General features: G+C 46.2%; 3 protein-coding genes across 3 annotated transcripts in view; all 3 read right to left on the reverse strand.

Moving 5' to 3' along the window:
• Window positions 1-8708, reverse strand: part of LOC144594685 (leucine-rich repeat-containing protein 36-like) — a 31540-nt gene extending 22832 nt beyond the window's left edge. The window contains exons 1-4 of the mRNA XM_078401527.1: window positions 8501-8708; window positions 3532-3659; window positions 1908-2100; window positions 150-249 (exon numbers count right to left, since the gene is read on the reverse strand). Coding sequence (XP_078257653.1) covers window positions 150-249; window positions 1908-2100; window positions 3532-3659; window positions 8501-8573 — 494 coding nt within the window. The 5' untranslated portion in view covers window positions 8574-8708. The remainder of the gene's footprint in view (window positions 1-149; window positions 250-1907; window positions 2101-3531; window positions 3660-8500) is intronic.
• A 14352-nt stretch (window positions 8709-23060) lies between these two features.
• Window positions 23061-29966, reverse strand: LOC144594766 (tubulin polymerization-promoting protein family member 3-like). The gene is made up of 3 exons (XM_078401612.1): window positions 29776-29966; window positions 26118-26271; window positions 23061-23249 (listed from the first exon to the last, which is right to left on the reverse strand). Exons 1-3 carry the CDS (start codon window positions 29964-29966, stop codon window positions 23061-23063), a joined length of 534 nt encoding a protein of 177 aa, XP_078257738.1.
• A 7724-nt stretch (window positions 29967-37690) lies between these two features.
• LOC144594162 (tubulin polymerization-promoting protein family member 3-like) lies at window positions 37691-49687 on the reverse strand. Its single transcript, XM_078400322.1, has 4 exons — window positions 49597-49687; window positions 43066-43273; window positions 41062-41215; window positions 37691-40130 (listed from the first exon to the last, which is right to left on the reverse strand). Exons 2-4 carry the CDS (start codon window positions 43257-43259, stop codon window positions 39939-39941), a joined length of 540 nt encoding a protein of 179 aa, XP_078256448.1. The 5' UTR covers window positions 43260-43273; window positions 49597-49687; the 3' UTR covers window positions 37691-39938.
• Between the last annotated feature and the right edge of the window lie 16973 nt (window positions 49688-66660).

The following is a 66660-nucleotide window of genomic DNA, read 5'->3' on the forward strand; positions in this document are numbered from 1 at the left end:
CATGTTTGACATATAAGATAAAGAGATTTATTTGTAAAACTCATAAATCTGAAAAGCACCAAGGATATTAATAAAAATCTTATTCACCCAAGTACATTTTTAGATAAATGTACATATATGTATATATAGAACAGATTTTTTTTCCTGACCTCTCATCTGCTTTATCTAGTTCGAATGTCCCATTTTGCTCTTGTGAATTGAAGTGAATTTGGGAACTTTTTCGCTCACTATCCCGAACAGGTCTGTCATCTGTTGATGACAAGTAATATTTGGACATAAAGTACATGGAAAGAACAATTAGTGGTGTAAATGATTACTCAGAGGTAACCAGACTAAAAATGAGTACATCATTAAATTACAATCTCTGGATGACATGGCATTATGCAAGGGCTGCTTCCGTTAATTCAAGTAGAATGCTTTGGCAGTTATTTAACTGTAACCCTAAACAACTAGAGTGTTTGTTATCTGCACATGATTTATCAGCTAAACTGTGGAAGAATAATCGCAGCAAATCGAGAATCAAATTTGTTTCTCAGATAACCTTACACTGGCATGTTTATTGTGGAATATAAAACAAGAATTAATCTCACTAGCCTTTCTCTGGCTTGAAATGAACATTGCAGACCTGGAACTCCTCAAGCTGATCTTACAATACATTGAAAAAAATTGGATAGATTTAAACTTCTTATTCCTCCCTTTTCCCACCCCATTCCCTAACGCATTTTTATCTATATAGATTAAAAAAATAGTTAATGCTTTGTGTACAAAAAAGTTTATTTTGACTACAAAGGATTTAACTTTAAATGGCTACACAAGCACACCCATAATCTCACTGGCATCGCACTCTACCTATTGATTCATTTGTTCGTATCAGCTTATTAACGTCTCTACTTCATTAGAAGATTGAGGAGATTTTATGTTTTGAACCTCTACAGGTGTATGATACTGAGCACATTGACTGGTTGCAACACGGCTTAGGATGGCAAGTCGAAAGCTCAGGAATGAAGGAGATTACAGAGAGTGGCAGATATTGCCTGGTCCATCACAGGTACTGATCTCATCATCAAAGGGATCTATAGAAGGCACTGCCTCAAAAAAGGTAGCCTATATCAAAGACCTACATCACCCTGGCATGCACTTATTTCACTCCTACCCTCGAGAAAAAAGTATAGCAGCCTGAAAACCGTAACTACTAGGCTTAAGAATATCTTTTTTTCCAGCAACTACCATGCTCTTGAACACTATACAACACTAACCTCAGCAACTAAGCACTTTATTATATTTATGTGCAGTATTGCATTAACGGGCCTGTTAAGCTGCTGCAAATTAGAATTTTGTTGACCCGTTGCCAGTATATATGACTATTAGGGACATTTGATACAATTACTCCTTTGATCTATAATTAACTAAAACAAAAGACAACTACAGTAAACCTCCAATGACTTGGGCCTTTGGTAGTGCCACACCAGCAGATTTTCTGGACTAATGGATGTTATTTATATCAATATCCCAACCCTTTTTTTAATTCCATTTTTTTTAAGACATTATAAAGTTTTGCAATAAATTTCCCCGTGATCCCTGCAATTTTACAGTGAGTGCAGAAAACAAAGACCCTGGAGAATTTTAAGAGAATGTGAGAAAGGGGACCCTGATGAATTGAATGGAAGCTAAGGAATTGGGAGTCCTAGTAAGGCCAAAGTGAGTGCAGCAAACGTTTGGTGAGCCAGATGCCAAACCATCAGGTTTTCTGGCCAGATAGATACTGTAATTAAACTCAGGGCGATTAGCTACACAACAATTAATGCAAGTGCAATCTCAAGCAGTAGTTACAGAACATCAACATGGTCAATATGTCACAAACTCAAGCTTTTTACTAGATAATCGGTTGTTAAATAACTCGTGCTTACCCAATTTCTTCAAGTTTGGCAACAGGTGTATTACATACTGTCTATAATTCTCTTCGTTCCTGGTAATTGGATTTAGCCGTAAATCAAGCTCTTTTAAATTGATTAGGTGTCGCAAACTGGAAATTTCTTTCGAAGATGGCACATTGTTATAATACAAGTTTAATTTTTCCAGTGAATGCAAACTCTCCAAACCCTATCAAAAGAAAAACCTACAAATAGTAATTCATAAAACAATTGAAACTTTTAAACTTAATAATGCACTTCTATTTTTCTCCAAGCACAGAACCTCAACATTTTAGATTAATTAAAAAAATAAATTATGCTATGAATCTGGCAGCATCAGTAAAGATAAACAGCCATTTTCGATTGCGAAATCTCTTAAAAATAAATGTTACCCATCAGTTCTGGATCAAGAGCACTCCTATTAAATACAAACTTAGCCCCAAAGTATGCTTTTGTTTTAAAAAATAATTTTGCACCAAAAGAAATTGAGAATCAGTATTTCCTATACATTCCCCGATATAATTATCGAGAAGCCTTGTTAAAAATTAACACCCCAAACCCATCTCTACATTGCTGCACACATGAACAGAATCTTTCTAAGCACAACATCTGTTTGCTGACACTGCGGAAATGGCAAACTGCATAAGGTTTCTAGACATCCAAGCTATGGGCCTGAACTTGCTGCCTGTAGCCAAATGTCAACATTTACCCATGGCCTATGTGGGAATATGTACATATCTTTTCCTGATCTGATTGTGTCAACTTGTTACCCAAATGCATCTAATCACAATTTATGAGGTATTGCATGACGGCAGGGCCGTGTGTGACATGATGCCTTCATGTAGGTAGACAAGAACAAGCTTTGCCATGAAACAACGGGAAATACTAGATTTGGATCATCCATAAACTTAGCCAACTAACATATCTTTCCGCGACTTTGAATGTCCCTGATATTCAAAGCATTCAAAAACTATTAATTGAGAGAATTGTAATGTCTTAAATTGTTTTAATGATTTAAAATATAAAATAAAATTTAAATGTTTAAAAGCACTTTAAAATTAGACTATTAAAAGAATTTAAGCATTCTATACTCCACAGTACTGAGGTCCCTCTCAGCCTTTCATTTCCATTTAAATGAAAGGACATACTGATCTAGATTAATCAGGTGGATACTCCACATCAACTGCCTTCCACTAACTTCAAAGAGAGGTAATTTTGGGGAAAATAGTGCATTCAAGTTTAGGAACATTAGTGTGAAAAGCACTTACGCTAAGAAATGGCCACAAATCAGCATGAAGCTGCCTCAATTCCCCCAAGAAGTTTTGGTTCATTAGATCCAATCATCAAACTGAAATAGATTATTGTTGTAGCATCATCCAATGTCATTTGCAGAGCTTCAATAAAAATATTTAACGTCTGGTACCAACAGCCATTCTAGATCCTTACAAATATACTTTTTTTTAAAAAGAGAAACCTTAAACTTAATAGACAATAGGCCATTCGGCCCTTCGAGCCAGCAACTCCATTAATCATTTGGATTAAGATTGTAAATACTTATGAACCCATACTTCAGATATAAAATTGGAGGACCTTACTTATTGAGGAAGAACTGCAAACTTACCCCAAGATTGACAATGGAATTTCTTGACAAGTCTAAAGACCTCAGTTTTTTGAAATTCAGAAAAGCATCCCCAACAGACATAATTTTGTCACTGTAGGTTCCCTGCAGTGACAAAGACTCCACTTCATCTAAGGAGAAAGCAAATAGTTCAATTGCAATTCTCTTTTATTTATTGATTGTTTACATGTTCCTAAAAATACAATATATATTGCTTCTTTCATCTATATATTACTAAAACTTTCATCTTGTATATAAGTGGGTTTGTGGATATATTTGTTCCCGAAAGACAGTCAAAACGGTACATGATAGTGCAACAATTTAAGGCCCACCTTACTCACCATTGGCCTGCGGTTCAAGTGGTTGTTATATTTTTAAAGTTTTTTACTTTTTAAACTTTCAAAATCACCTTTTTAAACTTTAATAAATCCCTTTTCCGCTCTCCCTGGCCGTCAGCCGCGTTCGACGTCACAACGGGACCCGCCCGAGTGGTGGGACTGGGGGCCATTGAGGGGGGGGGGGATCTTCCCACTCAAAGCAACGGCTGTCGCTGTCGAGCTGCCGCTGCTGCTGAATGAGGAGACAGTCTCGAGGATCACCAAGATCCTGGGCCCGGCTTGAGGGGGGATGGAGTGGGTGAGTGGAGGGTGGAGGTGAGGGGAGGAGGGGGGGGATAAGGGGGTTGAGGGGGGATGGAGTGGGTGAGTGGGGGAGGGGGGGGAAGGGGGTTTAGGGGGGATGGAGTGGGTGAGTGGGGGGGGAGGGAGTGGCGGAGGGGAGGGTGCTACACCATTGCAGGAGAGCTTTGGGCCCAACTGGACGATCCTGTTCTAGTATCTGTATAAACATTGCAGCAATTTAGTTTTGCAAAAACTTTGAAGTAGACCATTGAATATACTCTCAAACAGTTGTTTTGAGAAAGTGAAACAGGCAGAATTTTAAGGCAGAGAACTAAACAGTCTGCTCGAACCACTGCACAATGTTGTTAATGTGAAAATCCACATGAAACAACTTTTGGCAAGGAAGATCATGGCTGATCATCCACAATCAGCCCCATTCCTGCCTTCTCCCTATATCTTTTGTCTCCACTATCTTTAAGAGCTCTATCTAACTCTCTCTTGAAAGCATCCAGAGAATCGGCCTCCACTGGCATCTGAGGCAGAGAATTCCACAGATTCACAACTCTCTGGGTGAAAAGGTTTTTCCTCATCTCCGTTCTAAATGGCCTACCCCTTATTCTTAAACTGTGGCCCATGTTTCTGGACTCCCCCAACATCAGGAACATGTTTCCTGCCTCTAGCGTGTCCAATCCCTTAATAATCTTATATGTTTCAATAAGATCCCCTCTCGTCCTTCTAAATTCCAGTGTATACAAGCCCAGTCGCTCCATTCTTTCAACATATGACAGTCCCGCCATCTCAGGAATTAACCTCGTGAACCTAGTTGTACTCCCTCAATAGCAATAATGCCCTTCCTCAAATTTGGAGATCAAAACTGCACACAGTACTCCAGGTGTGGTCTCACCAGGGCCCTGTATAGCTGCAGAAGGACCTCTTTGCTCCAATACTCAACTCCTCTTGTTATGAAGGGCAACATGCTTTCTTCGCTGCCTGCTGTACCCGCATGCTTACTTTCAGTGACTGATGTACAAGGACACCCAGATCTCTTTGCACTTCCCCTTTTCCTAACCTGACACCATTCAGATACTAATTTGCCTTCCTGTTCTTGCCACCAGAGCGGATAACCTCAAATTTATCCACATTAAATTGCATCTGCCCACTCACACAACCTGTCCAAGTCACCCTGCATTCTCCTCACAGTTCACACTGCCACCCAGCTTTGTGTCATCTGCAAATTTGCTAATGTTACTTTTAATCCCTTCATCCAAATCATTAACGTACATTGTAAATAGCTGCGGTCCCAGCATCGAGCTTTGCCCCACTAGTCATTGCCTGCCATTCTGAAAGGGACCCGCTAATGCCTACTCTTTGTTTCCTGTCTGCCAACCAGTTCTCTATCCACGTCAGTACCCTACCCCCAATACCATGCATGTGCTCTAACTTTGTACGCTAATCTCCTATGTGGCCCACTTCCTTCCTTCTCTCCGCCCCCCTCCCTCCTTCTTTCCTATCCCTTTCTCCTTCCCTTCCTCCCCCCCTTTCTCCTCTCCCCTTCCCTTTTCTCACTCCCCCTCTCTCTCCCCCCCTATCCCCTCTCTCACCTCCCCTTGCTCCTCTCCCCCTCCCTATCCCCTCACTGTGTGCAAGTTGAATCAAGAGCTAAAATTGGCATGTCGAAAATGTAATGCTACGGTGGTTATGGGAGATTTCAACATGCAGGTAGACTGGGAAAATCAGGTTGGTAATAGACCCCAGGAAAGGGAGTTTGTGGAGTGCCTCCGAGATGGATTCTTAGAACAGCTTGTACTGGTGCCTGCCAGGGAGAAGGCAATTCTGGATTTAGTGTTGTGTAATGAACCTGATCTGATAAGGGGACTCAAGGTAAAAGAGCCATTAGGAGGCAGTGATCATAATATGATAAGTTTTACTCTACAAATTGAGAAGGAGATGGGAAAATCGGAAGTGTCAGTATTACAGTATAGCATAGGGGATTACAGAGGCATGAGGCAGGAGCTGGCCAGATTTGACTGGAGGGAGGCCCTAGCAGGGAAGGCGGTGGAACAGCAATGGCAGGTATTCCTGGGAACAATCCCAAAGAGGAGGAAAGATTCTAAGGGGAGTAGGAGGCACCCGTGGCTGACAAGGGAAGTCAAGGACAGCATAAAAATAAAAGAGAAGAAGTATAACATAGCAAAGAAGAGTGGGAAGCCAGAGGATTGGGACTCTTTTAAAGAGCAACAGAAGATAACTAAAAAGGCAATACGGGGACAAAAGATGAGGTACGAGGGTAAACTAGCCAATATAAAGGAGGATAGTAAAAGCTTTTTTAGGTATGTGAAGAGGAAAAAAATAGTCAAGGCAAATGTGGGTCCCTTGAAGACAGAAGCTGGGGAATTTATTATGGGGAACAAGGAAATGGCAGACGAGTTGAACCGGTACTTTGGATCTGTCTTCACCAAGGAAGATACAATCTCCCAGATGTTCTAGTGGCCAGAGATCCTAGGGTGACGGAGGAACTGAAGGAGATTCACATTAGGCAGGAAATGGTGTAGGGTAGACTGATGGGACTAAAGGCTGATAAATCCCCAGGGCTGAAGAAGGGTCTCGACCCGAAACATCACCCATTCCTTCTCTCCCGAGATGCTGCCTGACCTGCTGAGTTACTCCAGCATTTTGTGAATAAATCGATTTGTACCAGCATCTGCAGTTATTTTCTTATAATCCCCAGGGGCTGATGGTCTGCATCCCAGGGTACTTAAGGAGGTGGCTCTAGAAATTGTGGATGCATTGGTGATCATTTTCCAATGTTCTATAGATTCAGGATCAGTTCCTGTGGATTGGAGATTAGCTAATGTTATCCCACTTTTTAAGAAAGGAGGGAGAGAGAAAACGGGAAATTATAGACCAGTTAGTCTGACATCAGTGTTGGAGAAGATGCTGGAGTCAATTCTAAAAAACGAAATTGTGGAGCATTTGGATAGCAGTAACAGGATCGTTCCGAGGCAACATGGATTTACGAAGGGGAAATCATGCTTGACTAATCTTCTGGAATTTTTTGTGGACGTAACTAGGAAAATTGACAGGGGAGAGCCGGTGGATGTGGTGTACCTCGACTTTCAGAAAGCCTTCGATAAGGTTCCACATAGGAGATTAGCGGGCAAAATTAGAGCACATGGTATTGGGGGTAGGGTACTGACATGGATAGAAAATTGGTTGGCAGACAGAAAGCAAAGAGTGGGGATAAATGGGTCCCTTTCAGAATGGCAGGCAGTGACTAGTGGGGTACCGCAAGGCTCGTTGCTGGGACCACAGCTATTTACAATATACATTAATGACTTGGTTGAAGGGATTAAAAGTACCATTAGCAAATTTGCAGATGATACAAAGCTGGGTGGCAGTGTGAACTGTGAGGAAGATGCTATGAGGTTGCAGGGTGACTTGGACAGGTTGTGTGAGTGGGCGGATGCATGGCAGATGCAGTTTAATGTGGATAAGTGTGAGGTTATCCACTTTGGTGGTAAGAATAGGAAGGCAGATTATTATCTGAATGGTGTCAAGTTAGGAAAAGGGACGTACAACGAGATCTGGGTGTCCTAGTGCATCGGTCACTGAAAGGAAGCATGCAGGTACAGCAGGCAGTGAAGAAAGCCAATGGAATGTTGGCCTTCATAACAAGAGGAGTTGAGTATAGGAGCAAAGAGGTCCTTCTGCCGTTGTACAGGGCCCTAGTGAGACCGCACCTGGAGTACTGTATGCAGTTTTGGTCTCCAAATTTGAGGAAGGATATTCTTGCTATTGAGGGCGTGCAGCGTAGGTTTACCAGGTTAATTTCCGGAATGGCGGGACTGTCATATGTTGAAAGACTGGAGTGGCTAGGCTTGTATACACTGAAATTTAGAAGGATGAGAGGGGATCTTATCGAAACATGTAAGATTATTAGGGATTGGACACGTTAGAGGCAGGAAACATGTTCCCAATGTTGGGGGAGTCCAGAACAAGGGGCAACAGTTTAAGAATAAGGGGTAGGCCATTTAGAACGGAGATGAGGAAAAACATTTTCAGTCAGAGAGTTGTGAACCTGTGGAATTCTCTGCCTCAGAAGGCAGTGGAGGCCAATTCTCTGAATGCATTCAAGAGAGAGCTAGATAGAGCTCTTAAGGATAGCGGAGTCAGGGGGAGAAGGCAGGAACGGGGTACTGATTGAGAATGATAAGCCATGATCACATTGAATGGCGGTGCTGGCTCGAAGGGCTGAATGGCCTCCTCCTGCACCTGTTGTCTATTGCTCCTCTCCCCCTCACCCACCTCCCCATTCCCTTCCTTCTATCCCCTCTCTCTAACCCACCCCTTACCCGATCTGACGTTGCTGAGCTGGGCCTTGTTCCTGATCCATTCCTCGGTCGCCACCAACTCCACCGCCTCCATGCCTCTTCTTCTTCCCTCACGTCTTCCCTTCCTGCTCCCCCTTCAATTAATCACTCGGCCGCCCGGGACTCCAACATCGCCGGCACGCGGCGGGAGCGGGAGAGCAGCGAGCGTTGCCGGGGAAACCGCGCGGGGGGAGGGGAGGGGGCAGCGAACGTTGCCGGGGAAACCGCGCGGGGGAGAAGCGGGAGAGCAGCGACAGTTGCCGGGGAAACCACGCGAGGGGGGAGTGGCGGGTGGCCTCTCCCGTTGCCGGGGTAACCGGCGTTCCGAGCTCGCGCGCTGGCCGCGCCCTCTTCAGGCGTCGAGTGAGAAGCGCGAGGCCCCGCGAGCTGCTGGCGCGAGGCGAGGCGAGGCGGGGTAAGGGGAGCGCACGCACTCCACCCGCTGGGACAGACAGGCGGCGCGCGCTGCGGCCCGGGCTTTTGCACAGCAGCTGGACCGGTGGCATATTATGACGCCAATAATGCAGATAAAAGTTATGTTTACACACAGCAAAACAATTGCTTTGAAACGCACTTGCCACGGGGACTCCCCAGCCCTCCCCCCCCCCGCCCCCGCGTTCAACGAAGACCATGGGAGCATATGTATTAATAAACACACTCATCTTTCAATACAGCTCGGTTGTCCACGAGCAGAATCATTCCTATTTTCCTGCTATTCTGAATGAGCAGTAATGAAGTGAGAAGAGGGTCTTAATCAGCGGCGGCGACCAACTGCAGTCAACCTTGGCCGTGTACTTGTCACCTCGAGATATGGAAACCTCAAAAGCCAATGTACTATTGAACCAGGATTGTAAAAGAGACCACCTCCAGCAGAGTCTGAAGAAGGGTCTCGACCTGAAACGTCGCCCATTCCTTCTCTCCTGAGATGCTGCCTGACCTGCTGAGTTACTCCAGCATTTTGTGATTTGATTTGTACCAGCATCTGCAGTTATTTTACTTATACCTCCAGCAGGGGGTTGGTTGACCACTGCAGACCCTGGCTGCCTTGCTACCAGCAACCAGGGAGAAAATATTAAAACCTGCTTGTTTATTTTCTTCGAACGCTGTTTGACTGAGAGCCAAGAATCATCCAGAAAGTGACACAGACTATGATTTTTAATTGTTGGGGGAAGGCAGCACTGTTACCTGGGGAAGGTGGGCATGGAGAGGGGTTACCAATGTCCCCCCCCCCCCCCCCCCGTACAACACTGGGAGGTGATGGAATCTCGAGGATAGTCGTGAGATGAAGTCTCCAGCAATGTGTCCGACCAGAGTTGGCATCCGTAACTTCATTTGTCTGAAACCATTTGTTGACGTTGGACATAGAAGAGTAGGTCATAAGTTGTAGGAGCAGAATTAGGTCATCTGGCCTATCAAATCTACTCTGCTATTCAATGATGGCTGACCTATCTTTGCCACACAACCTTATTCCACTGCCTTCTCCCCACAACCCCCGACACCCTTACCAATCAAGTGTCTGTCAATTTCCACCTTAAAAATATCCATTGACTTGGCCTCCACTGCCTTCTGTGGCAATGAATTCCACGATTCACCCTCTGACTAAAGGAATCCCTCCTCGTCTCCTTTCTAAAGGTACGTTCTTTTATTCTGAGGCTATGCCCTCTTAGTATCTGATATTTCCAGCATAGGAAAAAGGTTCTGTTTGTCAATCCATGACTTCATAAACTAGTCCTATCTCCCCTCAGCCTCTGATATTTCAGAGAAAACAATCCAAGTTTATCCAACCTCCCTGTGGCTACATTTTAAAAAACTGTCCAACACATCTCCTTTCAACTTCTGAAGAAGGGTCTTGACCTAAAATGACACCTGTTCACCTATTCCTTTTCACCTGACCCGTTGAGTTGCTGCAGCTTTTTATGTCTATTGTAGCGACCATAGGGATTGGTCCTGAGAGTCGAACCCTCGGATTGGCCAGCAAGGTCACATGGTGGTTTTGGCGCCCAAAACCAGTCAGTGGGAAGAGAACTTCGATGTGAACAGTTTGAGTTAATGGTTGTCTGTAATCTCGTTTGTTATCCTTTGTAATTGAATATTGCTGCCGCAATAAACTTATTTAACAAAGTACAAGCCTCCAGACTCGCCATATTGGTGACCCCGACGTGATCTAGCCGATCATCTACCATGGAGGGACACGACACCCCTGCTTTGTTTCTAACGCCCGGCGTACCGCAGCTAAACGCGGTCAGCGTTCATCTTCCTCCGTTTTGGGCGCATCAACCACACCTTTGGTTTGCCCATGCTGAAGCGCAGTTCCACCTGAGAAACATCTGGGTGGATGAGACAAAGTATTATTACCTGGTCAGCGCCCTACCGCCGGAGACGTCCGCGCGGGTGATGCAGTTCATCACCTCCCCTCCGGCAGAGGGCAAGTACGAGGCGCTGAAGGTACTCATGCTCCGAACCTTCGGATTCAGTAGGCATGATCGAGCTGAGAGGCTTATGCACCTACCGGATCTCGGAGATCGGCTGCCGTCCGCCCTCATGGCCGAAATGTTGGCGCTGGCAGGTGAGCACAAGGATTGCCTCATGTTCGAGCAGGCATTCCTAGAGCAACTTCCAGAAGATGTTAGGCTTATGCTCACGGATTGTTCTTTTAAGGACCCCGTGGCATACGCGGAGAAAGTTGATGCGCTCATGGCGTCGAAAAAACACAATTTGATCAACAGGGTCTCGGCGCCATCGGGCAGCCCGCAGCGGCACCAAAATGGCGCCGCGACTCCCGCCATTTCTCCGAAACCCCGCCAAAAAGATCCGCACAAGCGCGGCTGGTGTTATTATCATCTGAGATGGGGTGGAGAAGCCCGCAACTGCCACTCACCTTGCACTTTCTCGGGAAATGCCTCGGCCGATCGTACATAGAGGCAGTTGCGATTGGCCAGAACCGACGCCTCTACGTCAGAGATCGATTCACAGACACAGAGTTCTTGGTCGACACGGGAGCCATAGTCAGCATCGTACCACCGACCGACCTCGAAACCCGATCGGGTAAGAGAGGGCCTACCCTCATCGCGGTTAACGGTAGCCCCATCCGCACGTATGGTACGCGGGCAATGTCTCTGTCTTTAGGCACCCGCACGTACGAATGGTCGTTTTCGTCGCAGAAGTCAGCCAGGCGATCCTGGGCGCAGATTTCCTCTGAGCCTTTTCGCTAGTAGCTGATGTCCGAGGTAAAGGCCTTCGACCCTCCGCTAGCAGCGATGAGCCCGCTGCTCCACCGCCTCCCACCCCGCCCAGCCCGACTGTCCAGGCCGTTGTCGCGGCCACCGACCCGTATACTGCGGTCCTGGCTAAGTTTCCGGAGCTGCTCGTTAAACGTTTCGATGCCCCTTCTGCAAAGCACGGCGTTTGCCATTACATTTCCACCGAGGGGCTCCCCGTTTTCGCTCGGGCCCGGAGGTTGCCGCCGGACAAACTGATGGTAGCGTGTGAAGAATTTCAGAAGATGGAACAAATGGGCATTGTCCGTCGGTCCGACAGCCCGTGGGCCTCCGTTGCATATGGTTTCCAAAGCATCTGGGGGGTGGAGACCATGTGGAGATTACCGGCACCTTAACGCCATCACCACGGCAGACCGCTACCCCATAACGCACATCCAGGACTTCTCGTCTAGACTGGAAGGTGCCATGGTATTCTCCAAAATTCATTTGGTGCGGGGGTACCACCAGATTCCTGTGCATCCGGAAGACGTGCCGAAGACTGCCACGATCACTCCGTTCGGGTTGTTCGAATGGTTGCGTATGCCTTTCGGTTTGAAAAATGCGGCACAGGCTTTCCAGCGGCTTATGGACCATGTTGGTCGGGAATTGTCTTTTGATTTCATACATTTAGATGATATCCTGGTTGCCAGTCGCTCGGAGCAGGAACACCTGGTCCATTTACGGACCGTGTTCCGGCGGCTTCAAGACCACAGGCTCATCATCCACCCCTCCAAGTGTCAATTTGGCCTCCCTTCTATTACTTTCTTAGGACACCGGATCACCTCAGCCGGCGTCACTCCTTTGCCCGAAAAGGTGGAGGCTGTTCGTGCCTTCCTGCGGCCCACCACAGTAAAGGGGTTGCAGGAGTTCGTGGGGATGGTGAATTTCTATCACAGGTTCGTGCCGGCAGCGGCACGGATCATGCGTCCGCTCTTCCAGTGTCTCGCAGGCAAACCTGTCGAGTTGGAGTGGTCCGCGGCCGCTGAGACGGCCTTTGAGGCAGCTAAAGTGGCTCTGGCAGACGCCACCATGCTCGTCCACCCGAGCGCCTCCGCCCCCACAGCCCTGACGGTCGATGCGTCAGACGTGGCGGTGGGAGGGGTTTTGGAACAGCATGTAGATGGCAGTTGGCAGCCCTTGCCGTTTTTCAGCCGACAGCTTAATCCGGCTAAGCTGAAATATAGCGCCTTTGACCGAGAGCTTCTGGCTCTCTATTTAGCTGTCTGCCACTTTAGGTATTTTCTAGAAGGCCGCCCATTTGTGGCCTTTACTGACCACAAGCCATTGACTTTTGCTTTTTCGAAAGTGTCCGACCCATGGTCGGCCCGCCAGCAGCGGCACCTGACTGCCATCTCAGAGTTTACCACCGATGTCCGCCACGTCGCGGGTATGCTTAATGCCGTTGCTGATGCCCTGTCCATGCCAGCCATTTCCCCAATTTCAGCGGTGGAGTGCGAGGTAGATTTCCAGGAGCTTGCGGACACTGCCTCAGCATACCAGTCCACCACTTCGGGGTTGAAGTTGGCCCAAGTGGCTTAAGGGCCTGCGGGTACAAAAGTCTGGTGTGATGTTTCCCTTCCCCGCCCCAGGCCGGTGGTGCCGGCCGCCCTTCAGCGCCGGGTGTTTGATAATAGACAATAGACAATAGGTGCAGGAGTAGGCCATTCAGCCCTTCGAGCCAGTACCGCCATTCAATGCGATCATGGCTGATCACTCTCAATCAGTACCCCGTTCCTGCCTTCTCCCCCTCACTCCGCTATCCTTAAGAGCTCTATCCAGCTCTCTCTTGAGAGCATCCAACGAACTGGCCTCCACTGCCTTCTGAGGCAGAGAATTCCACACCTTCACCACTCTCTGACTGAAAAAGTTCTTCCTCATCTCCGTTCTAAATGGCCTACCCCTTATTCTTAAACTGTGGCCCCTTGTTCTGGACTCCCCCAAAATTGGGAACATGTTTCCTGCCTCTAATGTGTCCCCTGTTTCCGGCTGTATATATATGATATGATATGATGATATGATGTTTCAATAAGATCCCCCCTCATCCTTCTAAATTCCAGTGTATACAAGCCTAATTGCTCCAGCCTTTCAACATACGACAGTCCCGCCATTCCGGGAATTAACCTAGTGAACCCACGCTGCACGCCCTCAATAGCATGCCAATATGATGCCATTCATGGGGTGGCGCACCCGTTCATTCGCTCCACCTCTGCCTTAGTAGCCGCTAGGTTTGTGTGGCATGGCCTGCGGAAGCAAGTAGCCGCTTGGGCCCGATCCTGTGTTCCCTGCCAGACCGCTAAAGTTCACCGGCATGTCCAACCTCCGGTGCAGGAGTTTGTGGTCCCTGCGGTCCGTTTTTTCCATATTCATGTTGATTTAGTTGGGCCTTTACCTTCCTCTAGGGACCGATTTACCCGTTGGCCGGAGGCCTTCCCGTTGTCTGACACCTCCGCCGCCTCTTGTGCCCGGGCCCTGGCCCTCCATTGGGTGGCCCGTTTCGGTGTTCCGTCCGTCATTACCACCGACCGGGGGTCCCAGTTCACCTCTGCCCTTTGGGCTACGCTAGCGGAGTTGGACGGTTCCCGGTTGCAGCAGACCACGGCGTACCACCCACAAGCTAATGGGCTCGTGGAGAGGTTTCACAGGCAACTTAAGGCGGCCCTCAGTGCGCGGCTGGATGGCCCTGACTGGGTAGACCAGCTCCCCTGGGTCCTTTTGGGCATCCGTACTGCTCCTAAGCAGGATCTCGGAACTTCGTCCGCGGAACTGGTATATGGCTCACCACTCAGAGTGCCCGGGGATTTCCTTCCGGAGTCCTCTGGTCAGCAGCCCTCGGTTCCGTCGGTTTTCGCATTCCTCCGCGCGAGAGTGGGTTCCCTGGCTCCGGTTCCTACTTCGCGTCATGGGTGTACCATGGTGCATGAACCGCCTGCCTTGAAGGACTGTGAATTTGTGTTTCTGCGTAGAGATGCCCATCGTTCCCCATTGTAGAGGGTCTATGAAGGACCGTTCCGCGTGTTGCGTAAAGGGACGGTCACCTTCACCTTGGATGTTGGGGGTTGGAGTGAGCTCGTCTCTGTGTCCAGGCTCAAACCTGCACAGGATCAGGACCGCCCTGTCCTGGTCGGTCAACCGCCTCGACGGGGCCGTCCTCCTGCAATTCCCCCTGATCCGGGACCCCCTGCTCCTGTGGTTCCTGCAGCCCCTCTCCTTACTCGTTCTGGTCGCGAAATCCGGCTCCCTGCTAGGTTCCGTACCTCGGGTTCTGGGGGGTTCATGTAGCGACCATAGGGATTGGTCCTGAGAGTCGAACCCTCGGATTGGCCAGCAAGGTCACGTGGTGGTTTTGGCGCCCAAAACCAGTCAGTGGGAAGAGAACTTCGATGTGAACAGTTTGAGTTAATGGTTGTCTGTAATCTCGATTGTTATCCTTTGTAATTGAATATTGCTGCCGCAATAAACTTCTTTAACAAAGTACAAGCCTCCAGACTCGCCATACTATCTTCCTTTAAACTTTCCCTCTCTGGCCTTAATACAATACTCTACTGTAAAGAAAAGGAGCTGTACCAATGCTCATATATGGTTTAATTATTGAGTTTAATAAAACAGCGTGTTACATACTCCACAGTGTGGCATATTACACTGGAAGTTGCAGTTAAATATAACAGTGAGGCAGTGAATATTCATCGTTATAATGGAGGAAATCCAGAACAATTTCTTTGTTGACAATATGCTTTCAATCACGGTGCTTGTTATTTTTTGAAATAGAAATTACTACTGCTATATTTATTTCTGTTAATTTAAAGTGTGTGTCAATGCTTAGAACCTGTTCAAATAGTTATGAAAAGTATATATTTTCTTAAATTGGTTGCAGCAAAATTGAGACTTTGTTTATAATTAACCTCTTCCCCAACCTCTAGTCAAGTACTGTAAAATTTTAAAAAAGTGCACCAGTGAAGATGAAGTTAGGATCTTTCCCCTTTCACATTACAGTATTTAACCATCTTAAAGGGAAAGATCCTAATGTCACAAATAGCGATTACTCTTAATAAAGTCTGTTGAATATTTGTGATATTAAGCTTCTCTGAGCCCTCTTTATTCCCTTTGAGTGCTCTGAATCTTATTTCATTTTCCCGGAAACTAATACTTTAGTCTTGAAAATTGGACAATGCCTAAAGGGCACAAAGATTGTGATTTACTTTAAAGGTTAGTTTGTTTTAACAGTTGCCTATTATTAATTCATAAAACATTGTCTTGATTAAATCAGATTCATTTTAAATGTAATTGCCTGCCAAAGGTTATGTAAAATTCTTTAGTTTAAGACATGCGATTATTAGCACTAATCATTTTTACATGTATAGTCAGGAAGAGAAATGATTTTGCCAAGTAAAAAGCTTGTGCAAAGTAGGAAGCCAGTAAGAATTGGCTACTGAGCAGATGATGTTCTTGAAACATTCCGTAGTTGGATTGTACTACAAAATTATTTGGCAGGATATTTAAAGTGTTTGGTGAATCAATTAACAATTTTTGCTGTTTTAACTGGATTTTAATATTTAGAGGTGAATAAAAATTGCTAACAATTTTGTTTTTTTAACTACCTCGGGTTTTAAATATTAGTATAAAGGAAAAGCTGACATTTATTTCTTAATTTAATGGCATCAGGAAGATTTGCACAAAGTTTGAATGGTACAAAGGTGTTGAATGTAAGTGTAAAGAAATGTTTAAATAATTTAACCCTGAAATGGTTTTTCTCTCAATTTATAATTAAATTATATGGTACAGCAATCTCTAATAAACTATCTTTTCCCTTGAACCAATCCTTTTACTGCAATCCAAATGCGCCGTTATTACTTATTATTAATTGCCTCCAGCATCGTCCCCACCGCCAATGTCAGGCTAACTAGTCTATAATTCCCCGTTTTTTCTCTCGCCTCTTGAAAAGTGGGATAACATTAGCTACCCTCCAATCCACAGGAACTGATCCACAGGAACTAAAGAACATTGGAAAATGATCACCAATGCGTCCACGATTTCTAGAGCCTCCTCCTTGAGTACCCTGGGATGCAGACCATCAGGCCCTGGAGATTTATCAGCTTTCAGTCCTATCAGTCTACCCAATACTATTTCTCGCCTAATGCAAATTTCTTTCAGTTCCTCTGTCTCCCTAGATCCTCTGTTCTCTAGTACATCAGGGAGATTGTTTGTGTCTTCCTTAGTGAAGACAGAACCAAAGTACCTGTTCAACTCTTCTGCCATTTCCTTGTTCCCCATAATAATTTCACCTGTTTCTGCCTTCAAGGGACCCACGTTTGTCTTTACTACCGCTGGAATGAGGCAAAGGTTCACCTGCACCTCCTCCAACCTCATCTATTGTATCCGCTGTTCCAGATGTCAAATTCTCTACATCGGTGAGACCAAGCGCAGGTTCGGTGATCGTTTCGCTCAACACCTTGCTCAGTCCGCCTTAACTAGCCTGATCTCCCGGTGGCTCAGCACTTCAACTCCCCCTCCCATTCCCAATCTCTGCCTCACCCCAGCGGTATGAACATTGACTTCTCTAACTTCAGATAGTTCCTCTGTCCCTCTCTTTGCCCTCCCCCTTCTCAGTTCTCCCACTAGTCTTCCTGTCTCCTACTACATCCTATCTTTGTCCCGCCTCCTCCCCTGACATCAGTCTGAAGAAGGGTCTCGACCCGAAACTTCACCCATTGCTTCTCTCCAGAGATGCTGCCTGACCCGCTGAGTTACTCCAACATTTTGTGTCTACCCCTTAGAATCTTTCTTTCTCTTTGTAATGAAATAATCCTGCATCTTCTGGATGATGCCCAGATAATGCCAGCAGCACTGTAACAAGTCCTGCATTGGGTCATCAGGTGTACAGTATCAAGCCACTAATAATCGTGCCCCACTCATTGGCTATTTGAAGGGAGTGTTGCCCATTCAAAAAGTTCACTGACTCTTTTATTAGGATTGTGAATGAAAACTGCATGTAACCCAAACTGGCATGAATTGGCAGAGGTTAACCTCTCCGGAAGCTATCTGATTTCTAAGCAGAAATCCTTAACATTTTTACCAAATGAACTCGATTTGGTATGAATATGTTGCTGACTAATCTCAAAGAAGCTGGCACAAGGACAGATTTTTTCTGTGAAAACAGTTTGTTTGATCGTGTTGATGTCTATCTCCATGGAAATATGGGACCTCCATTAACAACTCATAACCTGCCATATTCTGCTGCTGAATGTGATTAATCTTTTATTTCCTGTATTATTGCATTCATTTTATAACTCCACCATAAATAATTTTCTATATGCTGTGGGCGTCTGCTGGTGTCAAAGAAAGTTATTGAACAGGATTGTTAGCACAGTTTACAGCAAGTTTTGCACAAGAAATTAAGAAAGTCCTGGTATTTTTTAACCTATTACACAAAGGCAAAAAAGTTATTGATGGTGTATTGCTCACTGTGGTTTAAATTTAGCTATGTACCAGGCACTTATATTCAAGACCACTTCAGAGTTAAGCATTTCATAGGTGTCCCATATGCTGATGTCAGGGAGAACGCCTCCCGTCTCAGCACTGGAATTCATCCCTGTGTCTAAGCTGAGACCAAATCTATAGTGCAGTCCAGAACTGAGTTCTAGCAAGAAGGTGGACACAAAATGCTGGAGTAACTCAGCGGGTCAGGCAGCATCTCAGGAGAGAAGGAATGGGTGACGTTTCGGGTCGAGACCCTTCTTCAGACTGATGTCAGGGGAGGGGGCGGGACAAAGATAGGATGTAATAGGAGACAGGAAGACAGTGGGAGAACTGGGAAGGGGGAGGGGAAAGAGGGAGACAGAGCTCTCTCACTGCTCCCCCTCTGTGTTGAAGAAGTTCTAGCAAGAAGGTTCTTGGAGCGGGAGTGATACATGATAGCACTGTTTGTAACACCTTCCAGTACTTTGATAACGGAAGGCAGGTTGACTGGGTGACAATTAGCTGGTGTAGATTTGTCCGATGTTTTATGGTCAGAACAAACCTGGGCAACTTTATAATGGCACTAAATAACGTGTCTAAAGATGTGGTCAGTTTTGAAGCTTCAGTACTTCAACGGAGATGCTATTCCGGCGGCCTGAGCTATAGTTTGAGCAGGCTGGGACTCTTCCTTGGAGTGCAAGAGGATGAGGGATGATCTTTTAGAGGTGTACAAAGTCAAGAGAGGAATAGATTGGGTAAACCTACAGAGTCTCTTACCCAGAGTAAAGGAATCGAGAACCATAGGACATAGGTTTAAGGTGAAGGAGGAAAGATTTAATGAGGGATAACATTTTTACACAAAGGGTGGTGGGTGTATGGAATGAGCTGCCAGAGGAGGTGGTTGAGGCTGGTACTATAACAACGTTTAAGAAACATTTAAACAAGTACATGAATAGGATCGGTTTGGTGGGGTATGGGCCAAGCACAGGCAGGTGGGACTAGTGTAAAAAGTTCATTATCTCCCTTGGATCAGGAGGGGAAATAAAGCAGGAGAGGACACAAAATGCTGGAGTAACTCAGCGGGCCAGGCAGTATCTATGGAGAACCTTAACCAGAGGGGGACCAATATCCTGGCGGGGAGGTTTGCTAGCACTGTTGGGGAGGGTTTAAACTAATTTGGCAGGGGATTGGGATACAGCATGGAGCTAGTATAGGGGGTGAGGAGAAGGAAAATATAGAGGAAAAAATGGTCAGATTGGGAGGCAGAACAAGAATGCCCCAGCACAATGGGGTAGGGCAAGTCTGAACGGCATTTATTTTAATGCAAGGAGTATTGGAAGCAAGGGGGATGAATTGAAGGTGTTACTGAACACATGGGAGTACGACATTGTTGCCATTACGGAAACATGGTTGAAGGAAGGGCAGGACTGGCAGCTCAATATTCCAGGATATAGAATCTTCAGGAGAGACAGAGAGCAGGGAAAAAGGGGAGGGGGTGTTGCAGTATTAATCAAAGAATCTATTTCTGCTGTAAGAAGGGATGACATATTAGCGGGTTCCTCAAATTAGGCTATTTGGGTGGAATTGAGAAATAGAAAAGGGGCATGCACCTTACTGGGTGTATACTACAGACCCCCAAACAGTCAGAGGGAAATAGAAGAACATATTTGTAGGCAAATCTCGGGGGTGTGTGAAAACAACAGGGTAGTAATAGTAAGGGATTTCAACTTCCCGAATATTGATTGGGATAGCCAAAGTGTCAAGGGCCCTGAGGGTGCAGAGTTCCTAAGGGTCATCCAGGAGGGCTTTTTGAGCCAATATGTTGAAAGTCCAACAAGGGAGGGGGCGGTATTGGACTTAATCTTGGGAAATGAGGCCGGACAGGTGGCTGAAGTGTCAGTGGCAGAGCATTTTGGTGACAGTGATCACAATTCAGTGATATTTAAGGTGGTAATGGAAAAGGATAAAGAGGGACCAGAGGAAAGAGGAAAATTTCTAAATTGTGGCAAGGCTGATTTTAATCTGATAAGGCAGAAGTTGGCCCTGGTGGAGTGGGATCAGCTTCTCGTGGGGAGGACCGCATCAGAACAGTGGGAGTCATTCAAAGGAATAATTGAAAAAGTACAGAGGAAGCATGTTCCCCTAAAGTTCAAGGGTGGGACAAACAAGTCCAAAGAACCTTGGATGTCGAACGATATAGTAGGATTGATTCGAAAAAAAAGGGGGGCTTTTGGAAGACATAAAGAACTTAAGGCACAGACATCATTAGAGGAATACAGAAGGTGTAGGGCGGTTCTTAAAAAAGAAATTAGGAGAGCAAAAAGGGGCCATGAGATAGCACTAGCGGGCAAAATAAAAGAAAATCCCAAAGTGTTCTATGTATATCAACGGTAAGAGGATAACGAGGGAAAGAGTGGGGCCCATCAGGGACCATAGTGGAAAGCTGTGTGTGGAGCCAGAGGATGTAGGAGATGTTTTAAATGATTTGTTTGCATCTGTTTTTACGAGGGAGGAGGGCGATGCGGACTTAGAAATGGAGCAGGAGGGTTGTGATGTTCTTGAGCATATTGCTATTGACAGGGAGGCGGTGCTGGAGGCTCTGGCAGGCTTAAAAGTGGATCAGTCTCCGGGCCCTGACGAGATGTATCCCAGGATGCTGAGAGAGGCGAGGGAGGAGATTGCGGGGGCTCTGGCACAAATTTTCAGAGCCTCTCTTGCAACAAGTCAAGTCAAGTCAATTTTATTTGTATAGCACATTTAAAAACAACCCACGTTGACCAAAGTGCTGTACATCTGATTAGGTACTAAGGAAAAAAATGAAACATACAGTAGCACGCAAACAGTTCACAGCGCCTCCTCAATGAGCCTCAAACGCTAGGGAGCCTCAACAGGGGATGTACCGGAGGACTGGAGGATAGCTAATGTGGTGCCATTATTTAAAAAGGGCAGTAGGGATAAACCTGGGAACTACAGGCTGGTGAGTCTGACATCGGTGGTGGGGAAGCTGCTAGAAAAGATTCTGAGGGACAGAATCAGTCTTCACTTGGAGGATCAAGGGTTAATTAAGGATAGTCAACATGGCTTTGTTAAGGGAAGGTCGTGTCTGACTAACTTGATTTAATTTTTTGAAGGGGTGACCAAGGAGGTAGATGGGGGTAGTGCAGTGGATGTGGTATACATGGATTTCAGTAAGGCTTTTGACAAGGTCCCACACAGGAGACTAGTCAAGAAGGTAAGAGCCCATGGGATCCAGGGTACCTTGGCAAAATGGATAAAAAACTGGCTTAGTGACAGAAGGCAGAGGGTGATGGTAGAAGGGTGCTTCTGTGACTGGAGGCCGGTGTCCAGTGGGGTGCCGCAGGGATCGGTGTTGGGTCCCTTACTGTTTGTAATCTACATAAATTATCTGGATGTTAACGTACAGGGCATGATCAGCAAGTTTGCAGATGACACAAAGGTAGGGGGGGTGGTGAATAGCGAAGAAGGGATCTGCAAGCTGCAGGAAGATATAGATGAGATGGTCAGATGGGCGGAGCAGTGGCAGATGGAATTTAATCCTGAAAAGTGCGAGGTGATGCACTTTGGCAGAAATAACTTGGAGAGGGAGTACACCATGAATGGAAGGACCCTAGGGAAGACAGGGGTACAGAGGGACCTTGGAGTACAGGTACACAAGTCCTTGAAGGCAGCAGGACAGGTGGATAGGGTGGTTAAAAAGGCATATGGGTTACTGGCCTTCATTAGCCGGGGCAACGAATATAAAAGTAGGGGGGTAATGATGGAATTATACAGAACACTGGTGAGGCCACAGCTGGAGTATTGTGTACAGTTCTGGTCACCACATTATAGAAAGAATGTGATAGCTTTGGAGAGGGTGCAGAGGAGATTCACCAGGATGCTGCCAGGGATGAAGGGCCTCGGCTATGAGAAGAGACTGAGCAGACTGGGGTTGTTTTCCCTGGAGCAGAGAAGGTTGAGAGGGGACATGATCGAGGTGTACAAGATCATGAGGGGCATGGATAAGGTAGATGGCGGGGAACTTCTTCCACTGGTGGAAGGTTCAACAACGAGGGGACATAGATACAGGGTAAGGGGAGGGAGGTTTCGGGGGGATGTGAGAAAGAACTTTTTCACCCAGAGGGTGGTTAGAGTCTGGAACTCACTGCCTGGGGTGGTGGTGGAGGCGGGAACACTCACAACGTTTAAGAGGCATTTGGATGGGTACTTGAAATGCTACAACATTCAGGGCTACGGTCCAAATGCGGGAAAATGGGATTAAAATTAGACTGTGTTTGGTAACGGGCGGCGCGGACACGATGGGCCGAAGGGCCTCTTTCTGTGCTGTAGGACTCTATGACTCTATGACTCTATGAGGTGACGTTTTGGGTCCGGACCTTTCTGGGAGTTCCACAGAGATGCTGCCTGTCATGCTGAGTTATTCCAGCATTTTGTGTCTACCTTCAATTTAAACCAGCATCTGCAGTTTTTTTTCCTAAGATTCTAAGCATTTGCACTGGTTTCTACAAATGAAGCAGAAGAATTGCCTTAAGACAAGAGTGAGGAACCGTAAGACCATAAGACATAGGAGCAGAATACGGCCATTCAGCCCATTGAATCTACTCCGCCTTTCAATCACGGCTAATCTATTTTTCCCTCTCAACATGTGTAGTGAGTTGCACTTTATACCCAGAAAGTAGATAATTCAAAGTAAAAATAGAGATGTAATTTGATTTTTTAATGTAAACATCAGAGGACCTGAAGCAATTGAACATGGAACGATGATGGGCGAATGGATGCCGTTGTGTCCTTCAGCGGAACCATCCTGATTCCTGCTATTTTTTCACTTTGTCATCGAATGTTCCAGCTCCCTTGTAATTCCCAACATAACCTGTGTTTTCTGCTACGTATTCCCTGCCGCTTATCCCTTTGCCTTTTCCACTTTCGTCAAAACGTTCCTTGTGGGAGCCTGTGTATTTAGAGGTATCTGTGAGTCTGTCCACACCCCCTCCCTTGGTTGCAACCTACAAGGACAAATGACATGATTTACTAAAAAGAATATAGACATCATTATCACAATAAATTTACATTGTGGTGACATAGTTTGGTAAGGAGTTCACAATTTTATGCCAAAAAACCTGGAGAGAAAGAATATAAACATTTGCAATAATATAGCTGCCAGAAGGCTGAGGAGATCAGGGTGATATTTCAGGAAAAGTTGGAAGATATTGTAAATATCGGGACCTTATGGACCACCAGGGTTATTAAAACAGGAATAAGCAACACAGGTGCATCAAAAAGCCAATACAGCAGATTGCAAGTAATACAGTATTCCAGCAAGATGCAATAAGGAGTGCAACTAATACAGCAGAATGTAATGAGTAATACAATTAATAAGGAAGCAAATAATACAACAGAATGCAATGAGTAACGCAAGAAATAAGAATGGAAGCAATACAGCAGGATGCAATCAGTGATGCAGGAACCTCAAGGGCCAATACAGATGAATGGGAGGCAAGGGAAGTTTTGGACCCATGCAATAAGCAATCCAATGCTTTGGTCTTGAATACTGGATTCCGTCCCAATTGATAAAGTTATGGTCGAAGAGGTGCTGATGGAACTATCGTGTATGAAGGTAGGCAAATCTCCAGGGCCTGATCATATATATCCAAGGGCATTGTGGGAAACCGGAGAGGAAATTTACGAGTCGAAATACAGGAGAGGTGGCGGAAGACTAGAGGATGGCCCACAAATCCGATTGAGTTTTTGGAAGACATGACCAAAAAGGTAAATGAAGGCAGAGCTGCAGATGTTGTATTTATGGACTTCAGTAAAGCATTTTCATGGTAGGCTGCTATGGAAGGTTAGATCGCATGGGATCCAAAGAGAGATAGCTGGATGGATGGAAAATTGGCTTTATGGAAGGAAGCAGAGGGTGATGGTGGAAGGTTGCTTCTCGGAGTAGAGGCCTGTGACTAGTGGTGTGCCTCAGGTTTCGGTGCTGGGCCCGTCACTGTCATCTATATCAATGATTTGGATGAGAACATACACGGCAAGATTAGCAAGTTTTCAGATGATACAAAAGTGGGTGGTTTTGCAGATATTGAAGAGGGTTGTGAAAAATTGCAGCAGGATCTTGATCAATTGGCCAAATGGGCTGAGGAATGGCTAATGGGATTTAATGCAGAAAAATGTGAGGTGTTGTATTTTGGGAAGTCTAACATGTGCAGGACCTGCACAGTGAATGGTAGGGCTCTGGGTAGTGTTGTAGAGCAGAGGAATCTTGGAGTTCAGGTGCATAATTCCCTGAAGGTGGAATCGCAGATAGATCGGGTGGTCAAAAAGGTTTTTGGCACATTGGCCTTCATCAGCCAGAGAATTGACTATAGAAGTTGGGACGTCATATTGTAGTTGTATAAGGCGTTGTTGATGAGGCCACATTTTGAGTATTGTGTTCAGTTCTGGGCACCGTGTTATAGGAAAGATGTTGTCAAGCTGGAAAGGGTACAAAGAAGATTAATGCGGATGTCGCCAGGACTAGAGGGTCTGAGCAATTGGCAGAGGTTGAGTAGGCTGGGACTCTATTGCTTGGAGCACAGGAGAATGAGGGATGATCTTATAGAGCTGTATACGATCTTGAGAGGAATAGACCGTAGATGCACAGAGTAGGTGAATCGAGAACCAGAGGACATAGAGTTAAGGTGAAGGGGAAAAGATTTAATACGAATCTGATAGAATAGGTTTGGAGGGATATGGACCAAATGCTGGCAGGTGAGACCAGTGTAGCTGGGACATATTGGCCAGTGTGGGCAAGTTGGGCTGAAGGGCCTGTTACCACACTGTATCACTCTGTAACTCTATGACTCTAAAGAGTAAGGGAGATATTCAAATACCAGTTACAAGTAACAGAGCCAAGAAGAGCTCATGAGGTTCCAACCTATTTTCTGGAGGATATATTAAAGGTAAACATGAGCCAGAATTCTAATGGTTAGCCTTGATCATCAAGCAGCCATCAACATTTCTGCTTTGTGATAAAACTATAGGCCTCGAGGAATCGTGCAGTTACCAGGTAGGTACATTTTATATCATCAGTTATGTCCCAGCTGAACTTTTCCTGCAAACCTATATATACAAGGTCTCAGTTAACTGAGTAAGTATGTGTATGTGAGCCTGTCTTTAGTCTTTTTAGTTTTAGGGATAGTGTGGAAACAGGCCTTTCATCCACTAAGTCCACATCAACCAGTGATCACAGCACATTAACACTATCCTACACACACTAAGGACATTTTACATTTATACCAAGCCAATTAATGTAAAAACTTGTACGTCTTTGGAGTGTGGGATGAAACCGAAGATCTCATGGAAAACCCACGCAAGTCAGGGGGAGAACCTACAAACTCCGTACAGACAGCACACGTAGTCAGGATCGAACCTGGGGTCTCTGGCGCTGTAAGGCAGCAATTCTACCGCTGCGCCTATCTGTGGCAACACATTTGTGTGAGAGGGACATTGTTCTGTGTGGGCATTCACATGCATGAATGTGAATGTATGATCTGGTTTGCATTAATTCTACATCTGTGAATGTTCTGAGTAAAGTATGTGTAAAATCCATGACATAGCCATACCCCTTATCCCGAAGATAGACACAAAACGCTGGAGTAACTCAGCAGGTCACACGGCATCTCTGGGCCAAGATGGACCAACATTTGTCTCAGTCATATTGAAGGTTCAAGTTAGAAGAAGTTGAGTTTAGGAAAGTTAAATCAAGTTTAGTAATTCAACACAAATGCCAGAAACTCAAGTGAAATTGATGGAATCTTATTGAAACATTTGAAACGGAATAATATATATCCAGACTTGTGTTTGTAATCAGATTGGGTCAACGTGCTTACTGTAACTCCAAGATTAGTTGGATCTTTTCCAGCAATCAGACCATAAATTGACTGAAGTGCCTGTTCTTGACTTTGGCCTTTAAACCGCTTTGGAGCCAGTTCGGCCAGAGCCGCCTTAAACTCTTCAAAGGTGATTACCCGAGCTGATTTGGCTCTGAAATTAAAACAAAACTGGAGATTAACTTCCTCAAAAATTCTTCCAGATAATATGGTATGGACTGGCATTTTTTCATTTTTAAAAAGACAAATAATGTTGTAAATACTGAGCAGCTCAGCAATGTTTATGGAGGGAAAAAATCGATTGTTGCTTGAGAGTCCGTGATGTTAAATCAGTTTACATTTCCACTGACGGCATCCAATTTTTTTTTTTAGTTTAGAGATACAACTTGGAAACAGGCCCTTCGGCCCACCAGCAATCATCCATAGACTAGTTCTATCCTACACACGAAGGACAATTTTACAGAAACTGATTAACCTACAAACCTGCACGTCTTTGGAATGTGGGAGGAAACCAGAACACTCGGAAAAAATCCACGTGGTCACATAGAGAACGTACAAACTCCGTACAGACAGCACCTGTAGTCAGGATCGAACCCCGAGTCCCTGGCGCTGTAAGGCAGCAACTCCACTGCTGCGCCACTGTGCCACCTCCTGTGTATAATCAGCATTTTCTGTTTTTATTTTTTTCCAACCTCTTCAATATAATTTGTTCTTTATTCAGGAACTGGGTGCTACAGGCTAGGGGGCAATATTTATTGTAAACGTCCTTGAGAAGGTAGTAAATGCCCTTGAGATGTATTTTTGAACTACTGCAGATCTTCTGGTTAAGATAATCTGACAATGCTCTTGGCTCAAAAACCCCAAGATTTAGCTACAGCGAAGGAAAGTCAATATCTTTCCAAAGCAGGATGGTGTGCAATTTGGAAGGGAACCTGCAGGTCGGAGACTTTCTATGAGCCTGCAGCTCTTGTCTTTCATGGATGTAGAGGTTGCAGGCTTGGGAGGTGCTGTCAGAGTAGACTAGATGGGTAACTACAGTACATTTTGTAGACAGTGCACACTAGCTGTTGTGTACCAGTGGTGGAAGAAATAAGTATTAATGATGTTGGATAGAGTGCTAATCAAGTGGGCTGCTTAGTCCTAAATGGTGCTGAGTTTCTTGAATGTTGTTGGGTTTGGGTTAACCCTTGCTTGTGGTAGGAACAACCATCAGGCTATTAAACATTACAACCTCCAAAATCAGCTCCAATCTATATAGAGTTGGGGACATTGGATTTGTCTTTGCAATATCTATATATACATAAACCAATGCCTCCAAGTCTATGTAGTTTGGAGATTATTTGGAGGTTGTAGTGATATATATATATTATTGTGATGATCAGCCATGATTATATTGAATGGCGATGCAGGCTCGAAGGGCCGAATGGCCTACTCCTGCACCTATTTTCTATGTTTCTATATATTGTTGTATTGTGTGTGTGTGTGTTTATATATTCATATATACATAACTTTTTGTTGTTGTTTATTATGTTTTCTCTGTTTACATATCTATTGTGCCGCTGCAGATGGGGTTTCGAGGGCATATGACCATAAAACACTCTTAACTCTTTGCCAGATGAAGGAAAGACTTTAGGATATTAGAGGGTGAATTGTTTACCACAGGTTACTTACGTTCTAACCTGCTCTTGTGGCCATAATATTTATTGAGGCTGGTCCAAATGAGTTTCAAGTCAATGATGACCCCTGGCATGTTGATGGCGAATGAGTTGATGAATATATTAGACAATAGACAATAGGTGCAGGAGGAGGCCATTCGGCCCTTCGAGCCAGCACCGCCATTCAATGTGATCATGGCTGATCATTCTCAATCAGTACCCTGTTCCTGCCTTCTCCCCATACCCCCTGACTCCGCTATCCTTAAGAGCTCTATCCAGCTCTCTCTTGAATGCATTCAGAGAATTGGCCTCCACTGCCTTCTGAGGCAGAGAATTCCACAGATTCACAACTCTCTGACTGAAAAAGTTTTTCCTCATCTCAGTTCTAAATGGCCTACCCCTTATTCTTAAACTGTGGCCCCTTGTTCTGGACTCCCCCAACATTGGGAACATGTTTCCTGCCTCTAACGTGTCCAACCCCTTAATAATCTTATACGTTTCGATAAGATCTCCTCTCATCCTTCTAAATTCCAGTGTATACAAGCCTAGTCGCTCCAGTCTTTCAACATATGATAGTCCCGCCATTCCGGGAATTAACCTAGTAAACCTACGCTGCACGCCCTCAATAGCAAGAATATCCTTCCTCAAATTTGGAGACCAAAACTGCACACAGTACTCCAGGTGCGGTCTCACTAGGTCTCATATTACCATTGAATGTCAAAGATGGATGATTAGTCTCCAAGTATAGGCGATGGTTTTTTGCCTGGTGGTTCTGTGGCATGAATATTACTTGCCACATATCAGCCGATGTCTGTATGTTGTCACCAGGTATCTTGTGGCAAGTGATTCACCTTCTGATACCCCATTCCTTTTCATAATCTTCCAGGAATAGGCAAGGATTAACATAACTCCCAACAACAATTCAAAAACTCAACACCATTCAAGCTCTTGCTATATGCAGACAAGGATGGCACAAGGATGACTGGGCGGCACAGTGGCGCAGTGTTAGAGTTGCTGCCTTATAGCGCCAGAGACCCGGGCTTGATCCTGACTACAGGTGTTGTCTGTGCAGAGTTTATACGTTCTCCCTGTGACCGAATGGGTTTCCATCGGATGCTCCAGTTTCCACCCACATTCTAAAGACGTACAGGTTTGTAAGTTAATTGGCTTTGGTAAAATTGTAAATTGTCCCTTGTGTGTAGGATAGTGCTAGTGTATGGGGTGATCACTGTTCGGTGTGGACTCAGTGGGGCAAAGGGCCTGTTTTCACGCAGTATCTCTAAAGTCTAAAGTACAAAAAGATGGCTTCATTTGCTGTGGAGTTACGAATGGGTCGACAATCAGAACCTTTTTCCCAGGATGGACATGCCCAACACTAGAGGGCATAGCTTTAAAGTGAGTGTGAAAGTTTAATGAAGATATGTAGGCCAAGCTTTGTACACAGAGCAGTGGGGGCCTGGGGTGGTGGTGGAGGCAGATATAATAGTGGTGTTTAGAGGCTTTTAGGTAGGCACGTGGAAGAGCAGGGAATAGAGGAATATGGATCATGCATAGGCAGATGAGATCATTTTAACTTGGCATCATGTTCGGCACAAACATTGCGGGCCAAAGGACCCGTTTCTTGTGCTATACCATTCTATGTTCTATGCAACACAGTGCAGTCATGTGTGAAACTCTTCAGTCCTGACCTTATAATGCAAGATAGACCTTTGAAGAAGCAACTCAAGATAATTGGGTCTGGGACACTGCCCCGAAGAGCTGTTGCAGTGATAGTCTGGGGCATCAGAACTTGCCTGGTAAATTTTGTCAACGTCTTGAGATAGGGAGCTTGCTTTGACTTTGTTATAAAATTTAAACATTTAACACATTACTCTGTCAAAGATGTGCAATGTTGAATTGGCCTGCAGCACTTCCTACTGTGAGGAAAATTCAGACAGACTATAATGTTATTCAATAAAGTGGGTGCAAGCACTTTTATTGTGCGAAATGTAACTGGTACTTACTTTACTTTTGAAAATAGGATGTCCACATCAGTTGAGGTGACTGTTTTGCCATCAATAACGTGGCATTCTTTGCAGGCTTTGGACCAGTTTTTCCCATTCATTTCACTCCCAGTTGCCTTGGTATCCCCATGCATTGCAAACCTTTTGAATGACTCGTGCAGAGCTTGCATATTTGTTGATGTCCCTGCCATTTTTCAGGTTGGGTAGCTTTCTCAGGTTGTCCTGTGTAAAATAAGGAGAAAGGTGAAAGGATGTAATTTAAAAAAATATTGGAAAAGGCATTGCAGTCGGTAACTCAAAACATAGGGAAATAGTTCTGATTTTTACATTTAAATTGTTTCATTGTTCCACTTTGTTTTATTGGAGCCCTGTTATCTCTGATCGGGAGGCTTTAGATTCCAGTGAGTCAGTCAATAATATATTCTGGTCTGCCATTTCTGCGCAGAATTGAAGGAATATTATATTGTTAGAGATAAAATCTTTCTGCTGATACATTAAGCTAGTCTTCCATCTGTTGTCCTTAAACAAATAAACTAAATATTAAAGATGTGGGAACAGTGCTTGAAATTGCTCTGAGTCTGGCTGTGAGGAACTCTACATGAAGTCGGCAAAGGAAGGAATCTCCTGTTGCTGAAGTCATTTGTGTTCCATATAAAAATGACCGCATTTGTTAGACTCAGGATATTAATGCTGGGATTCTTCAAGGCAGCATTCTTTGCCAAACGCCAACCCTTTCTCTGCAAACGATCTTCCCTCACTCATAAAGTCAGTGGGGTATAATGTTCAAAAGCCATTCCATTCAAAGCACTTCAAATAAAGGGACAATTCTGCAGGATGGTGGCATTCTCAGATGATTGATTAAGATGTTGAAATGAAGTCACTAGATCCCATGGCACTCTGCTGAAAAGAGAAGGGAGTGTTGATATTTAGGGCAAATCTGTTCCCTCGTCCCAACCAGCAGATAAAATGGCCAGACCTACCCACTGCTTATGGGGTCCTGCTAGTGGAATATAATTGAGGCGGAAACACGTTGAGGATAATTCACCCACACAAATGCAGCTTTCCTATGTTCCCATGCTATTCCACAGCGTTCAAAGTGGAAGGAACTATGATTTCAGGCGGCACGGTAGCGCAGCGGTAGAGTTGCTGCTTTACAGCGAATGCAGCGCCGGAGACTCAGGTTCGATCCTGACTACGGGTGCTGCACTGTAAGGAGTTTGTACGTTCTCCCCGTGACCTGCGTGGGTTTTCTCCGAGATCTTCGGTTTCCTCCCACACTCCAAAGACGTACAGGTATGTAGGTTAATTGGCTGGGTAAATGTAAAAATTGTCCCTAGTGGGTGTAGGATAGTGTTAATATAACATATAACATATATAACAACTACAGCATGGAAACAGGCCTGTCCGGCCCTACCAGTCCACGCCGACCATTCTCCCTGACCTAGTCTCATCTACCTGCACTCAGACCATAACCCTCCAATCCCCTCCTATCCATATACCTATCCAATTTACTCTTAAATAATAAAATCGAGCCAGCCTCCACCACTTCCACCGGAAGTCCATTCCATACAGCCACAACCCTCTGAGTAAAGAAGTTCCCCCTCATGTTACCCCTAAACCTTTGTCCCTCAATTCTGAAGCTATGTCCCCTTGTTGGAATCTTCCCCACTCTCAAAGGGAAAAGCCTACCCACGTCAACTCTGTCCGTCCCTCTCAAAATTTTAAAAACCTCTATCAAGTCCCCCCTCAACCTTCTACGCTCCAAAGAATAAAGACCCAACCTGTTCAACCTCTCTCTATAGCCTAAGTGCTGAAACCCAGGCAACATTCTAGTAAATCTCCTCTGTACCCTCTCCATTTTGTCGACATCCTTCCTATAATTTGGCGACCAGAACTGCACACCATACTCCAGATTCGGCCTCACCAATGCCCTGTACAATTTCAACATTACATCCCAACTTCTATACTCGATGCTCTGATTTATAAAGGCAAGCATACCAAACGCCTTCTTCACCACCCTATCCACATGAGATTCCACCTTCAGGGAACAATGCACAGTTATTCCCAGATCCCTCTGTTCCACTGCATTCCTCAATTCCCTACCATTTACCCTGTACGTCCTATTTTGATTTGTCCTACCAAAATGCAGCACCTCACACTTATCAGCATTAAACTCCATCTGCCATCTTTCAGCCCACCCTTCCAAAAGGCCCAAGTCTCTCTGTAGACTTTGAAAATCTACCTCACAATCAACTACTCCACCTATCTTAGTATCATCTGCATATTTACTAATCCAATTTGCCACACCATCATCCAGATCATTAATGTAAATGACAAACAACAGTGGACCCAACACAGATCCTTGGGGCACTCCACTTAATGTACGGGGATCGCTGGGCGGCGCGGACTTGGAGGGCCGAAAAGGCCTGTTTCCGGCTGTATATATATGATATGATATGATATGATTTAATTTTGCAGTTTTATAATTGATAAGTTAGAATTTGTCTTCATTCCTCTGACAAGGCTCACCTAATGTCCTGAGGCGTATACAGAAAGATCCTTTTCCTTGCTCGATGTTTTAAAGTGCAGCATTGATCTTACTCTTATTGTTGCAGCCATGGCAACACCAAATTTGACATCAAAGTCGTGTAATATGCAAACAATGCCAACTGTCATCATTGAACTATAATAATTTGAGTCCTGAAAACTGATTGGCAGAAAGGCATTTTAATAAATATTATGATCATATTTTCTTCAAATAATCTACCAGTCTGCACTATTTTTATATAGTATCACCATGATTAAAACAACTAAACAGTCTAAGATCACATCTGTAAATTTTGATTAGCTTGGTATTATTAAATCAGTTCATTGCCATGAAACATTGAATGTTGAACAAGATTATTGTAAATAAAACTGAGGGCTTAAACATTTATTTGCCTTGAGAGAGGTCGTGCCCTGCTTTCTTTGTCCATAGTGCAGAATGTAACATGCAATCCAGGACCCTAGTGAGTTCCGAAGGTGAACAAAGGAACCAACTAATTATGTCAGAGTCATACAAAGAAAGGGCCCTTCAGCCAACCATGAGTATGCTAACCATTATTTTTCCAACTACACTAGTCCCAGCATGTTCCAGATATCAATCAATCACTGTGTGAAAATTGTTTCCTCAGATCCTCTTTAAAACTCCTTCCTCTCACTTTAAACTTATGGTCTCTTGTTTTTGTTACACCGATTATGGGGGAAAAGATTCTGACTACACTATCTATGGCTGTAATAATTTTATGTACATCCATCAGAATACTTCTCTCCAGGGAGAACAAGCCTGGTCTATCCAATCTCACCCCATGATTGAAGCCTTCCACACCAGGCAACATCCTGGTGAATCTCCTCTGCATTCTCTCCAGCATAACCCTATCCTTCCTGTAATGCGGCGACCAGATACAGTATGTACACAATACTCCCGGTATATAGCCTAACCTGTGGTTTGCAAAGTTACAACATAACACTGTAACTTTTATATTCTATGCCCCAGAGAACTCAGCAGAAATCTACACATTGGGGAGAACATCAACACAGAGCGGCCGAGGCCAGGATCAAACATGAGTCCCTAGAGCTATGAGGTAGCAGTACCAACTGCTGCAAAACAAACACTTTATTTTTAACCATCATCTCCACCTCTGTTGAAACTATGGACTTGAATGCCAAGGTCCCTCTGGTCATCAGCCCTCCCCAAATGCCCGACCTATTTGACTTCTCAAGATGCATCACTGTGCACTTGTCAGGATTAAACTCCATCTGCCAACGTTCTGCCCAACTTTCCATCTAATCTACATCCTGCTGCAACCTGAGACCACCTTCCTCACCATTCACAACGCTATCAACATTTGTGTAATTTACTAACTTACTAATCGTACATCCTACATTCACATCCAAGTTAATATATAATACAAACAACACCAATCCCTGGAGTACCCCAGTAACTACAGACTTCCAATCAGAAAAGCATCCTTCCACCAAGGCTCTCTGCCCCCTTCACCAAGCACAACAGAATATACAGTAAATAAACAGAAATAAGAAAAGGGAGAATGAGATGGATGGGTAGAAACAAGAAAGGGCATATGATGGTTTGCAAAAGGAGACACAGAGTGCTTGAATATCTCAGCAGGTCAGGCAGTATTTCAGGAGAACATGGATAGGCAAGATTTTGGGTCGGAACCCTTCTTCAGACTGATTCTGGCGGGGGGTGGGTGGTTGAAAGGTAGAAGAGAGGAGGGGCAGGACACGAAGGAACCTGACCCGAAAAGTCACCTATTCCTTCTCTTCAGAGATGCTGCCTGTCCCGCTGAGTTACTCCAGCTTTTTGTGTCTACCTTCAGGGGCAGGTCAAAGCCGGGCAGGTAACAGGCCGACACGGGTGAGAAAGGTTATTTGACAGACAAATGGTTGTACAAAGGCCAGAGATGAAAAGACAGATGGTGTGAAATTAAAGGATTGAAGAGTTGCGAATTGTGAAGCCAGAGGAAGGAATGTAGGTGGAAGGGGAGATATAGGTGCGAGTCCATTTGGGGTAGGGGATTACATGGAGGAAGTAGCAAGTCCATATGGGGTAGGGGGTTACATGGAGGAAGTAGCAAGTCCATATGGGGTAGGGAGTTACATGGAGGAAGTAGGAAGAGGGGGAGAGTTATCCAGTTACCTAAAACTGGGGCAGTCAATGTTCACACCAATGGGTTGTAAGCTCCCCAAGCAGAATATGTTCCTCCAGTTGACATGTGGCCTCACTCTGGCAATAGAGGAGGCACCGGACTGAAAGGTCAGTATGGGAATGGGAGTTAAAATGGAGAGCAACCGAGAGAGTTGAGTGAGACCTGTAAACGTAAAACATTTCCAGTTGATTCTCTGCACAGATGCTGCCTGACCTGCTGAGTTACTGCAGCATTTAGTGTTTTGCCCAAGATTCCTTGTGTGTCTTGTTTGTAGATTGGAGTGGGAGCTTGGACTTCTTGATTATGTAAGTGCAAGCTGTGAGCGGCATCACTGGAGCTAGTGGGCTGGGAGAGAGACTTCCCCTTGGAGCAGGATCACTGGAGCTCACCTTTGGTGGGTGGGTTGGGGGAGAGACTTCCCCTTGGAGCAGGATCACTGGAGCTCACCTTTGGTGGGTGGGTTGGGAGAGAGACTTCCCCTTGGAGCAGGATCACTGGAGCTAGTGGGCTGGGAGAGAGACTTCCCCTTGGAGCAGGATCACTGGAGCTCACCTTTGGTGGGTGGGTTGGGAGAGAGACTTCCCCTTGGAGCAGGATCACTGGAGCTAGTGGGCTGGGAGAGAGACTTCCCCTTGGAGCAGGATCACTGGAGCTCACCTTTGGTGGGTGGGTTGGGAGAGAGACTTCCCCTTGGAGCAGGATCACTGGAGCTAGTGGGCTGGGAGAGAGACTTCCCCTTGGAGCAGGATCACTGGAGCTCACCTTTGGTGGGTGGGTTGGGAGAGAGACTTCCCCTTGGAGCAGGATTACTGGAGCTAGTGGGTTGGGAGAGAGACTTCCCCTTGGAGCGGGATTAGGAACAGCACCTGGACCCTCAAGTTTTCCAGACCAGCCATCGCAAGCGGGAGTCTCCAATTGGCAGAAGGCCGTGAGACTTGTTGTTCACGGCCGCAGCTCGTATCAGTGAAGACAGGAACAAGCAGAAGGGCATGAGATTTGTTGATTTATTAATTCCTTTTGCAGTATACCACAATGGAGTTAGTTGTTTGAAATGATCTTTCTCGATTCATTGGTCGGAAAGCTCCGAGCCTGCTCATATTTCATTGCAGTGGGTCATGTTGAACTGAGTGCCACCCAGACACAGTTGCCCAGGGCAGCCCTTCAAACTTTGTATGGACAAACCCCTGAATAAATGTAGTGCCTATCAAACATCTCAGAGGCTAACTGACAGCTGTGGCCTTTACAAATTAGATTAGTTTAGTTTAGTTTAGAGATAATACATAGATACAGGCACTTTGGCCCAACGAGTCCATACCAACCAACAATCACATGTATACTAGTTCTATCCTAAGCACTAGGGACAATTTACAGAAGCTAATTAACCTACAAACCTGCACGTATTTGGAGGTGATACTGGAGCATGATCGCCCAACTGATGGGAAACATCCAGGTATAAAACATTGTAGTTCCAGGTCTGGACCAGAAGCCTGGACTGCTGTTGTAGGTCTGGGCCAGAAGCCTGGACTGCTGTTGTAGGACTGGGCCAGAAGCCTGGACTGCTGTTGTAGGACTGGGCCAGAAGCCTGGACTGCTGTTGTAGGACTGGGCCAGAAGCCTGGACTGCTGTTGTAGTCAACCAGGTCCTCTCTGGGTCAGTTGATTCCAATTAAAAGGATTATTATGTTCATCAGCTGTAGCCATTTGCTCTGGACCAGGTAAATGGTTGCAAGTACATCCAGGCTGCCAACACCTCAAAGGAGGCAAAGAAAGCATTTCCAAATCTATAATATTTTTCACCAATCCACCCCTTAAATGTCAGTGGACATTTTCGTTCTGAATCTCACAGATTTTGCTGGTGTTTTCAGCAGACCTCTTTGCTGGAATTATTGCCTTACCACAGAACATATAGTAGACTTGTGCAAGAAACCTTTCACCATGCCCTTTGTAAACTTTGAATGTGTGTAAGAGATGAACATGCACCTGTTGCTACACCAGCATTATTGATCTGGTGAGAGGCAGGTACATCACGGGCTGAACTATCGATACAATCGCATGCGGACTGGAAGCCAACAGATTCTTTTATATAATAAAAAATGGTTGTGGAAATGGGCAACATAGTTTAGCAACGTTCCAAAGTGAATACACTCCAATATTATTCATGGCAGCTTCATAAATTGGCAATTTCCACAGCCATTTAGCTGAAATCTTTCAAACTCTAGCACTGGAATAACATAACAAGTTCCAGGCTAGTTGAGCATCATATCAGATCCTTGAGATTATTAAATAACTTTTTGTAGTGTAACAATTGATTGTTTTTCTTGTTCCCACCAGTACAATTACTAAGATTAGAAATTGAACAGTGTGATGGTTTCTTTAGCTGATTATAAATTCTGAATACGAGCGACCTATTTATTGAACAAATCCAACCATTAGTCAGATGTAGTTAGTACTGCTTAAAATAAAGAATAACTTCCAGTAATCAAGTTTGAGCAAATGTAAGGTCCTGGGAAATATGTCAGTGAACTCAATGCTGATGCAGACTATTGCATATCATAGCACAGCAACGACAGTCTACAAACAACTGTTACCTTGAAACCAAGCTTGGGTGTGGGCTGGACTTTATTGAAAGCAGCTGCTATGTTGTTTAGATGAATCTGGGGTTTCCATGGAGAAACACATTTAGCAGAGTCATGGCCTGGATGTAACCAAACTTTCATTTCCTTCGGGAGCTTCACCCAAGATACTTCCATAAATCACAAAAATAGAGCAAAGCTGGAGAATATTATACTTTTGTACTGATTCATTAAAAGATAGAATATTCCAGGAAGAAAATATATTTAGCTTTGGACTGACATTAAAGTTGTGGGGTTAACTTTTCCCATTCTGAATGTCACCTTTTATCATACCATCACGGGTGCACTGTTTAAGTTTCCAGTAAGCTGCCTGCTGCAGGCGGAGTGGTGTTTATGTTGGATAATGAACCCAGAGCAGAAACTCTGCCTTGTATTGGCCCCCTTTACTATCTGATAGAAAGCATGTGAAAATCTACAGTTATTTAGAAACAGAATAATTTAATGCAATAGTTATCAATACAGATTGTTTAAAAACAGAATCGATATTTTTTTTTTAATTCTTTGTAAATATTACTGTAGTATACTTAAAGATAAACACCAAGATAATGTTTGGGTATATTATCTTTTATTCAAAATATTATATTTGAACAATATTACATAAACAACCACACTGTCCATTATGCCGCACACCATTTTAGCTTCCTGTACATGGGAAATAATAAATTGATACAATACAGCATTAATACTGCGTCTAGTGTTGCCAACTTCCTCACTCCCATATACGGGACAAGGTGACAAAATAATTTAGCCCAAAATACGGGATGTCCCGGCTAATACAGGGAGGTGCTACAGGAGCCTAAGGACCAGAACAAACAGACTTAAAAACAGTTTCTTTCCCTGGGCCGTAAGAACTGTGAATGGAAATACTTGATTTGATGTGACTCTCACTTTCGTCGCACTTTTAAAAATATTTTCAGCATCTTAGGTGTAAAACTCATTTATTATTTATTAGTTTTTATTGGTTTTTATTGATATTGGTGCTTATTGTGTTGGTTCCTATGTTTGTGCGATTGTCTTTGAGAGATTTGCACTGTCGCACTGTTTCAGAGGTAGCAGTTCTAATTTTGTTGTACTGTTCGTACAATGACAATAAAGGCATATTATTATACAGGACAGTTGGCAACCCTACCTGCATTAGTACATGAGGCATTGAGGGAGTCCAACAAAGCAGTCAATTTCCCCAATTTAAAGGGTGCTTTAAGAGGATGGATGTATTTGTACAAAGTTTCAGTACTAAAACTGATCTGAGGACGCTGCCAGATCATAATCAGGAACGAGTTATAGAGTACGGAAATACTCTAGTTCGGCCCAACTTATCCACGCTGACCAATTGCCTACTTGAGCTAGTCCACTTTAGTTTAGTTTGGAGATAAATCTTGGAACAGACCCATCGGCCCACTGACTCCACGCTGACAATTGATCACCCGTTCACACTAGTTCTATATGATCCTACTTTCCCATCCACTCCCTACACACTAAGGGCAATTCGTAGATAGGGTTGCCAACTGTCCCGTATTAGCCAGGACATCCCGTATTTTGGGCTAAATTGGTTTTTACCTGTACGAGACCGCCCTTGTCCAATATTAGGCCTGGATGGCGCTGTAGGCCCGGACACTGTAGGCCCGGGGGCCGCTGTAGGCCCGGGGGCCGCTGTAGGCCCGGACAGTGTAGGCCAACACTGTGTTCGTGGAGCGGGGCCGAGTGTGTGTCGCCTGACAGAGGTTGCGTAGCAACCCGCCTCCCGGCCCGGGTGGCCACCATTGGTGGAGCGGGAGCACGTGGCCGCTGGCTGGGTGAGGTCACGTGGGGCGCGGGCAACCTTTTGTCCCTTATTTGGGAGTTAGAAAGTTGGCAACCCTAGTTGCAACACTAGACAGCTGGTGTAGTCCTACAGAACGGCAGCAGCAATACTGTGTTAAGCATTGTGTGTAGAAAGGAACTGCAGATGCTGGTTTACACTGAAGATAGACACAAAGTGTGGTGAATTTGTGGAATTCTTTGTCACAGAAGGCTGTGGAGGCCGTCAGTGGATATATTTAAGGCAGAAATAGATAGATTCTTGATGAGGACGGGTGTTAGAGGTTATGGGGAGAAGGCAGGAGAATGGGGTTAGGAGGGAGAGATAGATCAGCCATGATTGAATGTCGGAGTAGACTTGATGGACCGAATGACCTAATTCTACTCCTATCACATGATCACTTAAGTACTGGAGTAACTCTGCAGGTCAGGCAGCATCTCTGGAGAAAAAGGATGGGTGATGTTTCGGGTCGGGGCCCTTCTTCAGACCCATGCATTGTTACGCATTGTTGGCCCATCAGAAGGAAATTGCTTCAAAATTCAGAGTCTTCTCGTCAAGGATATTTAAGTAACTATGTGTAGGTATCTGTAACCTAAGAATAATATTTAAATTATTTTATAAAGGTTATATTTAAGACTAGAAATACATTATTTTTCTATAATGGGGATATGAAATGCAATTTCCATTATTATAATGTAACATTCCTAATAGAAAAAAAATGTACTTAATACTTTTGGGATTTGTTTCCCCTTTGTCATGTGGATGTCAACACAAAATCTTTCCCTCTGTTTATTTTTTAAAACTACTTTCTACACGAAGTATATATTTTTTAAATTACTGTAAATTATTGTAAATGAGCTGTGTCCACTCAGAAGATTATCATTATTTTATATTAAATTATTATTTTTAAATTAAAAGTTTTTAAGCAGAAATTCTATAACATTTTCTTAAGTTTTCAGCAGAATAACTAAAACATTTCTCCCATTCACAACAGGGCACCTAAGCCTGAAATCAACCCCAGCATTATTTCTCTTTAGGCTTTTCATCGTAAGTGCCAGCTCCTTTGTAAGCTCCAACATAACCTGTTTTCTCCGTTACATCTTCTCGACCAATCTTCCCTTTGCCTTTTCCTTCTTCATTAAAACGTCCTTTGTGGGAGCCTGTGTATTTGGATGTGTCCGTTAGTCTGTCAACAGCACCGGTCTTGGCCACTTTCTGAAAACAAATTATTTATTTGTCACATGAATTTTAAAAAAACCCAGAAAATTAAATTAGAGAGGCATTTGACCCACATGTTTATTTCTGATTCCAGACTTGTGTTAAGCTCCTAAGATAGTGACATTAAATAGGATAATATTAAGGTGTACTAGACCAAGTGGACCCATTGGGCCCATTCCTCGTAGAGGGGGGACAGGGAAGGGGAGAGGGAGCCACTCACCTCAGCCCTGTGGCACCAACGCTGCAGCCAGAGCGAGCCGTGGACCCAAAGCCTCTCCTGTATTGGTCTAGCACCCTCACCCCCCACCACTCAATCCCCCTTATCCCCCCCCCCTCCACACAAGGGACTGCAGATGCTGCAATCGGGAGCAACAAACAATCGGGAGGAAGTCAGTAGTGAGCAGCGTGTATGGGGGTGGGGGAGGAATTATTAATGTTTCATGTCAAAACCCTACAACAGTTCCTTTTGCCTCCACAGATGCTGCTTGACCCGCTGAGTTCCTTCAGCAGGTTGTTTGTTGAGCCAGAAGGAAATCCTTTTCAACAAGCAAAACACAAATTGCTGGAAGAACTTAGTGGGTCAGGCAGCATCTGTGTACGGAATGGATAGATTACGTTTCAGGTCGGAACTCTTCTTCAGACTGAAAGCTTTTTCTGTATTTTTGCTGATTCTGTTTGTAATTCCTGGGAGATGGCATGTCGCAGAATGGGTTTGGAGTATCAGGGGTTCTGATGCGTAAGGCATTGCCAGGCAGTTTTGATGGACCAGCTTATCTTTTCCTGCCCCAATGTTTCTGCATGTTGCCCGATCTCCTGCCCTCACCAACAATGGCATGGATCTGGTTGAGCCATGGTGCGTGAAAACAGAACAAACATGCTGCGTGACATTTTGACCCTTCACCGGGTGATGTCTGCTCTATTCACTCACCGTTACGCCAACATTTGTTGGGTCTTTCCCCACGACCAGCTTGTAAGCAGCCTCAGTCGCTTCCTCCTTACTCTGGCCTTTGAATCTTTTAGGGGCCAGCTCTGCCATTGCATTTTTAAATTCTTCAAAGGTGATCACTCGAGCTGTTTTTCCCCTGCGTGCAAATTTAATTAAAATACTTCACTTCTGATGAAAGGAAAATGACGCTGTGAACAAACTGAGATCTCAAAGCAATTGTAATTCCAGGTTTAAATTATTGCAAATATACAGCAGCAGTAAAACCATCTCATACAGAGTGTTTTGGATACAGTCACAGAATCAAACAGGCCCTTCGGACCAACTTCGGAACAACTCCATCCAAGACCGCAAGAAATTGCAGAGAATTGTGGACGCAGCCCAGCCCATCAACAAACGATCACGCATACACTGGTATAAGAAGATAACTGTAGATGCTGGTACAAATCGAAGGTATTTATTCACAAAATGCTGGTGTAACTGAGCAGGTCAGGCAGCATCTCGGGAGAGAAGGAATGGGTGACGTTTCGGGTCGAGACCCTTCTTCAGTCTGAAGAAAGAACTCGACCTGAAACGTCACCCATTCCTTCTCTCCCGAGATGCTGCCTGACCTGCTGAGTTACACCAGCATTTTGTGAACGCATACACTGGTTCTATCCGACACACTAGGGGCAATTTACAGAAGCCAATTAATCCACAATCCTGCACGTCTTTGTGATGTGGGAGGAAACCAGAGCACCCGGAGAAAACCCATGTGGTCTCAGGGGGAACGTACAAATTCCGTACAAACGGCACCCGTAATCAGGATTCAACCCGGGTCTCTAGCGCTGCAAGACAGCGACTCAACTGCTGCGCCAATGTGCTGCCCTAAACTAAGACCAATTTAGTGAAAGTTTATTTGTCACTCTGTGAACACTGCTGAACAAGAACCAGAGAATCAACCCTGGATATATACACCTTGTCTACACTTGACTTGTATTAGAACCAGTTTACGGGTGATCGCTGCTCGGTGCGGACTTGGTGGGCTGAGGGGACCATTTCCATGCTGTATCTTTAAACTAAACTAAACTAAACTCACAAGGCTATTTCAAATTTGAAGGTAGTATTTTGTACCATGCAAGTTTGTAAAATTCAGCTGGGACGATCACGTGTGGCTGCACCTGGCGGCTGCGGCTCTCTAGCAGTCTGTTTGTCTTTTTTTCCTTTTTTTTTTGTTTGTGTCGGTGTTGGGATGGTTTTTGTTTCTGTTTTTGGCTCTGTGTGTGTGGGGGGTGGGGCGGGGGAACCTTCTTTTGTTGGGTCTCTTCCCCGGGGCGCAGCTCGGCCGGGGCCTTCCATCGCCCGGCTCGGCCGCTGGACTTGGCATCGCCGGCGCGGCTTGGCCGCGGGACCTGGCAGTGCCCGGCGTGGCTCGGCCGCGGGGCCTTCCATCGCCCGGTGCGGCTCGGCCGCGGAGCGGTTCGGCGCCCGGCGCGGCGCCTTTCATCGCCCGGCGCGGCTCGGCTGCGGGACTTGACATCGCCGGGACGTTTCGGTGCCAGGTGCGGCTCGGCCGCGGGACTTGGCGGCGGCCGCGGGGCCTTCCGTTGCCCGGCGCGGCTCGGCCGCTGGACTTGGCGTCGCCGGCGCGGCTCGGCCGCGGGACGTTTCGGTGCCCGGTGCGGCTCGGCCGCGGGGGCTGTGCGTGTCGGTCGCCTCGGTAGGGGTCGAGCTGCCTGTCCGTGGGCGCGGGGGGAAGAGAGTGGAAGTTTTGTTGCCTTCCATCACAGTGAGGGGGTGTTTGGAGTCACTGTGATGGATGTTTGTGTTGGGGTCGTGTGTCCTGTGTTCTTTTCTTTTTTGCTGTCTTGTGACTGCTGAAATTTCGTTCGGTATTTATACCGAATGACAATAAAGTTCTGTTATACTATACTCTGCTTCAGTGGACGATGCCAAATGATTCAACTGGAAGTGCAGTACATATAACATGAAAATCCATCTGCTACCTACTTCACTTTTGAAAAGACAATGTCCACGTCAGTCGAGGTGATGGTCTTGCCATCGATGATTTTACAGTCCTTGCACAACTTGGCCCAGTTTTTCCCAGTCATTTCATTGCCTGTCGCTTTGGTGTCTCCATAAGAAGCAAACTTCTTAAACGACTCGTGTAGTGTTTGCATGTTAACCGAGCCTCCCTCAGCCATCCTCCTGCTGATAACTGAGAGACAAATAAGAAACAAAATAGTTCACTACAAAGTATATGGCCTGAAATACAATATGGAATAAAAAGATCATTTCACCTCCTTTCCAGTGAAAAATTGAGTTGATTCAAGATCCAGTGACAATGTTAACCGTTTAGTGTCTGGTTTGTTGGCACAGACCAGCTCCGCAGCTGTAGAATGAGGCTCAGACCTGGAGACCAAAATGCTTTACAACATGTATTTCAAACTACTTTTTAGTTAAAGGCACTTGAATGAAATATTACTGCTCTGCATTGGAAACACCAAATTACATTACTTGCAGAAAGTAGTGTTCCTTTTAATTAACCTTCCACAAACCTTTCAAGACAAGGTCTTGCAATCATTGAAACATGTCCAATTGACTCAGGCTCATGAACAACATAAATATTGTCTTTAACAACGTTGTACTTCAAAGTATTTTTAAGTTAATGGCACTTGAATGAAACATAACTACTCTGCATTGGAAACACCGAATTGGACAATTTGCAGAAATTAGAGTCCCTTTTCATTAACTTCGCACTAACTTTTCTGGACAAGGTCTTGCAGTCAATTGGACATGTTCAAGTAACTGACGATCATGAACTACCCTACATAAAGTCCTTTACAACATGGTACAACATGGTATTTCAAAGTACTTTTAAGTTGACGGCACTTGAATGAAACTATTCTGCTTTGGAAAATCCAAATTGGATAGCAAGTGGCATTATTTTCCATTAACTTTGCAGAGTGAAGATGAGACCAGATGAGACCAGATGAGACGCGGTTGAACCCAGGAGGTAGTGAAGATCAATCCTGGGGACCAGCAGGACAACTGTCAGGAAACCAGCAAATCTGATGGAACTGAACTATACTTTCCCCATTTCTACCTTTCAACCGAACTCTATTCAGAGTAATCTGACAAGTGTAAGCAAAAACAAAGCCTTGAAGGAACGCAGCAGGTCAGGCAGCATCTGCGGTTGGAATGGACGGATGACATTTAGGATCAAGACTCTTCTTCCAACCCCAAACATTGTCTGTAAATTCCTTTCACAGATGCTGCCTGACCCGATGAGTTCCTCCAACATTTTTACTTGTTGTGCAAGATTCCAGCATCTGCAGTTTCTTGTGCCCCATCTAATACATGTTTGGATGAGTACAAACTCTAAGCCTGTCCAAAACAGAAGATTCCAAAGTGATGAGGTAAAAGGTCGTGGAGTGAGTGACGCTGAATTTACTGCTCACTTATCTGAGATTCTAGTTTGATTTATTGGGTGCCACTGGACATGATTCATGCTTGTGAATATATTTATTAATCTGCTTGACAATCACCAGTTTTCCGAGCATAGTCACTTCTTGCAAATTGCTTTTCCCTCCAAACTTGCAATATCATTCACTTTGAAAACCAGAGGGTTTTCACTCTGCTCTGTGACTGCACCCACTTCTGCATCTGTTTCTTTTTGACTCTGCACAGATGTGTTGGATCGCCTAAGTGCACCCGCATTATTTGTTTTCACTCCAGTGTATATTTAGCATTAGTATTCCCACAACCTTAAAATACAATTGAAAGGATAATACAGTTCAGGATGTGGTGGGTATATGGAACAAGCTGCCAGATGGCGTAGTTGAGGCAGGTACGATAACAACGTGGACATTTAGACAGGTACATGGATAGCAAAGGTTTACAGGAAAATGGGTCAAACATCGGCAGGTGGGACTATTGTAGATGAGGCGTCTTGGTCGGCATGGGAAAATTGGGCCGAAGGGCCTGTTTCCGTGCTATATGACTCTGCCTATCTCAAGGGTGCAACGAGCATTGATAATTTTATAAGAAGATAACTGCAGATGCTGGTACAAATCGATTTATTCACAAAATGCTGGAGTAACTCAGCAGGTCAGACAGCATCTCGGGAGAAATTGTATAATTGTATAATTGTATAATTGATAATTGTATGTGCATTTGGCCTGTAAATGTGTTTATCCCTCCAAGCACCATTTGCTTTCTGATGTACCAAGTATGTATATTCCATTAGTGTGCACATTGCTTGACTTCAGCTGCGTGTGCTCTGTGCCAATGTCTGCCCTGGTTTATGAATCATAGAGACATACAGCACAGGACAGGAAGGTGTCCGACAAACATCATTAAGCACTCATTTACGATGATCCTGATCTAAACCTATTGTATTCGCCCCAAACAGTAGAATCGGTTGGAGGCTCTGGGAGGGCAGTAGGCCACAGTTTGGAACAGCTCCATCCAAGATCACAAGAAATGTGGATGCAGCCCAGACTATGACACAAACCAACCTCCTTTCCAATTATACCATCTACACTTGGCAGGGCCACCAGCATACTCAAGGATAAGTCTCACCCTAGACACTCCCTCTTCTCCCCTTTCCCAGCAGGCAAGAGGTCTGATCTTGAAAACAGGTGCTGTCTGTATGGAGTTTGTACGTTCTCCCTGTGACCACAAGGGTTTTCTCCAGGTTCTCCGGTTCTCTACCATATTCCAAATAAGTGCAGGTTTGTGGATTCATTGGCTTCTGTAAATTATACAGGTGACCACTGATCAGTGTGGACTCAGTGGGCCGAAGGACTTGTTTCCACGTTGTATTTCTGAATTAAACTAAACTAAAGCACCCTACACTATTGGAAGCAGTGGCTGGTTTTGAGCTAATTCTCTGAAAGAGAAACGAGGATCTGCAGATGCTGCAATCCTGAGCAAACACAACGTGCTGGAGTACCAACACATCTATGGAAGCAATGGATATGCAACATTTCAGGTTGGGAATAAAACAAGGTTGCCTCTCCATTCCCTGCATGGGTGCTCATGCCTGACCAGCTGAGTTACTTCAGCACTTTGCAATTTTCTGCTATGTCCAGGGCCACGTCATCCACTTGCTTCTAAAACTCCAGCAAATCTAACTTCCTGCTTTGCTACCAGTTCAGAAATAAGCAAAGCAAAATAATTATCTTAAAAATCAATCTTCAATGGCTGTAAATAGTTCCACCGTTATCTTCCCCTTTTCTCTGGCACTCATTTCCTGAGCAGTTTTAGAAAGGTGCAAATCATTTACAAGCAAGAGGAGAAAAAGATTGGTTACACTACCTGCCGACCTGCAGCTCAACTCAACAGAAGACTTCTGGTGCCTATGGGGGTGGACGTTATGAATGTGGGAAGACTTTAAGAAAATTACCTCAAAGAACCAAACTTATTCTGAATTCTCTGAACTGGCCATATTTATAGAAACAAGGAACTGCAGGTGCTGGTTCACCAAGAAAAGACACAATACGATGGAGTAACTGAGTAGGTCAGGCAGCATCCCTGGAGAATATTCATGTTCTCCAGGGATGCTGTCTGACCCATGGAGTTACTCCAGCATTTTTGTGTCTTTCCTTAGCTTTATTTCGAGTGGCACATCGATTATTAATGACCTCCTTTCTCACCAACTTAATTTCCATTTCGTATTACGAATGCATATTGTAATAATCTGGTGAATTTTATGTCCAACCTAAAATTGGCTTTTTGCCTGTTGTATCACTTATATTGAACAAAAATAGAGACATTTTATTTACTATCCTTCTCAGCCCTTCCCTTGAATTTGTATCTTCAAACCATTCTGGAAAAATAGATGAGCTATCTCTGGGGTATCACATGAAATTCACCAATGAAGCATGCCTTTTCTCCAGTGCTATTTAAACACTTTTGTTTGCTAAAAATAATTTCAACCATTTAGATTTATGGAATAATGAAGACAATTCTTGGTTGTGAAAAATAGAATAAACTACAATATGAGAACGTTTCGCTCCTGGTTTTTCATTCCATAGAGATCAGCAACTTTACTTCTCCTTTTGCACAGTTAGACCAGTTAGACCAGTTAGACCGTGGCACAATGGCACACTGGGCAGCCCAGCAGTGCAGATGGTAGAGCTGCTGCCTCACTGCACCATACACCTGGGTTCCATCCTGACCTCGGGTGCTGTCTGTGTGGACTTTACACATTCTTCCCGTGACCGTCCGTGTGGGTTTCCTCCAAGTCAAGTCAAGTTTATTTGTCACATACATATACAAGTGTGCAGTGAAATGAATGTGGCAACGCCTGCGGATTGTGCTAAAACTACAAAACAGAATAGAAAAAAAAAATTTAACACAAAAAATAAATTAATACAGTAAATTAAATTAGTCCCTGGTGATATGAAAGTTAACAGTCCTGATGGCCTGTGGGAAGAAACTCCGTCTCATCCTCTCTGTTTTCACAGCGTGACAGCGGAGGCGTTTGCCTGACCGTAGCAGCTGGAACAGGTGCTCGGGTTTCTTCCCACATCCCAAAGACGTATGGATTTGTAGCTTTTTTGGCCTCTGTAAATTACCTCTAGTGTGTCATGAGTGGACACACAAGAGGGATAACATAGAACTAGTGTGAACGGGTAATTGATGGCTGGCATGGACTCCGTGAGCCAAAGGGCCCGTTTCCGAGCTGCATCTTACAATCAATCAATCAATCAATCAAGCTTCAAAGACGGTGGTGGTTATGGATTGTTTCCAAGTCAGAAAAGTTGTGAGTTCAAGACTCATTGTAACAATAATGAAGAAAATTCCAGGTGGTGGAAAATAAAATAAATTCCTGCAATATGAGAATGTTAGCCTCCAGGTTTGCAACCCACATTAATTATGTTGCAAAAGCAAAATACTGTAAAATGCTGAAAATTCTCACCAGGTTATGCTGAGAGAGAAACGTTATTGAAGTCTCTGTTTGAAGTCCTTGTATCAGAACCTACCTGATGAAAGGTCTATGACCTTAAACATTATTTTAGTTTCTTCCTTCACAGCTGCTGCTTAGCCTTTTGAGCATTTCCAGCTCTTTTGTTTCTATTACGTGTATATTGTGCCTTCAATAGTAACAGGAAGATTTGCATTTATACATTACCTTTTATACATCAAAAAGCAATTTTTATTCAACAAGATACACCTTTCAGTGTAGTCACTGACTGTAATGTAGGAAATTGAGTAACCGTTTGCAAAAGACAACCTCACATAAATGTAAATGTAACAATGATCAGCCAATCTATTTTATGATGTTGGTTGTGAGATAAGCATTAGTCCACACACCAGCAATAACCACCTTCTTTTTGGAAGTAATGTATGGGGTATCCATTGGAGCATGTTTAACCTTACTTCCTAAATATTCCACTTTTGATATAGTAACATGCTTAAAGTACTAGAGACATAAGGAACTGCTGATGTTGGAATCTTGAGCAAAACACAAAGTGCTGGAGGAACTCAGCGGGTCAGGCAGCATCTGTGGAAGGAAATTGTCAGAGGACGTTTCCAGTCGGGGCCCTTTACATTTAAGCACTGCCTGGGTTCTTGTGGTCAAGACACTGGAATGGGATTTGAACCCACAGGCAAACATGATCTACAGTCGTCTACAGTTGATCTGAAGAACAAACCTGAACATATCTGTTGCTAAAGATAGACACAATGTGCTGGAGTAACTCAGCGGGTCTGGCAGTATCTCTGGAGGGAAAGGATAAGTGACGTTTTGGGTCGGGATCCTTCGACAGAACTATCCTTTTCCTCCAGAGATACTGCCTGACCACTGAGTTACTCCAGCACTTTGTGTCTATCTTTGGTACAAACTAGCATCTGCAGTTGTTTGCTTCTAAATATCTGATGCTAATTCAGTTCAGTGCTAACGTTGCGTTATCAGTACACTATCGTTTGGATGACTCGCTGAATTATCTTTGGAATCATTTTAAGAGCAGGGCCTTAACCATGTTGTTCAGTGTGACCGACTTTATCGCGTTAACTAATACTGAAGGAGAATGTGTGATGATTTTGTTGCTAGGTGTGGTGTAGTTGGTCACATAACAATAGCAACAAGACTTCAAAAGTATCCCACCTTTAGTGATGCCCTGTCTGCTGCTGCCGAATACAAGGAAGAGATTAACTTTTCATTGAGTTACATCTTCACTTTAATGATTACAAAGGACACTGAAACAACAGGCCTTTCAGCAAATTGTGGATGAATGTAGCACAGCTGGATTCTTCTGCATGAAGAACCAAGTAACAAGGTACAAGGTGATGGCACAACTCTTAGAAGGAAAAGGTGAGAAACAATGGAAAAGATCACACTCTGCATCAAATAATTTGAGATATCAGAAAAAAAAAATTAAGGTCCTTTAACTTTTCTGGACTACATTCTCATGTCTTCAAACAAATTAGCACTGCTTATGTTTTCATTCTGTTCATCCCCACTGCATTTCTACACGCCCAAAGCATTTGTGGCTTTAGTTACTGCATTAAATGAGGAATTAGCCTTCTTACCTTTGAGTTCTTTCAGTTTTGTTCTGAGAGCCCCTCCACTAAAGTCCTTCTGTTCCCAGTTCAGTCACAAAATGTTCCTTTAAAGTGAAGAGGTGTTATTTTCTGTTTCTCCTGTAGCCGTAGCAACAAGCTGAGCAACATCAAGAGGGCGTGATTAAATAGCACAACACAATAAAGTGACCAGGGTCATTAGTTACAGTTGTAGTAGCAACAGCTTGCTTTCAGTAAGACCATTTTGTTGTAGAAAGATACTTAATCAATATGAAGAATAGGTGGAATTTGCTACAAAACAATAAATTAAAGTTTTACATTTTATTAATTGTAAATTTAAAGGATGCTTATATATTCAATAGTATTTGGACCTTAATATCGTGGTTAAGTCACTTGACGTATGTTAGAGGCCTGAATCAGAGTTGATATATTTTTTTAAATGCATTGGGCATGAAATAACCAGATAGCTTTTTCAATATCAATCAGGTTCACTAATTTCCTTCAGGAAAATAAATCTGCTATCTTTATCCATCCTAACCTATTCAAAGACATAACTGGCCGAACTGTTCCCTGAAATGGCTTAAATGCCAGATAATTACCGGTGTTGGCCAAATCCCATAAATTAATTAACAATAGGCCGGCACAGTGGCACAGCGGTAGAGTTGCTGCCTTACAGCGCCAGAGACACAGGTTTGATCCTGACCATGGGTGCTAGAGTACGGGCGATCGTTGGTCGGGGTGGACTCGGTGGGCCGAAGGGCCTGTTTCCATGCTGAATCTTTAAACTAAACTAAACTGAACTAAAACATCAAGTTGTCAAAGGAAGCCGCACCTAGCTTGGTTTATTCAGGCGTTATTCCTCCCCATGACAACAGAGCAATGAGAATTTCAAAAGTATGTTTAATTGAGAAATCATGCTCGGAGCCAGAGCCCCGACCGAACTATGTCATATACTGTAAGAATATTACAACTAAAACAAACAGAGGGGAAGACCAAACTTATTTTAATGTGATGGTTACAGTTTCACATTTCCTTACTAATGTTCGTGCATATAACAAATAGAAGGTTACTCCCATAGACAAACCTATGAATCTTACAATGTAGAGTAAGGCTGATTTTCCATCCATATCCATTACTCCTAGTGTGGTTCTTGATTCGTGGTTCTTGGTCCTCCAAAATATTCCAAATGGAATTTAAACTGGAGGTGGCGGAGTATGGACTTAAGCAAGAAGGGCTTCTTGGAGAAGAGCTGCCTTAAATGTAGTTGCGTCTGGTTGATTAACTATAGTAGGGTGAAGACTATTCCATGCTTTAATTGTGCGAGGGAAGAATGAATTGCTACACACATCTGTTTTGATAGCTGGTATCTCAAATTGAATCGAATGCCCTCGTCTACTCCTGACAGGTTTGGGTTTGGTGTAGATGTGGTCATCTATGTCGAGCTGACCATTTAACATTTTGTAAAAACAGGTCACACGGTGGGCTTTACATCTGTCTTGGAGAGTGTTCCACCCCAATGAATTTAGAAGTTCGGTAACACTCGCTTCTCATAGGTATTTGTAACAAAACGAGCTGCCTGTCTTTGGACACGTTCGATGGAAAAAATGTTTTTAATTGTGTATGGGTCCCATGCTGCAACTGTGTAGTCCAAATGTGGTCTAACAAGGGTGAAGTAGAACTTCTCCTTGATAGGAGTTGAACAATGATAAACGTTGCATCTCAGAAAATTTAGGACACCTGTTGCTTTCACCGTTGCATGATGAGTCTGACCATTCCAACATAGATCGCTCTGTAATTTGATGCCAAGATACTTGGTCTGTTTGGATTCTTCAATGGTGGCACCAAGGATATTATATGATGTTTCGCCTGGTTTCCTCCTCCTGGTGACACGCATGGTTTCACATCTCGAAGGATTGAACTGCATCCCCCATTGCTGTGACCACTCGACCATAGTATCAAGATCTTTTTGGAGAGCATCTTTATCATCAGCTGACTTAATTTGTGTGTGTGGAGTATAAAATGAAAATTTAATGGAGATGGGTGTTTGAGGGCTGGCACAGATTCAATGGACTGAAGCCTGATTCTATGCTCAATGACTGGATGTTGTCAGAAAAATGTGTGAGATGTGTGGCTTGTGCATATGCCTTGCTGTCTGTCTTTGAGTGAATGAGATGAGATGAGCTGAGGATAGTGTGACTTGACTATTTCTAATCTAGATTAATGACTGAGATGAAAGATGAGTATTTTGTAGGCAAATTTGCTGAGGACCCAAATATATTTATCAGTTACGAGGAGCTCATTGTTTGCCAAAGGATATAGAGGGATTCAGCAAGTGGGTTGAAATTGAGTATAGAGTGGGGAAATGTGAATTAGAAGGGAAATTTAAGAAAGTTTTTTTACTTGAGAGGGATTACATGTTGCTGTACTTCTGAGAAAGATCGCGCAGGGAACACAACAAGTAATCATGTCTTTAAGATGAAAAGACAGGTGAGAAAAACAGAGAAAAGTTGAATGAGAATGCAGTTAGGAACTGTTGGAAAACAGGTGGAAAAATTTTTGAATTAATTCTTAAGGTTAATTCTTAAGTTTACTTTGAGATTGATATATGCAAAGGTCATTAAGTCATAGGCAATGGAAAAAGCTGGGTCATGGGTCATGCATGATCACACTGAACAGGACAATGGGCTGACGGGTCACAAATTTCTTCATCATTCATGAGAACATCAATATAAAACAGATCAAAACACACAATGCTGGAGTATCTCGGCGGGTCAGGCAGCATCTGTCGAGGGAATGGATAGGCGACGTTTCTGGTCAGAAATTTTCTTCAGACAGAAAGGGAACAGGATGTAAACAGTTTATCTAACTCATTTACCAATTTTACTATTTTGCTATAAATTATTTTAAGCACACAGAGCTTCTGCTTGTGCAATAGGGGGATTGCACGGCAGGCGTGGTCACGGCCCCTGACCTGTCCTGTTGCCACACAACGCCTACTGGAGGGCATGCCATCGACTGTAGGCAAGCACTCGCCAGTTGGTCGTCTCCCATCAGTGTGTCTCCGGCTCCTTCCCGGCTCTCCGAGCGTCCCGACACCTCTCCCCGTTCCTGCGCTCCTCACTCTTCCAGGCTCGGCGCCCCTGCTCCGCGTCTCGCTTCCTGTGGCTGTTCGGCCCCTCGCCGCTCCTGCTGGCCGCCCAGCCAATCTCCCCGCTCGCCATCTCCGTCAGCCGGGCTCCGCTTCCACTTGGCTGGCGCTCAACACCTCGAGGCTGGGGCCGCCAAGCAGAGCCGTGGCCTGGTCCTCCGCCTCGGCTCCCAGCGCCCAGCCCAGCTCAAGCAGGATCCCGCCCTTGGCAACGCACGCCGTGCCCCTGGCAACGTCAGCCGCGCCCCTGGCAACACCGGCCCCGCCCCTGGCAACACCGGCCGTGCCCCTGGCAACACCGGCCCCGCCCCTGGCAACGCCCCGGCCGTGCCCCTGGCAACACCGGCCGTGCCCCTGGCAACACCAGCCCCGCCCCTGGCAACACCCCGGCCGTGCCCCTGGCAACACCGGCCCCGCCTCTGGCAACGCAGGCCCGTGTCCCTGGCAATGCCAGCCGTGCCCCTAGCAACACCGGCCACGCCCCTAGCAACACAGGCCACACCCCTGGCAACGCCCCGGCCGTGCCCCTGGCAACGCCGGCCGCGCCCCTGGCAACGCAGGCCACGCCCCTGGCAACGCAGGCGGCACCCCTGGCAATGCCGGCCCCGCCCCTAGCAACGCCGGCCGTGCCCCTAGTAATGCCGACCGCGCCCCTAGCAACGCCGGTCATGCCCCTAGCAACAGCGGCCCCGCCCCTGGCAACGCCGGCCGCGCCCCTGGCAACACACGCCTACGTCACAAACACCTCAAACCGCCATGACGTGCCTTGGCGGCCCGCACCTGGCAGTGGGTGGCACAGAGGGGAGGAACGCCGCCCATTCCTTCTCTCCACTGATGCTGCCTGACCTGTGGAGTTACTCCAGGTTTTCCTGTCAATCTCCGGTTTAAACCAGCATCTGCAGTTCCTTCCTACAGAGTTAACAATGTGCGAACTCTTTCTCCCACTACCCCCTCACACAAAGTCAATAGACAATAGACAATAGGTGCAGGAGGAGGCCATTCGGCCCTTCGAGCCAACACCGCCATTCAATGTGATCATGGCTGATCATTCTCAATCAGTACCCCGTTCCTGCCCTTTCCCCATACCCCCTGACTCCGCTAAAGTGGGATAACAGAACTAATGTACAAGTGATCGTTTATCAGCGGGGACTCAGTGGCTGAAGGGCCTCATTCCACACTGTAATTCCAAAACTAAACAAACAGAAATAAAGGGATACAAAGTCGTACAAAGTGAATGCTCAACCACCTTTGGAAAAATGTCCAATACAATGTCTCCAAGTTCTTCTTGTGACCTAAAATGTCGCCATTATCCCTATTTAACAGAATAACTCTCTTTAATATGAACACCGTATTTGGATCCGTACAAGTGCAGAGATTATGGAGAGAAGGCTCGAGAATGGGGTTAGGAGTGAGAGATAGATCAGCCATGATTGAATGGCAGAGTAGACTTGATGGGCCGAATGGCCTAATTCTACTATTCTTTATGATCTTATATCATTTAGCATCTATGTTCTATAAAAACCAAGTCATTTTAATATGTAGGAAAGAACTGCAGATGCTGGTTTAAATCGAAGGTAGACACAAAATGCTGGAGTAACTCAGTGGGACAGGCAGCATCTCGGGAGAGAAGGAATGGGTGACGTTTCGGGTTGAGACCTTTCTTCAGACTGATGTCAGGGGGGCGGGACAGAGATAGAATGTAGTCGGAGACAGTAACACTGGTGGGAGAACTGGGAAGGGGGTGGGGATGGAGAGAGAGGGAAAGTAAGGGCTATTTGAAGTTAGAGAAGTCGATGTTCATACTGCTGGGGTGTAAACTACCCAAGCGGAATAGGAAATATGACTACACAGATTCATCTTCTTCAAGATGGCGGCAAGTGAGGTGCAGGTGAGGAGGCTGAGGTCTTACCACTCCTGAGGCTTTATGAGGCACTGGTCAGACCGCATTTGTGGTATTGCGAGTAATTTTGGCCCCCATATTGAGGAGGAATATGCTGGCGTTGGAGAGGGTCCAGAGTAGATTTAGGAGAATGATCCCAGGAATGATTGGGTGAACTTTTCTCTTCCTCACGGCGCGGGGTGCGGCTCGGCTGCGGGGCCTAACATCGCCCGCTGCGGCTCGGCCGCTGGACTTTACATCCCGGTGCGGCTTGGCCGCTGGACTTTACATCCCGGTCCGGCTTGGCCGCTGGACTTAACAGTGCCCGGTGCAGCTCGGCTGCGGGGCTTAACATCGCCCGGTGCAACTCGGCTGCGGGGCTTAACATCGCCCGGTGCAGCTCGGCTGCGGGACTTTTCACCGCTGGTGCGGCTCGGCTGCGGGACTTAACATCGCCCGGTGCGGCTCGGCCGCGGGGCTTTACATCGCCCGGTGCAGCTCGGCTGCGGGGCTTTTCATCGCTAGTGCGGCTTGGCCGCTGGACTTGACATCGCCCAGTGCGGCTCGACCACGGGACTTAGCTGCGCAAAGCTTGGTCGCGGGCCTTTCATTGCCCGGTTCGGCCGCGAGACGTTTCAGCGCCCGGTGCGGGGAATGTGCGGGTCGGTCGGGGACGAGCTGTCTGTCCGTGGGCGTGGGGAAGAGTGGAAGTTTTGTTGCCTCCATCACAGTGAGGGGGTGTTTGGAGTCACTGTGATGGACGTTTGTGTTGGGGTCGTGTGTCTTGTGTTCTTTTATTTCTTTTTCTATGACTGCTATGTAGTTTCGTTCGATACTTCGGTACCGAACGACCTGTTATACCTGTTAACATATGATGAGTGTTTGACGGCACTAGGCCTGAAGTCGCTGAAGTTTAGAAGGATGAGAGGAGACCTAATTGAAAACTCGCTGAAACTTGATGGGCTGAATGGCCTAATTCTGCTCCTGTCACTTATGAACCCCAAGAGGCGATGGTGCTGGCCAGGTGTGGGTTGCAACAGCCCAGGGTGGCATGGAGAAGATCAAAAATACCATATGGCCAGACCATCTCCTTAACTCCAACCCATCGCCAATGCCGGGTCAACAGGCCTTTATGGCCAAGTTAACACTCTACACTTTTAACTTTTTTCAATGTGAATGGAAATAGATAGTAAAACCCTCTATTCTGACACCCTATAACCCTAACCCTAACCCTAAAGTATTTGAGTATGATTGTGCCTATGCATTGAATGATTTTTACTGAACTGAATGCATAAACGGAATTTCACAGTATAATGGTACTTTATTGCCACATGTTCCCATGTACAGTGAGATTCCCTTTTTGCCCACAGTTCAGTAAACATCTTACTGTACAGAGGCACAATTATACTCAAGTATAATGACCCAAAACGTCAGCTTTTCTCCAGAGATGCTGCCTGACCCGCTGAGTTACACCAGCATTTTGTGTCTTGTCTTCAGTGTAAACCAACACCTGCAGTTTCTCCTTATACATGAATTGAGAACAGTCAAGCAACCAATCTCTCCTGTGCCAACCCAAACTTTTCATAATCTTTATGTCATATCCAACCCCCAGATAAATATATGCCAGTTTTTCACTGGGGGTGTCTTGTTTCCAACTTGTAATACAGTGGACTTCACTGCAGCCAAGCCAATTGTTTCAGCCATGGCTCTCGAAGCTCACGCCCAGACCTCGGTGATTCCTGCTGCTCTTTCAGCTTTCTCACTCCCCCCCACCCCACTACAACCAGTCTGTAGAAGGGTCCCAACATGAAATGTCGCCTCTGCATATTATCCAGAGATGCTGCCTAACCTGCTGAGTTACTCCAGCGCTTTGTGTCTTTTTTGGTAAGCCAGCATCTGCAGTTCCTTGTGCCTAGTGCATTCCTCTGTTATCCCCAAGTCCCTCATTTTCCTTCCATCCCATCTTTCCCCTCTCCCTTGTTCTCTACCACCTATATCCAATCCTCTGGCTCTATATTTCCTCATCCTCACCCCCCCCCCCCCTTACCCTTTGTTTCTATTTCATCTCTTGACTTTATCACTTATCCACCCATTTGCCAATCAAACGCCCCTCCCCACCTGTATCCACCTATCACTTACTAGGCCTTGTCCTACCCCATTCTCCTTTCCGGTTTTCATCCCCCAGACTGAGGCAGGGTACCCACCTATCACTTAGTCCGTCCATTCCCTCCACAATGCTGCCCGTTCCGTTGAGTTCCTCCAGCACTGTGTGTTTTGCTCAAGAATAATGCATCTGCCGTTCCTTCTGTCACCTATAAGGGGATTGCACAGTAGGTCATCAGGCCAAAGGGCGTGACGCACAGAGTCGCTCAAGCCTTCTGGAGGACAAGGCAGCTTGTGGCATACACTCGTAACACACGCAACACGTACTCAGTTACTCCAGCATTTTGTCTACCTTCGATTTAAACCAGCATCTGCACTTCTTTCCTACACGTTTTGTCCGTTCTACTGCAAAATCTCCTCAAGGTATATCTACTTTGAAGAAGTTCTCCTCCTCTCTCTGACGAGAGTTCAGCAACACCCTCTCTCACTGCTCCCCCTCTGTGATTGCCCTGTATCATTTTGTCAGGACAAACCCTTGGCCTTCCTTTTCTCCTTAACTTCATCCAGCCTGGCTACACTCCCTGCCTCCATTGTCTTCCAACTCCAGCATTCAAGTGAGCTGATTTAAATCCCCCCACCACTGGTATCCATAACCTTAAAGGCTTTGCAGGAATATCTTTTGAAATGTAACCAGAGCCACTGCAATTGGTCTCCCGTGTACCAAAGCAAGAAAAAGGAACTGTAAAATATAAGCAGGCTCTTTTTCATTAAGCCCTAAGGAAAGACTCAAAGTGCTGGAGTAACTCAGCAGGTCAGGCAGCAACCCGGGAGAACATGGACAGGTGATGTTTTGAGCCGGGACCCTTCTTCAGATCATTCTTATCCACGTTCTTCAGGGATGCGACCTGACCTGCTGAATTATTCTGGCATTTGTGTCTTTCTCTGGTATAAACCAGCATCTGCAGTTCCTTGTTATTACAAGCCCCAAGAGACTGTGATTTGTGAGTTCTGCAGCTGGTATTTGGCTTATCTGTCATCAAAAGAGCATCTTAATCTTAAATATCCTTCACCATAGCTGTACTAAGTTTATTGGGATGAAGTTAAGCAGCCTGCTGTGATTAAGCACTGTAGTTATGTGGTGCCATTCATAAAGGAGGTGTTGCAAGTTTAGTGGCGATTTTTTGCTTCAGAGTCTCTGGCAGAATTCTGGCCAAACCTGCGACAATTCAACGTCTGCTGGGACCGGAGACGGCCGCTCCACACTGGCAGTTGCAGTAAGTGCTTGCCTCCAGCACACCGCTTGTCCTCCAGAAGGCGTTGTGTGGCAACAGTGCGGGTCAGCGGTCGTTGTAAGAAGTGTAGATTTGGTCACCGACTGGAGGCGTGGGTTCGAATCCCACTTCTGACACCATGTAAGAAGTGTAGATTTCCACAAATTGTTTAACTTCTATATAAGCATTTTATTACAAATACAATGCAGAGAGCAAATGAGCATAATCTCTGCATGGCACACCTCATGGTTACAAAGTGAAACGAATTTAATCAGCAGCATAATACAGGTAACACTACCAAACCCAGGCATGGACCATAGATCAGGTCAGCAATACGAAAGTCAGGCATGGATCAATCCGGCCCTAGAGGATTGATCTACAGTCGTGACCGGCCGTGCAAGGGCCCTGCGATCAAATCCGCTTTTTTTTCCAGCTCCACTACCAAGAAACATAGAAACATAGACAATAGGTGCAGGAGTAGGCCATTTGGCCCTTCGAGCCTGCACCGCCATTCAATATGATCATGGCTGATCATCCAACTCAGTATCCTGTACCTGCCTTCCCTCCATACCCCCTAATCCCTTTAGCCACAAGGGCCACATCTAACTCCCTCTTAAATATAGCCAGTGAACTGGCCTCAACTACCTTCTGTGGCAGAGAATTCCACAGATTCACCACTCTCTGTGTGGAAAAAAAACGTTCTCATCTCGGTCCTAAAAGACTTCCCCCTTATCCTTAAACTGTGACCCCTTGTTCTGGACTTCCCCAACATCGGGAACAATCTTCCTGTATCTAGCCTGTCCAACCCCTTAAGAATTTTGTAAGTTTCTATAAGATCCCCCCTCAAACCTCTGAATGTTAAAAATGGTCATCTGATCTTCCAAACACTGGAATTGCCACATGCGTCAGAATAAACCATCTGATACAGCCCTTGCACGCAAGGGCACAAGGTCACGGAGTCGCTCAAGCCTTCTGGAGGACAAGGCAGCTTATACACTCGTCACACACCAGTTACTCCAGCATTTTGTCGATCTTCGATTTAAACCAGCATCTGCACATTTTGTCCGTTCCACTGCAAAATGTCCTCGAGGTAAGTCTACTTTGAAGAAGGTCTCCGACGAGAGAGGAGGGGAATGCACCGAGTTAGCAACAGGCTGTGCCCGGGAATTGGTTGCAGAGAAGGATGGATGAGATGACCGCGTACTGCAAGCCGGCTTTGGTCAGTCCAGCGGTGCCACACTGACAACTCTGAACGCTTGTGTAGGGAGGGACTGCAGACACTGGCTTCAATCGAAGATGGGACACAAAAAGCTGGAGTAACTCAGCGGGTCAGGCATCTGAAACACTGAACACTTACTGTACAGCGAGCCTTCAGAGTTGATTAGAGCTCCTGCTAACATCCCCCCCCCACACACACACACACACACACACACACCAGCTCTGTAGTGTGCCGTGGGTCATAGGTGTCAGGTTTACACTGCGTTTCTCATCACGATGATTTATTGATCTAGTACTATATCGCCACCGCGGTCCTCACGTTGGAAAGGGAGAGGCGAGAGAGCAGAGAACTTAACCTCCACGCAAAAACAAACGACTATCTCCGCAGTACAAGATGTGGAACATTTTGGCTCCTGTTCAAATGACCTCGGGTTTGCACTCCCTCTGGGCCGCCAATGCTCTTCCACAGCTGGATACACAACAGCAACTCTGGCCTGAGACCCAGAAGGAGCCCGGCCAAGTCATGCTCCGGCTCTGGATGGATGCCCCACCTAATGTCCACAACCCATCCAACGCCATCATTACACGGCGTGTCCTGGAGCAAGATGGCCAGGTCCACATGCTGCCTGTCTGACCTCTTCCCTCTCGTGTCTTGCCATCTTTGAATTTGCAGGGAATTGGAAGCTTAGAACATGTTGTCCTCCACAATGTGTAGGGAGGAACTGCAGGTGCTGGTGTAAACCAAAGATAGACACAAAAAGCTGGAGTAACTTAGTGGGACAGGCAGCATCTCTGGAGAGAAGGAATGGGTGACCCCTCAGGTCGAGAAGGATCTGGACCCGAAACGTCACCCACTCCGTCTCTCCAGAGATGCCGCCTGTCCCGCCAAGTTACTCCAGCAGTTTGAATCTAACGTGTCCTCCACATCGACACCTCAAGGGGAAGCGGCTTCCAAACTGCGATGTCAACCATTGTGCTGTAATGAGTTAATGAGTGGGGAACCGATCTGCCACCCATGGCCAGAGAGGCTTCACTGTGCACTGGTAACGACCACAGACACAAGTCAATGCACATTTGTGACACGGGGAAACAACAGTGAAGCAGTCTGGTGGGATGAAGCACTGTAATTATGTGGTGCCATTGATGGAGACTTGTGGTCGGGACTGAGGTGTTGCAAGTCCACTGGCGATTTTGCCTTCAGAGTCTCTGGCAGAATTCTGGCAAAATCCTGCGACAATTCAACGGCTGCTGTTGTGATATTGCGAGGACTACTTTGTTGTATCACAAAGACTACTTTGTTTGCCTGTGTAGTAACGTGTATATAAGAGAATGAGGTGATTAGGTGGTCACTCTGGTTCCAGGTGGCTGTGGAATAAACAGCCTGGATTTAAGCTCCAGCCTTTAAACCTTTTAAACAAGTTTACTAGTGGTCCGCCCAGAGTGATAACAAAGGTATAACAGATACCGGACCTGGAAGTACAACAGCTGCTGGAACCGAAGACGTCCCACTGTGTTGCAGTGCTTGCCTCCAGTACACCGCTTGCCCCCCAGAAGGCGTTGCATGCTGGCCATCCACAAGTCTCTGCGCCAGGCAGAAGAAGGCTCTGCCCGAGCCGGCTGCCTGCCCCTTTTCAGGGGTTACTGACTGCCCGCGCCCGGGTGGTGTTGGAGAGGGGCTCTACGCTGTCCACGGACAGTCTGGGGGGTTTCCGGGACCCTTGGGCACCGCGGGGGATTGGATGCGTCCTGGATAGGAATTGTAATATAGTTGTCTAATACTTTCATAGAAACATAGAAAATAAGTGCAGGAGGAGGCCGTTCGGCCCTTCGAGCCAGCACCGCCATTCATCATGATCATGGCTGATCATCCACAATCAGTAACCTGTACCTGCCTTCTCCCCATATCCCTTGATTCCACTAGCTCCTAGAGCTCTATCTAATTCTCTTTTAAATTCATCCAGAGAATTCCACAAATTCACAACTCTCTGGGTGAAAAAGTTCCTTCTCACCTCAGTTTTAAATGGCCTCCCCTTTATTCTAAGACTGAGGCCCCTGGTTCTGGACTCCCCCAACATTGGGAACATTTTTCCAGCATCTAGCTTGTCCAGTCCTTCTATAATTTTATACCTCTCGATCAGATCCCCTCTCATCCTTCTAAACTCCAGCGAATACAAGCCCAGTCTTTCCAATCTAAATTTAATCTGGTATATTTATTTGTTTGTATTATGGCAAGTCTGGAGGCTTGTTCTTTGTTAAAGAAGTTTATTGCGGCAGCAATATTCGATTACAAAGTATAACAAACTAATTTACAGACAACCATTAAATCAAACTGTTCGCTTCGAAGTTCTCTTCCCACTGACTGGTTTTGGGCGCCAAAACCACCACCTGACCTAGCTGGCCAATCCGAGGGTTCGACTCTCAGGACCAATCCCTATGGTCGCTACATGACCCCCCCCCCCCCCCCCAGAACCCGAGGTACGGAATCTAGCAGGGAGCCGGACTTCGCGACCAGAACGAGTAAGGAGAGGGGCTGCAGGCACCACAGGAGCAGGGGGTCCCGGGTCGGGTGAAACTGCAGGAGGGCGGCCCCGCCGAGGCGGTTGACCGACCAGGACAGGGCGGTCCTGATCCAAGTGTGCAGGTTTGAGCCTGGACACAGAGACTAGCTCACTCCTGCCCCCAACATCCAAGGTGAAGGTGACCGTCCCTTTACGCAACACGCGGAACGATCCTTCATAGACCCTCTGCAACGGGGAACGATGGGCATCTCTACGCAGAAACACAAACTCACAGTCCTTCAAGACAGGCGGTCCGTGCACCATGGAACACCCATGACGTGAAGTAGGAACCGGAGCCAGGGAACCCACTCATGCCCGGAGGGATGCTAAAACCGACGGAACCGAGGGCTGCTGACCAGAGGACTCCGGAAGGAAATCCCCGGGCACTCTGAGTAGCGAGCCATATACCAGTTCCACGGACGAAGTTCCGAGGTCCTGCTTAGGAGCCGTACGGATGCCCAAAAGGACCCAGGGGAGCTGGTCTACCCAGTCAGGGCCATCCAGCCGCGCACTGAGGGCCGCCTTAAGCTGCCGATGAAACCTCTCCACGAGCCCATTAGCCTGTGGGTGGTACGCCGTGGTCTGCTGCAACCAGGAACCGTACAGCTCCGCTAACGTAGCCCAAAGGGCAGAGGTGAACTGGGGCCCCCGGTCGGTGGTAATAATGGATGGAACACCGAAGCGGGCCACCCAATGGAGGGCCAGGACCCGTGCACAAGAGGCGGCGGAGGTGTCGGACAACGGGAAGGCCTCCAGCCAACGGGTAAATCGGTCAACCACCATGAGTAGGTGAGTGTAGCCCCTGGAGGAAGGCAAGGGTCCAACAAAGTTAACGTTAATATGGAAAAAACGGACCGCAGGGACCTCAAACTCCTGTACCGGAGGTTGGACATGCCGGTGAACTTTAGCGGTCTGGCAGGGAACACAGGAACGGGCCCAAGCGGCTACCTGCTTCCGCAGGCCATGCCACACAAACCTAGCGGCTACTAAGGCAGAGGTGGAGCGGATGGACGGGTGCGCCAGCCCATGAATGGCATCGAACACCCGGCGCTGAAGGGCGGCCGGCACCACCGGCCTGGGGTGGGGAAGGGAAACATCACACCAGACTTTTGTACCCGCAGGCCCGCAAGCCACTTGGGCCAGCGTCAACCCCGAAGTGGTGGACTGGTATGCTGAGGCAGTGTCTGCCAGGCGCTGTGCCTCCGCAAGCTCCTGGAGATCTACCTCGCACTCCACCGCTGAAATTGGGGAAATGGCTGGCCTGGACAGGGCATCAGCAACGGCATTAAGCTTACCCGCGACGTGTCGGACATCGGTAGTAAACTCTGAGATGGCAGTCAGGTGCCGCTGCTGGCGGGCCGACCATGGGTCGGACACTTTCGAAAAAGCAAAAGTCAACGTAAAGGCCACAAATGGGCGGCCTTCTAAAAAATACCGAAAGTGGCGGACAGCTAAATAGAGAGCCAGAAGCTCTCGGTCAAAGGCGCTATATTTCAGCTCAGCCGGATTAAGCTGTCGGCTGAAAAAAGCCAAGGGCTGCCAACTGCCATCTACATGCTGTTCCAAAACCCCTCCCACCGCCACGTCCGACGCATCGACCGTCAGGGCCGTGGGGGCGGAGGCGCTCGGGTGGACGAGCATGGTGGCGTCTGCCAGAGCCACTTTAGCTGCCTCAAAGGCCGTCTCAGCGGCCGCGGACCACTCCAACTCGACAGGTTTGCCTGCGAGACACTGGAAGAGCGGACGCATGATCCGTGCCGCTGCCGGCACGAACCTGTGATAGAAATTCACCATCCCCACGAACTCCTGCAACCCCTTTACTGTGGTGGGCCACGGGAAGGCACGAACAGCCTCCACTTTGTCAGGCAACGAAGTAGCGCCGGCTGAGGTGATCCGGTGTCCTAAGAAATCAATAGAGGGGAGGCCAAATTGACACTTGGAAGGGTGGATGATGAGCCTGTGGTCTTGAAGCCGCTTGAACATCGTCCGCAAATGGATCAGGTGTTCTCGCACCGAGCGACTGGCAACCAGGATATCATCCAAATAAATGAAAACAAAAGACAAATCCCGACCAACATGGTCCATAAGCCGCTGGAACGCCTGTGCCGCGTTTTTCAAACAGAAAGGCATACGCATCCATTCGAACAACCCGAACGGAATGATCGTGGCAGTCTTTGGTACGTCTCCCGGATGCACAGGAATCTGGTGGTAGCCCCGCACCAATCAATTTTGGAGAACACTACGGCAGGGTGAGCAGTTTCAAATACTTGGGAGTCCGCATCGCAGAGGATCTGACGTGGGCAACGCACATTGCCGCACTGGTGGGTAAGGCTAAGCAGCGCCTTTACCACCTTAGACAACTGAGGAAATTCAGAGTGTCGCTGAGGATCCTTCATTGCTTCTACTCTGGGGCTGTAGAGAGCATCCTGTCCGGCAACATTACAGTCTGGTTTGGGAACAGCTCTGCCCAGGACAGGATGGCCCTGCAGAGAGTAGTGCGTTCGGCAGAACGCACCATGGGAACTACACTCGTCCCCCTGCAGGACCTATACATCAGGAGGTGCAGATCCAGAGCAAGCAAGATCATGAGGGACCCCTGCCACCCCAGTAACGGACTGTTCCAGATGCTACGGTCAGGCAAACGCCTCCGCTGTCACGCTGTGAAAACGGAGAGGATGAGACGGAGCTTCTTCCCACAGGCCATCAGGACTGTCAACTTTGATAACCCCAGAGACTAAATTTTTGTCGACACTTTTTGTGCTATGTTTAGTAACTTATTAACTTTATTTATATGCTGTAACTGTAATTATTTTTGTGCACAACCCGCAGGCATTGCCACTTTCATTTCACTGCACATCGAGTATGTGTATGTGACAAATAAATTTGACTTGACTTGACTTGACTTGACCTTCCAGCCCGGACGAGAAATCCTGGATGTGCGGTATGGGGTAGCGGTCTGCCGTGGTGACGGCGTTAAGGCGCCAGTAATCTCCACATGGTCTCCACCCCCCAGATGCTTTGGAGACCATATGCAACGGAGGCCCACGGGCTGTTGGACCGACGGACAATGCCCATTTGTTCCATCTTCTGAAATTCTTCCTGCGCCACCTTGAGTTTGTCCGGCGGCAACCACCGGGCCCGAACGAAAACGGGGGGCCCCTCGGTGGGATTGTGATGGACAACGCCGTGCCTTGCAGAAGGGGCGTCGAAACGCTGAACCAGCAGCTCCGGAAACTCTGCCAGGACCGCAGCATACGGGTCGGAGGCCGCGACGACAGCCTGGACAGTCGGGCTGGGCAGGGTGGCAGGCGGTGGAGCAGCGGGCTCATCGCTGCTAGCGGAGGGTCGAAGGCCTTTACCTCGGACATTGGGAACTAGCGAAAAGGCACAGAGGAAATCTGCGCCCAGGATCGCCTGGCTGACTTCTGCGACGAAAACGACCATTCGTACGTGCGGGTGCCTAAAGACAGAGACATTGCCCGCGTACCATACGTGCGGATGGGGCTACTGTTAACCGCGATGAGGGTAGGCCCTCTCTTACCCGATCGGGTTTCGAGGTCGGTCGGCGGTACGATGCTGACTATGGCTCCCGTGTCGACCAAGAACTCTGTGTCTGTGAATCGATCTCGGACATAGAGGCGTCGGTTCTGGCGAATCGCAACCGCCTCTATGTACGATCGGCCGAGGCATTTCCCGAGAAGGTGCAAGGTGAGCGGCAGTTGCGGGCTTCTCCACCATAATAACACCAGCCGCGCTTGTGCGGATCTTTTTGGCGGGGTTTTGGAGAAATGGCGGGAGTGGCGGCGCCATCTTGGTGCCGTTGCAGGCTGCCTGATGGAGCCGAGACCCTGTTGATCGAACTATGTTTCTTCGATTTAGACGCCATAAGCGCATCGGCTTTCTCCGCGAATGCCATGGGGTCCTTAAAAGAACAATCCGTGAGCATAAGCCTAACATCTTCTGGAAGTTGCTCTAGGAATGCCTGCTCGAACATGAGGCAATCCTTGTGCTCACCTGCCAGCGCCAACATTTCGGCCATGAGGGCGGACGGCAGCCGATCCCCGAGATCCGGTAGGTGCATAAGCCTCTCAGCTCGATCATGCCTACTGAATCCGAAGGTTCGAAGCATGAGTACCTTCAGCGCCTCGTACTTGCCCTCTGCCGGAGGGGAGGTGATGAACTGCATCACCCGCGCGGACATCTCCGGCGGTAGGGCGCTGACCAGGTAATAATACTTTGTCTCGTAGGGTTCGACTCTCAGGACCAATCCCTATGGTCGCTACAGTATTGTATTTTGTTGGTGGGTTCTGTTTTTTTTAAAATTGCATTGTAAATATTATTTTTAAATAATTGATTAAAAAAAAAAATTATAAAAAGAAGGTATTTATTCACAAAATGCTGGAGTAACTCAGCAGGTCAGGCAGCATATCATATCATATATATACACACGGAAAAAGGCCTTTTCCGTGTCCGTGCCGCCCAGTGATCCCCGTACATTAACACTATCCTACACCCACTAGGGACAATTTTTTTAACATTTACCCAGCCAATTAACCTACATACCTGTACGTCTTTGGAGTGTGGGAGGAAACCGAAGATCTCGGAGAAAACCCACGCAGGTCACGGGGAGAACGTACAAACTCCTTACAGTGCAGCGCCCGTAGTCAGGATCGAACCTGAGTCTCCGGCGCTGCATTCGCTGTAAAGCAGCTGCGCTACCGTGCCAGGAGAGAGGGAATGGGTGACGTTTCGGGTCGAGACCCTTCTTCAGACATCCCTTCTGTGGTATTATGGGAATAAGAGTGTAAGGAATGCGGTGGCCGGAGGTGACGTGGGGACCCGGGGTGTGGCAGTGGGGGAGTTGCCCGGGCATGCACACAAGCAGGCGGCTGCTGT

This window comes from Rhinoraja longicauda, chromosome 6 (genome assembly GCF_053455715.1).
Source record: "Rhinoraja longicauda isolate Sanriku21f chromosome 6, sRhiLon1.1, whole genome shotgun sequence".
NCBI lineage: Eukaryota > Metazoa > Chordata > Chondrichthyes > Rajiformes > Arhynchobatidae > Rhinoraja > Rhinoraja longicauda.

Excerpts from the sequence above, each read along its gene's own strand:
- LOC144594162 (XM_078400322.1), bottom strand. The coding sequence starts at position 43,259 with ATGGCTGAGGGAGGCTCGGTTAACATGCAAACACTACACGAGTCGTTT. Across the intron at positions 41,216-43,065 it reads ATTGTCTTTTCAAAAGTGAA|GGGAAAAACAGCTCGAGTGA; the intron begins GTAGGTAGCAGA and ends ATTTGCACGCAG. Across the intron at positions 40,131-41,061 it reads CAACAAATGTTGGCGTAACG|AAAGTGGCCAAGACCGGTGC; the intron begins GTGAGTGAATAG and ends ATTTGTTTTCAG.
- LOC144594766 (XM_078401612.1), bottom strand. The coding sequence starts at position 29,966 with ATGGCAGGGACATCAACAAATATGCAAGCTCTGCACGAGTCATTCAAA. Across the intron at positions 26,272-29,775 it reads ATCCTATTTTCAAAAGTAAA|AGCCAAATCAGCTCGGGTAA; the intron begins GTAAGTACCAGT and ends TTTTAATTTCAG. Across the intron at positions 23,250-26,117 it reads CAACTAATCTTGGAGTTACA|GTTGCAACCAAGGGAGGGGG; the intron begins GTAAGCACGTTG and ends TTGTCCTTGTAG.